Below are 72,089 nucleotides of genomic sequence, written 5' to 3'. Positions count from 1 at the left end.
CTTTTCAAAGAACTAAGTGAAAATAGCATTATAGCTAACTTATATGATTTTTCCTTTTCCTTCCTTCTTTTCCCCCTTCCCCTACCCTAATTCCTCTTTCCTTTTGAATAGTTTCTTCCTATTTCACAATATTTACAGTATATTGTGGGCCTTATTTACTCTTTTAGTTTCTCACACTAAGGAAATAATGTGATGTTTACACATGTGAGACTGATTTGTTTCACATATGAGTATAGTCTCAAGTTGTATCCATTTACCTATAAATATCTCGTTTATCTTTCTTTATGGCTGAGTAGTTGATATTTTAATTTCAGCAGTTTTTGTATGGTGAAAATAGCTACCCTAGTGTTTGGTGCATATATGTTTATCAGTGTTATCTCTTCTTGTTGTATTGTTCCTTTAACTAGTACTAGTGAAAGGCCCCGAGCTCCTTGGTGGATGAAAATAGCCAAGTTCTAATCTGTTTTAAAATGAAATTTACTGTATTGGATATTAGAATTGCTATCTCTGCTTGTTTTCATGGTCCTGGTGCATGAAATGTTGTTTTCTTTAATTTTAAATCTATGAATATCTTTAATTTTAAATATTCTTTAATTTTAAATCTATGAATATCTTTTTGGATTAAATGGGTTTCTTGAATGCCACAGATTGTTGGATTCTTTTGTTTGATCCAGTCTGTGAATCTGTGTCTTTTGATTGGAGAGTTGAGGTGATTAACACTGATAGGTATTACTGAGATGTGCTGGTTATTTACTATCATTGTTTTCTTTATCTGTTAGTTTGTTTGTTTTACCTTTTTGATTTTTTTCATTTTTTTTCTCCACTGACCCCACTAGTTTCCTTTGTGTTTTCAGGTGTGATCTACCATATATTTTTGTCAAGAATATTCTTGAGTATTTTCTCTAGAGCTCATATATCTTCTGACCTGGTCTTTTTTGTGAAAATACCTTATTTCTCCATCTATTTTGAAGGATAGCTTTGCTGGGTAAATTAATCTGGGTTGGAAATTATTTGCTCTTATAGCATGAGATACTTCACTCTGAGCTCTTCTCACCTTCAGGATTTATGTTGAGAAGTCTGCTGTAATTCTAATTGGTTTACCTCTATATGTGATTTTTTTTGTTTGTTTGTCTTGGGCTGTCTTTAAAATTCTTATTTTTTTATTTTTTGCTGGACATCTACCAATTTAATGACTATATGCCTTAGTGAATTCCTTTGGTTTTTCTCCAGTACTGGGAATTGAACCCGTGACCTTGCACTTGCCAGGCAGGTGCTGTGCCACTGAGCTAAATCCCCAGGCCGTGAATTCCTTATTTCATTGTAATTGTTTGGTATTCTATAAACATCACTTACTTGTACTTTAAAGACTTCTCTTCTATTTAGGAAACTTCCATCAATAGTTTCAGTAGGCATGTTAGTGGATCCATCTGTTCAGCTGTCAAGCTTTTCTCTAACTCTGATTCGCCTTAGATGAGTCTTTTCATTGTCGTCTAGTTGCTGCTGCACAGTCTTCTCTGGTGCTCTTATTTTCTTCTTGGCTTCTTTGAGCTTTTTATCCTAATCCACTATTTTTTCCTCAATATCAGATATTTTGTTTTCACATTGGTGATTTCTGGAATGTATGAATTCTGTACAGCTTTTTGTTTCAGGTATTTCTGTCTGACATCTTTCAGAGATGCCATATTCTTGTTGAATCTGTCATTCAAGTTTTGAACTATCTTGGTTAGCTCTTCAAGTTTTTATACCTACTTCCTTGAAATTTCCTGTGGGCATATTGAGTGTCATCGCTGTAAACTTTTGGCTCATTCCTTCCTTGGATTCTTTCCTCTATTTTCTTCATCCCTTCTAATAACTTTCCATAGATTTCTGCTGTCTGGTACTTGTTTTTATCTCCCTTTAGCTCCTCTTACTCTGCCTTGGGAGAGTTGGGGAGGGTCAGAGATCTTCTATTTCCTTGTTTCCCTACACTCCTACTTGTATTTATTTATTTATATGTATATATCTTTTATTTCAATTATATGAATCCTCTTTTTTTCTCCTCCCCTTTCTGAGGGGGTTATTACCAGCTGGGGACTAGAGAAGTGGGGAGAAAATGTGGTTATATTTTACTTTTTAGTAGAATGTTGGCAATCCTTGAGAAATTTTCAGTTTTGTATTTCCATCTTAGTATTTGCTACTTCGGTCATTTACTTTAAGTGATTCCATCCCTGTTCCTATGTTTTGCCATAAGAATGCTACACTTTGAAACAGTATCCACAGTTTCAATCTTACACCATTTCTATGTGATAGTCCTTGCAGTTACTCTTCATTCCCTTTGACTATTTTCTAGGTAAAAGAGAGAACCTAGATGTGTATTAAACCTGATCTAATGGGAGCAAAATTCTACAAAGCAAAAACCTAAAATACACATGAAACAATAGAAGAAGATACTAAATAACTCAAAAAACTTACAAAATCTTAAATCAATAAAATGTCCAGCAGTAGCACTGATTAGCTATTCCAATGAGCCATTGCATATGTGATTCCCAAGTCACTTCTTTGCCAGACAATCTGAGTGACCACGCTCCAATTACTCTTATGGTCACTTCGTTGCAAACTGGAATTACTTTAGACTCTGGGCCTATTTCTGCCAGGTTGCAAGGATTCTTGCTGAATCTGACTGAGCTCCAATTCTTGGGTTAGGAACCCGGGGAGTGCAGTGGTGGGTCAGCAGATGAGTTCACTGATATTTAATTGTCCTCTGAGTCTGCGTTATTCCTGTGGAATCAATTCAACTGCAGCAGTAACAGGCTAATCCGTTGCTGTGGAATCTATCAGGGTTACTTGAGAAATTTATATAGCATAAAGCTGTGTTTTGGGTCTCCTTTTAGTCTAGAGAAGATATCTACAGTTATAGAGTAAGCATTATAACAACCAAAGCCCTGACCCACAGTTAATGTACAACAAATGCATTAGCTTTGTCTCCCCTACTGGTAAAAAAACAACATTCAACAGTATTTTTATAGAATCTACCACCCAGGGGCACAGAGGTCTGGGTAGAGATGAAGTGGAGAGGAGAAGAGAAATGGAACTACAAAGAAAAAAACTTTTTTTTCTCCTTTCTAAGTCCTCTGCTCTGTGGTATGGGAAGGAGGAAGCAGGAGAGGGATGAATGGTCCTATTAATGTTAAGGATATATTGTAGTATAATTAGAATGGGATACCAGGGAAGACTATGTATCGGACTGGTAGTGAGAAAAGGGAATGGGGGGAGGTTCTATGCTTGATGTAAACTGTAAAGAAGAAGTGTAAGGGAGTCCATTGAAAGGGCAGAGAGTGGAGAAAAGTTAAATTAAAAATGAAAAAATCAAGGTTAGGAGGTCAGGCAAGGACCTATGAGTAAAAGTAGGAGGGTTATATATGCGCAGGAGGAGAGTTCCCCTACCCTCTAAACCTGCATTGAGGCAGGAGAGGTAAGTAAGCATATGCAAAGCACAAATGGAAAAGAGAGAGAGAGAAAGAGAGAGAAAGATAGCTGGGATAACTGTACTGCTGATGTGTAATGGTTTATTGAAAGGGGGGACAGTTATTGCTTAATTTTTTTGATCAAATTTGCATGCTTATATGTGGTAATCTGAACAACTAATTTGAAGGCAACAATATGCAATATAACAACCACTAGTGAAGTTCTATCATCTTGTGTAGTGAAACTTTGTAATGTTTCTAATGTTTTTATTTTTTATTCTCTTTAATGGTTTATTCAATCTTTCATTCTTACAACTGGTAATCTGAGCAACTTCACTGAAGATAACAGTATGAAATATAACAACCACTGTTAATTCCTATCATTTTGTCTGAACCTGTATCATTTTTATTGCTTTTGCTTTGCTTTGTTTTTGTCTGTGTTGTTGGTGTTTTGGTATTGTTCTTTTTTTTAATTATTATTCTCTTTAAAATAAAAAAGCAGGGCTGGGGATTTAGCTCAGCCACACAGCACCTGCATGGCAAGTGTGAGGTCTTGAGTTTGATTCCTGGTTCGGGGAAAAAAAAAATAAAATAAAATAAAATAAAAAATTAAAAAAGCACAAATAGACACTTGTAAAAGAGAACAGTGAGACTTGTGTTAATGGGATAAAGGTGTGGAGAGTAAAAGTATGGGCAGTAACGAAGGAGGAATGTAGCAAAGAGTAAAACCCCAAGAAAGAAATAAGAAATTTAAAAAACTTAAAGTTTTAAAAATTTAAAGTTTATAAAGTACAATAAGGATTTAAAAAATGAGGGAATAATACAGGCAATAAAGAATGTTAAAAAGAAGTTTTCAATTGCTTTTGACTCATGGCTCCTTTCCTCAGGTGTGCTTTTGTCTGCACAGGAAGATCCAGGGCAGTCCACAGCCAGAGCTGAGCTGGGTACAGAGGTCTGCTATCCGGAAGCCGTGTGGCACTGTGAGCTTTTTAGGCAGGGAGAAAACTGGCTTTTGATGGCCCCTGGAGCCTAGGCAATCTGGCCTCTCCCTTTCAGCGGAATCCCCCCAGTCTGCTGTCTAACTACTGGCAGTCTACAGGGACAGGACGGCCCTACCCTCCTTCCGCTCTGCGAATTTGGAGATGAAGCCACCACGGAGTGTTCTGAGGCTGAAGCTCCTCTCTCCTAAATAAAATGAGGACCCCCGCCACTTCTGCTCTGTGTGACTCTATCCTGGGGCGCCTTTGTTCGGGCACTCACAGACCTGTGACTGTGGGGGGTCACTCGGGATACTCTGGGCGCGTGATCTCACTGCTGCCTCTGACTGCATAAGATTCTCCTAGTCCCTGTCTTTGTGTCTCTATGAGCAGAAAAGTGATTGTCACTGCCTTCTAGCCTGTGGCTACCCCGCCCCTACACAGCAGGGTATCCAGTCCCTGGCTGTGAGCTAGTTGTGTAGCACGGAATCCTATTTTCTTATCCTCTGACAGTTCCCTCCTGGTCCCTGTGAGCTCTCCACTCACTTCGGTTCCCCTCCAAGCTGCTGTTTCCCGGACTCTAGGCACTTAGCCCTGGAGGAGCAGAGTTGCTGGCACTGACCGCTCCACTATTTTTTTAGTCCTCCTAGTGTTCTAACTTTAAGAAAGTATGGTGCCTGGAAAGTCCAACCTCTGAGGCGATTTTAGCAATCAGGTTTTGTAATCAATTAGCTGTGATGTCATGCAACAGGGTGTTAATTAAGTGCTAAGGGAAGAAGAGTGCAAGGGTGCTTCCTGGCAAACACGTGAGACTTCCAAAGACCAGAAAGGTGTCGTTGGCTTACAGGAATTGCACATAGGTAGGAATGCAAGAAAACAGGGCACACTGTTAGGAACTCGCCAAAGATAAATATCAAGAAACAGGGAAAGATCAGACTGGGAAAGACCGTGCACACCATGCGAAATACTCTGTTTTATCCTGATAGAGATGGGAAACTCTAAAAGGGGAGTGGAGGGAAATGTGGAAAAGGATGCACCAAGGAAATGCTGCTACCGGTAACATCACTGATACTAGGAAAGCTGCTTTTTCCCACTGCCCTTTAGGTTCTTTTGTTGGAACATTTCATTAAATTGGAGGCAAATCCCATGGTTCATACCTTTCTATCATAAGAGTTCTTAGTCTGAAGCTCCATTTTGAGTTTAATCACTTTTAGTGAGCTTTAATCCTGTAAATCAGTTCTGTTTAGTGAAGTTAGTTGGTCTCTGGTTAAAAAAGAAGAAAAACAAAACTAATATTTTGAGCTCTTTAGTTTACTTACATATGTAAGCTAATAGTTTCTAGTTATATGGAAGCCCTGCTATTTCTAGGTGTTCTAATTATCTACACACACACACACACACACACACACACACACATACATGGATTCTCTCAGTGTATGTTTATGAGCAAGATGTATTTTCAATGGTTTTGGTGTTAAAAGGACATTTACATTTCTATATGTTTAAACATCCATTAAATATATATCTATAATAGTGACTACTTCCTGACCTTATGAATCTTATACTCTGTACCAAGAGTTAAAGTCTCTTATGCTTCATATTTAGTAATTGGTCTCATTAACAGCTATTTCAGCTGGATAAAATATTTTCTTAGATCCTCAGTTTTATCATCTGTAAAATGAAAAAAATTATATGTCCAAGGTCCCTTTCAGTTTTAACCCTCGGTTTCCAATGATCTACTAGGACAAGACATGAGAATAATGTAAGAAGTTAGAAGTTAATAGTGCATAGTGGTAATAGAACCGTGTTCTCTGGAGTTACACCTGGGTTTGGAAACTTACTGCAATGTTTTCTGATTGTAAATTTAGGATAAATTAAATTACTACCCTATATGTTTAAACATCCATTAAATATATATCTATAATAGTGACTACTTCCTATGTATTATTATTACAAGTAAAGAGCTAATATTAATTCAGAGGAAAGATTATGTACAAATGGGGGCTCACAGTACATACAAAAGGAAATAGAATTTGAGAAGCTCCTTAATGAGGAATGAAATCTCAGCAGATAGGGCAAAGAAGCAAGACAGAAAACAGGCAAGAACGGGAGAAGTTCTTTCTAAAGGAAGGTAGGACTCACACAACATTTTCAGATGTGTGTAAAGCATTATACAAGAAATAATAGGGCCTTCCCCTTTTCATGGGCAATGCTTTTCTGAAGGCAGATTGGTTCACTGACAGATTTAAAGGAATATAGTGACTCACTTTATAGTTTCATCAGAAAGTTTTGTAGAATCGAGATTGTAACCCACGTATCATAAGCATGGGGGCCGAATGCCATCCTCTTACTGCTGTATGAAAATAATACATCTGAATCGTGATTTATGACCATAATGAGTCAGGGTTTCGAACAGCTAGTAGGTGGGGTGGAAGTCTCTCCTGGAACAGGCAGTAGTTTGTTCTCCTCGGGAGGATTTACATTTCCCTGACTCAGTCATACTCACCATCATAGTTTTCATTGGACACTTTCCTATCTCTTGTCTCTTTTATTTTATTTTAACTCATGACCTTGCACTTGCTCGGCAGGCACTGTGTCACTGAGCTATATCCCCAGCTCTTTTGCTTTTTCTAACTCTCACTTTGCTTCTAGTTGTGTCAAGTTGGATATATCACTTAACATTTGGTTCTTCATTTTTCTCATTTATAAAATGGCATTTTCTAATTATTTTCTAATCATTTCATTCATTAGTACAAAATGAAATAATATAAATGAAAATATTTGTATACTTATTAAATGTGACTAAAGGGAGGAATATTCTTTCCATTAATGACTAAAACCTGAGATTCAGACTTGTTACTAATTAAATAGATTTGTTGCTAATTCAAAGCATAGGTAAAAAAAACTTATTTGAATTTTGTTTTGTTTTGACTCTCAATTATAAAGATTGACTAGAGATTTTCAAATTTCCACCTCCCACATGACATAAAATACAAGTTAAGTAAATTTGAAGTAGTCATTCTATTGAAACCATGCACCTGGAATTCCAGTCCAGTACATTCCACTGAAATGTCCTGACTCTTGCATATAAAAATATCCTAATTTACTAAATTACTCCATTACGGGGTCAGCTCAGAAGGATCTCATCAAAATGCTCACAGTAAATTTATAACCTTATTTCATAGTGATAGCATCCTGTATTGAGAGACTAAATATTATTGGGTACATTTTCTCCATGATAAAATCTTGTTTACTGATTAATTTCTAGTGCTGAGTACAATGCCTGGCACATGGAATCTGTTTATTCATGAATATGAGAATATACTCACCATATATCTGGGAACCCAGCACAGAATAAAGACAGTTATACAATCTCTTTTTCCATGGTGCTCAAATTCCTAAACAAACAATCTCAGCGCACATACTTCCATAATAATGCCATCACTGTCCTCAGGCTTTTACAAGCACAGCAAAATAAAAGATCTGTGGCTTAAGTTTAGAAGATGCTTGTCACAAACTCCTTCTTCAATAAGGTGATACGCATTCACACTTCTTTCCCTTGGTACAATACTTTCCTTTAAGGAACTGTCTTTTCCTTCTTTTGGGTTCAACAAATTGTGATCATTTCACACCCAAATCAATCATCATCTCTTTCATGAAGATTTAGGTAATGATTTCCCAGAAGTATTAATCATTTATGTTCCTATACCATTTTGCAGGAACATATATTTCAACACAGTGTACAGATAGATAAATATATCTATCTAAATCTGTTTGCCCCTTGAACTGGAAACTTTTTGGAAGTCTTTTTTAATCTATAGATATGAAGTGCCTAACCTTGTGCTTATCGTATACTTTCTACTTGTAAAATGTTTTTCTCTTTATTTCTTTAGTTTTTAAATTATAAGTAAATATCATCTAGAATCACTGAAGGGACACAGAGAAACCTTGAGGTGGTAACACAGTGAACTGTGTGGTTATTGATTATAATTTGAACAGAGAAGAGAATAAGTAGAAGCTATCCAATGACTTCATGAGGTTAGAATAAGTAGAAGCTATCCATTAGACTCCATGAAGTTAATATCCATTCATATCCTTTCATAGGGGGCGGATAAGAGGATGTGAAATTTGAATGGGATCATTCCTAATGACAATGAAACATGTGCAAAGATGTAAGCTGTGAATAGACAGGGTATCTGTGGTTTAAAAATGTTCATCTAGGTTGAGTACAGTATAGAATATAGAGAGAAAGTGGCAATCCAACATCCATTCATGAGGGGTTGTCAGGAAGGAGAAAGAGTGAATATTCTAGGCAGAGAAAGAGTATAAATATATGGACAGAGAGAGAAATAACTAGGGGTGAAGGAAGAAAAGTTTATAATGGCAAGAATAAGATCTCCTAGTTGAGAAGGATAAGACAATGCAAGAGGGCTTACATAAGAGGATTCGTCAACATGTACAGTGAATGCTCAAAATTTTAAAAAAAATTACAATAAAGGAAACATTGTAATTCATCCCACTCAGTGTACTCCCCTTCCATTCCAACACACTTGTTCCATTGTCCTTGTCACTTTCTGAAGCAGTTCTGGAAGTTCTTCTTGAGAGTCTTTACAAGGTATGATCAAAAATTTGGTGAATACTGCTCATGGGCGCCATCTAATGGAAAGGCAGGATCTAGAAAGATTATGGTTCATCCTCATTCACTTTATTCACCAGATCTGGAACCATGCAACTTCTGGCTCTTCCCCAAAGTCAAAACTACCATGAAAAGTAAATGTTTTTAATTGATTCAGAAAAACAAGGCAGCGGGACAGTACAAGTAAAGACACTCACAAAAAAGAACCCAATGAGCTGCTTCAAAAATTAGCAAGAGTATAGGTTAAGTGTGTTCCAAGCAAGGGGGAGTATTTTAAGAGGTATTAATGACAAGGTGTCTTTTATTGCAATACATTTTTAAAATTTAAGTGTTCATCTTATTGTTTCACATCCTGTATAGCCGTCTTGTGACATGCGTATTATTCAAGGTCTTCCAGAGAAACAGAACTAATAGAGAAAGAGAGATTCACTATAAGGAATTCGTTTACCCGATTAGGATGTGTGTTATTCCCAAAATTTACAAGGTAAGTTAGTAAGCAGGACAGCCAATGATTTTTAACTAGTACAAATCCAAACACCTGTGCTCCAGGAGAACCAGTAATGTTGCTGTTGGGTGAGTCCAACAGGGTAGAGTCCCAGGAAGAGATAATGTTTCAATTCAATTCCAAAGGTAAAGAAAAAAAAATGTCTCAGATCAAAAGCAGCCAAAAAAAAGGAGTTCTATCTTATTTTGGGGTATGTCAGCCATCTTATTTTATTTGTTTTGTTTTGTTTTGTTTTTCTTCCAGTATATTTTATTTTATTTTATTTTGGCATTCAGTTGATCAGATAAAGGCCATCCACATTAAAGAGGACAGTCTGCTTCACTTAGTCTAATTCAAATATTAACTTCATACAAAGACAGTCTCACAGAAACATTCAGAGAAATGTTTGATCAAATATCTGGCACATCATAGCCAGTCAAGTTGACATGTACTACTAATCATCAAAAGATTTATAGAAGAAATATTAAAACATATTAAATTTCTATAGCACTAGTAAAAGATTTTTCTGGGAAGAAAAGATACCATGGCAGGTCTGCATGGGGAGGATAAGAGGATTTGAAATTTGAATGGGATCATCCCTAACGACAGTGAAGCATGAGTGAAGATGTAAATTGCAAACAGACAGGGCATCTGTGGTTTAAAAATGTTCACCTAGGTTGAATACAGCACAGGATGTAGAGAGGAAGTGGCAGGATGTCACCCCACCCCAAATCTCCTCCCTCATCAGCAATTTTCTAGCTCAAGGCTGACCATGAAAATACTGTGATCTAGATAAGGGATGGGAAATTACAAAAATTTTTAGAACTCTAGACTGCAGATTTATTTCTAGATTAATAGAACACTTGGTCATGTGACAGGGAATAAGATCAGTCACTGCCTGGAGTTACTTCCCAGTTAGTGATCAAAGGGAAATAATTTTTGCAAATTAACTGACAGAAGGTAAGGTCCCAAGGACATGGCAGAGTAGCAGAGAGGGAGGTTCTTGGAGGGGTCAGGAGGGTGTGCAAGCTGTGTCCCAGGGAACGCTAGAGTGAAGAGCTAGAACATCCAAAATCAATTTTCAAGTCAAACGGTTATCCCTGTCATTGAAAGGACAAATTCCAAAGGCTCCTCATCCTGAAAGCCATTGTAAAACATGACAGTGGTGTCGGATGATGCAGGGCAAAAAGCACAGAAAAAAAGTAAAGGAAAAGACCCAAAGATAATTTCCTAAAATAAAGATGCTATTAAACTTGCAGTACAGTTACATTTTGACAAACCTATGTACAGAGTCCACCAAAAAATGTTTACACACGTCAGGAAAAGAAAAATGGTAGGATATTTTTCAACAGATAGTGTCACCCTCGTATAGGGGATCTTAAAAGATGCAGAAAATCCACCATATTGCTGGCCCTTAGAGAAGAAATTGAAAATGCAGGTGCAGCAACCTCAATGAACCAAGGTTACCCAAACAGCAGTTCACAAGTTTTTCTTTATGTGAGGTGTGTATTTTCTTTGCCGACCAATTTTTGGAAAACTCTGTATTGTATACTGAAAATATTATATGTTAAAAACTTATTTAATACATCCAACCTAAGGAACACCATCATTTAGCAAAAAAGTATACACAGTAAATTATAAGTATCGGCAGTTTACCTTTGTGTTCACTTGGTTGAATAAGAACTCAGCTCTGTGCTGCTTCTTCCCAGGGTCATGAGAGTGTATCTCACTGACCAAAATTCAAAATCTGAAATAACAGTCTACTAAATAAAACTACTTTCACACTTTTGTTTTTTTTTTTTTTTTTTTTTTTTTTTTTTTTTCTCCGGTACCAGGAACCGAACTCATTACCTTGCGCTTGCCAGGCAAGCGCTTTTTGCCGCTGAGCTAAATCCCCAGCCCCAACTTTCACACTTTTGTAGAGTGAAAAGTGATATGTCAAACTGATATAGGGAGTATGAGAGAGGGAAATGATATAGGACCTCTAAATAATCCAAATAATATAAGGAAAACCTAACTCCTAACCTGCTAGATGTCTGATCCGCTGAGTTCCTGTTCTCTAAAATTGAAGAATGAATTCTAGAAACGGCAGAGGTTAAGACTAGGAAGTATTTATTGAAAGAAAAATAGCTTCCATGTAAGAGAGACAGAAAGGGTCCCAAGTGGGTGGCCAAGGACCCTGCTTCTCAAGGGAGATTTATAAAGCAAAGCCAGGAGATGAGGTGGGTCTAAGGTGGGACAAAACTATAATCAACCAATAAGATTACAAGCATAATCAGTTAGGTAACATTGATCCAATGGGAATCACAAAACTATGGTCAACCAATAAGATTGCAAGCATAATTGCTTAGATAATATTGATTAAATGGTGATCAAATGAGGAAGCAAGTCACGTAGCAAGTGTACATGGACAAACATTTTTCTGGAAAGGAGGGGCCTGAGAGGTTTTGTTCCCCCACTCAAGGTGATTGATGCCTATTTAGAATATTAATCATGGAAGTTCGCCCTTAGGAGAAGTATGAAGTTGTAGTCATTTCTTTGTCCTGAGGCCTGATCTTCCATGAATGTGCCTCCAGCCACAGTTGTCTTCTGCACTGACTCCTTTCCAGGGCCTAGTCCTGTCTGACTGCCTGTAATAGTTTTAAACAATTAAGTTGTCTATAGCAAAACCATTGTAATTTAAGGAGTGTAATGAAGTATAACAGAGTGTAAATTATTTTAATTTTTACTAGTTTTCCACATCTCTTTGGTGTGAGGTCACTTGGTTTAAAGACTAAACTTTAGGAAAAATAGGAGTTACGTTTGTGGGTAGCACTAAACAAGCATGCCTCCTGGTCTGCTGCTCTTTGATTACTATTTCTCTTGTCTAAAACCTGCAGTAGCTCCCAATGAATACTTCAAGTTAATTCCACTTGGAACTAAAGGAAGTGAACTTCCTCAAGGTCACCATAACCTGCTATTCTAGTTTCATTATCTTCTCCTATCTTAAACATATACTAATGTTGGACATTTCAGATCCCTCACTGCTTTATAATCTTATTTTTTTTCCTCCAGCCATTAGGCTCTTGATAAAATTTTTTGTATCCTTGGTATCAGTTACCAGCACTGTATAAATGAAATGTAATCCAGTGATCTTCGGGAGAAACTATCTTTGTGTACTTGTCATTCCCGGGTGTTTGAGTGGGAATGCACCAGCTAAGAGTGCATCAGTTAAGCCTACTGCACTGGAAATGGGGACAGGAGAGCTGAGATAAGACACAATCCAGCAGTCAGTAAGAGTGAGTCCTGACCAATTTAGTGTTTCTTTGTCTGGCAGAATTGAGGTACCCTGAGCACTCACCATTCAAATAGTCTTTTTAAAAAAAAAAATTTAAAAATAAAAGAAGGAAAATATTAACAAAGACAACCATTTACAAAATAGCAAAAGAAAAATACAAACAATACAGAGTTACAAACAAAGTGGTAGGAAATTAACATTGCTTGTTGTATTACATATTGATATCTTCAAAGTGGTTTCTCAGGAAAACAAATACAGACATGCTTTGTTGGTGCTCAGAAAATAATCCTTCCAAGTGAAGACCTCGGCAGCAGCTGTGCTTCTGTCTTTCAACTTTCACTGTTCCCAAAGGCTAGAATTCCTCTTCTCCAAGGCAGGTCATGGAATCCAGAATCCTTCTTGCCTAAAACCAAAGATAAAGCCTAAATATATCACTCTCACTTTTTCTTGCCTTTCTTTGTCATACTTGGTCATAAATTCTCTGACATGCTTTGTTTGATAAAAACACTCCCATTCCAGAGTCCTTTATGCAAAAAGAATGTCCTTTATGCAAAAAGAATGCTCCGCAGAGGTCAAGGAGAACCTGAACAGGCAGACCTTCCTGTGTTCCATCTCCCCATTTCATAGAATTAGTAGTAGATCATACACTTTAAGAGAAGCTCTTATTTTGTTTATTTAGCTCTTATTTTGTATATTTTGTTGAGCTGTACAGGTGAAAGGGTTTCATTTTGACAGACTTGTGCTGTATATAAAATACTTCAATCAATTTACCCCTCGTCACTTCCTTTGCTCCTGGCATCCCCTAATTTCACATTAGGGGAGGGAGTCCAGTCAATATATTTTGGTTATATCCAGTCTCCATGATTCACCTTTGAACCCTCTCCTACTTCCCCTTCTACATTTCCTTTTATCTTACAATAGTCTCTCTTCAACTTTTTTTGTCATCTCTTTTTGATTATACATATTAAGGAGAACATGATACCATATTTGACTGAGTCTGGATTCTTCCATTCAATGTGATGTTCTCCACACCCCTTCATTTTTCTGCAAATGATAAAATTTTGTTCTTTTTTGTGGCTGAAAAATATTCCACTGTGTATATGTGTCATATTTTATTCATCCATTCATCTGTTGATTTGTCCAAACATGTTTCTATACTGATGTTCATGCTTCATTGACCTAAGAATAAAACTGAATGGTTCTCCCTAGGTCTTTGGGTGCTGCATCTAAGGCCTCTCATATAATATAAAACTATGCTCAAGTAAATTTGCTATGTTTTTTCTTTTGTTGATCTTGCTATTGCCAGTTTACTTTACCAGACTCAAATAAATTAAAATGTCAGAGGAAAATTTTGATTTTTTTCTATATCTTCATGATTTAAAAGAAAAGTGGACACCAACTCCATAACTGAATGCTTAAAACCTAGGAGAGAAACAAGAAGAAAGAAATGAAAATTAGTGTGAAATAGTTAATAATTGTCAACTGAATGTGTTCGAGTCAAATGAAAACATTCAACTTAAAATAGAAAATAATTCCTATGGATGCATTTTAGCTTCAACGTAACAACGAAAGTAAGGACATATTTAGAAAGGTTTGGGGCATTTGAGAGAAAAGTTTCGTGACAAGATGGCTTCATGTGTTACTTTTCAACTGAAAGAGAATGAAAAGTTGACATTTAACACCAGGCTAATTCTACCCTGGTTCACTCAAAGCAAGCTTGATGACATCACTATGCAGCACCAAGACAAAGGTCTTGTTTTTCTTATAAATAAAATAATTCACGGAATGAGAAACAATATTCAGCCTTGTTGCTGAATTTGAGATGTGATTTTTGATGAATGACTCATCATTAAAGTTTAGCTTAAGTAAAACTCAAATTCTGTGTAAGAGATAAACTAAGATCATAAATATTAGCATGTCCCATTATCTCCCAAACATTCCCAAAATTACTGAGGTCAGTTACTCCCCTTATGGGCTGATATATGATCTGTCTAGGTAACATCTCCACCAATGGTGATTCAACCTCTACTTTTCTTTCAGTGTCAGGAAATCCATCAAACTTTCAGAACGTCTAATTTTTGAAAAGTTTTTCCTTAATTATATAAAAATCTGCTTCTTGCTTATACAATATTGTCTAGTTATAGTCTTTAAAGCTTTCTAGAAAGACCATTCCTTTGGACCATCTTCCTATAATTCAAAATAATAATAATAATAATAATAATAATAATAATAATAATAAACATTGTAACATTTTTTCAGTCTCTTTTCAAAAATCCAAAATACTCTTTTTTATCCAAACTTCCTTTGGTCATGCCTCATGGAAGATGGTTGTCAATCTACTTACAAATCTCATGAACTGGAACCCTCTTCTCTAGATGGACTACAGTTTATTTCATATGGCATGTTATGGTTTGTGTTCAGAAGTCCACTCAAAGCCTCATGCAGCCAAAAGTGGGACTTTGTCAGAAGTGTCTAGGTCTAGAGTGTGGCAAGCTGGAATTGATTCATGGTGCAATGCTATGATCAAGGGCACTAGGATGAAAGGTATGAGTATTAGCCACCCTAAGTAGCCTGGATAAAATATAGAGCTAGAAAGAGCTGTGGCTGTCCCTTGTTACTTTGCTACCTTCTGCCTGCCATGAACTGTTCCTTCTCTGTGATGCTTATCTGCTATGTCACCCCTCCTAGAGTCACCCAATTATGGACTGAAACCTCTAAACAAAGTATGAGCTAAATATACCTTTCCCCTTTAACTTTGTGTTTCCAGTATTCTGTCTCAGCAACAAGATAAAAGTAATGAAGAGAGAATTTGGTACCAGGAGTGGGGATGTTGTGAGATTATTTGACCATGAACACTATAGTTTCAGCCTAGTACTATATAAGCCCATGTTTTTTAATTGAAACTATTTTCACTCCAGTTTTCAGTAGGGTCAATAGATGATAAATGCTACATTCTAAAATGAAATCAGAGACCTATAGTCAGGAGTTGCAAAAACAGCAGAGGCTGTCAGAAAATCAGGCCAGCAACACTTAGTGAACAAGGTACTCCCAGGAAACAAACTCTGAGAAAGAAATTAAATATTAGAACAGAATGCTTAAAAAGAACTATTTGTACATATTGAGCACAACATCCCTGTTACCATGGAGAAAGAAAAGCCTAGGCAAAAAGGTTTTAACTCATCTAATGTAAAAGCCTGGCATTGTTTCCTTGGATGTGAAGACATATAGTGGGCTACTGTACATCTCTGGCTTAAGGAAAATAATGGGCTAAGATTATAGTGGGCACACTGCTCTGAGACCCACTTGATGAGAGAGTGGCCACAAAGTGATTGACCTATACACATACAAGTATAAATATGCAGGTCACCAGGCTGACACCACATCTTTATTATTCACAATTACTAAAAGATTTTGTATTACCTGAAGATGATATAAATATCATGAAATATGTCATAGATTTTATACATATTCAGGAGAAGAATTAGTCAAAACTAAATACAGTATATTTAAAAGAGCCATAGAGATAAAAACTAAAGTTGCTTTATAATTGTACTTTTTATTTCCTAGGTGTTTCATTTTACTGTTGCTAGAGAAGATATATGTATATATATATATATACAGTACATACATATTCAGATACATATGTGAAAGAACAAGGTAGTCATATACAAATCACAATACTTATTATTTGATTGTTCATTATATTCTATGCAATGTATTAAAACCTTTAAAATGTTATTTTCCATAACTGTTTGGAGACAAAGTTCATAATTCTCATTTTATTGACAAGAAGCAGCCTTAGTAATACTATAGTTTGTTTTAAATCTGACATGTAATAATTGGCTTAGCCTGAACTCAGATTTCTCTGACTCTGAGATCCAAACCTTTAACCAATGATTTATTTTGCCATTTGTTACAGCCTGCATGGATTTTGACAACAGCAACTGAATTTATTGTGTAGATTTTCCAAATGATCAATGGGCATTTCAAAAGGGAGAAAGAAATTATTTACAAGATGTGGTATAACTTAGTTTACTCTTTCTAAGGACCTGCATTATTGCAGTGAATGTAGAAGGAACATTTTGTGAGACCAGCAGAAACAATGGAGTGCACACATGCACAATAACATAATGTTATTTTGCCCAGCTGAAAATGCAGGGCTGCTTCCACCTGCAGGATGGAAGGGACAATTGCAGCATTTTCAGTTCTGCAATTACTTCCTTCTTAATGGTCCAGGGTGGTAAAGCTGAGGGTATTGTTCACCTGATTACCAGGCAGCTCTAAAACCTCTGTCAAGAGTCATGCAAATGCTGGGTGAGGGCAAACACAGTGCATAGTCGAGTGATTAAAATGTTTGTCTTTGAGATCTTGCAAAATATATAGCCCTGGATTTGCAAAGATGATCAGCCCTCTTGTGTCAGTCTAATGTACATTCTAGGGGACTCTGGATGTTTTCTGAAATATAGAATATAATATGGCTGTATATTCCATAAAATGTAGAGATTCTGAGGATTAATTAATATATGTCTAGCGAGAGTTTACCATGTGCCAGGTAGGTTTTTAAGCATGTGGGATCTACTGAGGAACAAAACAAAGATGTTGGTCTTTAGAACATGGGATAATGCACTTGAAAATATTTTGTAAACCCTATTGCACCCTGCAATTGATGATTATTATATTTTGTGCTTACAATAAGCTGAGAAACTACATCTTTCCATCTAATGTGCCTACATACTATTATTGGGAGTGTTGCTAGCATGTAAACTGTTGTCAGACTTACCTGAATGGAACTTTCCGATTCCTCTCAGGGCCTAGGTATTGGCCACCGCTGAAGAGTAAACTTCTCATGGACTAAAACCAGGTCATCCACCTTTTACTTTCTCTGTGTCCCCAGGATCTAGCAGAGTGCTAGAATCAGAGTATGCTGTCCATCAGTGTCTTGGATGAAATGAAACCGAACTTCAGTTGAGCTCATAAAGCTAGAAAATTGAGTCTAGAGCAAGGCAGAGAACAAGTCGTGTAGACAGACTCGGGATGTACTCTGCATCTGCATCTCCATCCTCACAGCCCGCCGCTCAGCTCTCTTCCTTAAAACTGTACTCACGCCCCAGCCACAAAGTCTTTCCTCCACTATCAGTCTGCATGACTCCCCTTTCTGAAGCCTCCTGGTATGCTACGGCCTCCGCCACAGAATTAACATTTAAGAATGACTATCTTTTTCTCTAAGCATAATAAATTTAAATTCAGGAGTTTTTCTACAGTCACTTGAATTCAGAGGTAGTTCTACCATAACACAATGCCAGGTAAATACCAAGAGTAAAATACATGAGCATCTAAACTTTTTTATGTCAGAATCTCCAATTTCCAGAAATACATGTATACATGTCCGTGTTTGCATATAGGGATGGTCAGTGTTTTTCTCTTCCTGACTCCTGTCCAACAGATTGTGATATTGAGATTACTTCTATTAGTTATCTTTCCATTGCTAGCATAAAATACCTGATGCAACTTACAAGAAGAGGCATTTATTTTAGTTCATGATTTCAGAGCTTTCAGTCTATATTTGTCTGGCTCCAAAGCAGAAACATCATGGCAGAAGGATATAGTAGAAGAACATTATTCAACTCCTGGCATCTGGAAAACAGAAATTATACAGAGCCAGAAGGAAAGGAAGGAGCTGGGGAAAGAATATACTCTTCGAAGTTATGTCCCCGGTAAACTGCTATCTCCAACTGGCCCAGCCCATAATAAACCCACTCAGCTATAAACTCATCAATGAGTTAATCCATTGATGAAGGCTGTGCCTTCAGGATCCAATTACCTTTCTAGGCCCCACCTCTCAACATTGCATCACTGGGGATAAAGCTTTTCATACAGAAGTGTTTGAGAAAAATTTCCTATTTATTAACAGTACTAGTTAGGGAAAAGTCACTATCTGAGATGCAATATTAATATCCCCAATTTTATTGGTAGTATTATGCTGGAATTTTGCTTCTTTTTTGAACTAGTCTCTCAAAGTTTGGCCATCTATCTCAGAAAAACACGTTTATATCAAACACACAGTGAACCCCAGACTTGCAAACTCGAGTTGTAACTCAGATTGTCAATTAAAAGCTCAGGCTCCCCTACACACCCTTCAAAGTCTCTCTGCTGTACACAGGCAGAGCTCAGTGTCCCTAGAGAGACCCTGGCCCAGGATTTCCCAATTCACCCCACACAGGAAAGGCTATTGTAATGTTCCTTCCAGAGCTCTTTCGGGATTCAATCTGTATCTGAGACCATCTGCAAGCACAGGTGGGTGGCATTTGGGTCATGACTCAAGACAGTGGTCATCAGTTAAAATTACAATTCCAGTTGTAGCCCATATTGTTCATAGGTCAGGCCAGTCATAATCCGAGGGTCCACTGTTTATAAAATATGAGTTCTTGGCTATCACTGTTTCCCAAATCCAGTTCTCTAGAGGTGGAATTCCCTGGTCCGTATTCATAAACAGTGGCCTTGGTGGTTCCTGCGTGTGCTGAGGCTTCAGAACCACTGCTGCAATGTGCACAGTGAAAAAACTACAGCGCGAGAGGCTGCTGGGCCATAACCTCGTAGCTGACTTGGGACTTTCCTGTAATGGGCCTTTGTTCTTTGAATTGGTCTGCGCCCTCCTTAGCATTTTAAATGGCAGGGCACAAGGAAAGCGTCACTTGTGACTCATCAAAACCACAACACATTATTGTTAACTCTAGTCGCCTGATTGTGTAATTGAATGCTAGAATTTATTACTACAACCGGTAACTGTATAATCATTGCCTAAACTCTTCCCTAACCCCGCTTACCTTTCCATCCCTGCAGAAATGGATAAGCACTATTCTACATTATAATTCTCTGAGGTCAACTTGTCTTAGATTCTACTAAAATGTGAGGGGTGGGATCATATATTTCTCTCTCTGTGCCTGATTTATTTCCCATTATGTAATATCCTTCAGTTTCATTCATGTTGTGCAAATGATAGGATTTCATCATATTTATGACTGAGTTGTACTCCATTATATACGGATACCACGTTTGCTTTATCCATTCATCAGTGGATACACACTGAGCTTGTTTCTTTCTCTTGTCTTTTGTGAATAACACTGCAACAAACAAGTGTGCTTAGATGTCTGTTGTAGACACTGACTTTATTTCCATTAGATATGCACTCAGTCGTAAGATTGCTAGAACAGCTAGTTTTATTTTTAGTTCTCCATAAGCAGTGTAATAATTTCTAAGTGAACCTGTTAATCCCAGCAACTCTGGCCGTCATTTCTCTTTGTGAAGCTGCTATGCTCAGAATCTTTGGGCTGCCGTTTTTGTAAAGTGGGGTATTAAAGCCTTCTTATGATGCTTATGAAAATGAAATGATACCATGTCTATAAACCATTTAGAAAAGTTTTACAAATATATTTTAAAATAAGGCAACAATAACCCACTGAAAATAAGCATGCACGCACACACACACACAAAGAAGAGCATATATACATACATATATGTATATGTAAAGGAAGCATTGTAAAACAACTCAAGATTTTGTATTTGTTGTAAAATGACTGCATTGTTGAAAAATGTTGAGTTTTCTGTATTGTTTTGTTTGTTTCATATGGTGCGTGTGTGTGTGCGCTTTTTAATTTTACAATTTAATTACAAATAATTTAATTATTTTTGGTACAGGAGAATGGAACCCAGGGGCACTCTACAACTCAGCTATATCCCCCAGTCCTTTTTATATTTTAAGACAAGCTCTCACTAAGTTGCTGAGGCTGGCCTTAAACTTGCAGTACTCCTGCCACAGCCTCTCGTGTTGCTGGGATTACAGGTGTGTACCGCTTTACAAGGCAAAAATAGAGTTATTATTTAGGCATTCACACAACTGTGCCCAGTTCCTGATGCTGACAAGTTAGGATCCTTGACCCTGCCCGTTGCTCAGGTGCTAGAAGTCCTTGGTGGGGCGGCTCTGTCCAGCACTTTGGAATGCAAACTCCCTTGAGCCAGTACTTGCTTAGCATAATTTCGCCTGTGGTCTGTCCATCGAAGGTAGTCAGCGAATATTAAAATAGTCCTAACAATAAAATAGCACTCAGCAGACCGTGAAACTTTCTTCTGAGGGGGAGGAAAGCAGCTCCCTCTCCCTGCAGGGCAGGAAGGATTGGTCACAGGCTCCCCCTGCGAAACCCTCACCCAGTCTTGGCTCTGGCCTATGCCTTTGCTGACCATCCTACTGCACAAACCCCCAGTCTGGGCAGGAAAGGTTACCAGGCTCCCGCTCTCCCTGACCCAGAATGTACTCAGTCCTTTCACTGAGCTGGCTTCTGATTGGATGCTGGTTGGTTTGGATAATGACCTCCAGGACCCTCTGTTGGTTACAGCCTGTTTGTGTTACTCTTACTGCTACTTACGGTGCACGCAGTGGGGTGGAAGGAAAAGGAAAAGACCTGGGCTTTCTCGCCCCCAGGTAGCAGACACAGAGGCCCAGTAGCATTCCAGGTACCGGCGTGGGCCTGGGCCTGTTGCCTGCCTGTGTCCCTTCCGAGCAGGCTGCTCACCACCATGAGGGACCTTGTTCAGTATGCTGCCTGCTTCTTTGCCTTTTTCTCCACTGGGTTTTTGATTCTGGCCACCTGGACAGACTGTTGGATGGTGAATGCTGATGACTCTCTGGAGGTAAGAAGTTGTTAACTTCTTTTTTGGACCCAGTCTACATTTTCTCCAGGCCCCAACTGCCGTACGGCATCCTTAGTAAGCATGCTGCCTATGATGAAGGATTGAAAGGTAGCCAGCAGGGGCCAACTTACTGCCTACTGAATCTTTACATCCTCAGTTCATTTAACCCTCGCACTAATCAATGACTAAATATACTATCACATTTTGCAGATGAGGTTGCTTTTTACATAAGGATAAATCCTTTTTACATAAGGATAAAATTACACAAGAGTTATTATATAATTATCCACTAGTTCAATTCTTCTCTCATTACACATACCAAATTGAACAACATTCCAGTAACAAATTTTCTAAGATAAACTTCTAATCGTATTGGGATAGGTTTTCCAAAAGGAGTACCCATAATCCAACACACTGAATAATCAATCTCAAGGCACATAAAACCCACCCAACCAGCATGCAACAGAGCTTCATAGCAGCATACAGGGCACAAACATAGATTTAAGAAATTTTCTATCCAAATTGAGTCACAGGTGGGAAATGTCATGAAAGGATGAGTAAGTTCACATTGGAGAATTTTATTTTTCTCATAAAGGCAGATGAAAAAGAAGTGCATCCGAAGCACAAAAGTATTTCCTGTGGCCACTGGAATCTGAGAAAATTAGCAAAAAAATTGAATTTTCACAATGAGCTACAATGTATTACTAACATTTGGGAAAATGTAAGTAAGGAAAAAAACATATCAAGAAAGCAGAGTACTAAACACAGTTTTTATGTATGACAAAGGGAACAGTTTATTCTAACACATGCTATAATGTCATGCCTATAAAGTTTGGAAAAGATATTAGAAAATAAACTGACATATTTTTCTTCTAATTTTACTTACTAGATCTCAAGTTGAACTTAAAAATGGAAAGTAATAGTTTTTCTATTATGCTGTTTATTAATTGCTGTTTATTTTCCTTGCTTTTCAATTCTCTTCTGACTTTTACATGACATTCAAAACCAATGGAGTTAAGAATACCACCTTAGCACTATAAAATTATATTTCTAAAAGCTGTGATGGAATTGAACTATTGTAAAGTATGTCTGCTTTAAACTGAGTCTAGCCATGTACTTTATCCGGCTACACATATAAGCAGTAAGTGAAAAGAAAAATTTCTTTCAAGCAGTCCTCAAGGAAAAGTGAGGACAAAACATTCTTTCCCCAATTGGCTGGTGTTTCCCAGTTGTCTAGTAGTAGGTGATTAATATGCACAATATGTAGGTTTTAAGCATACTTAAAACTGCATTTTACTTTATTTTGTTTTGTTTTATTTGCAACAGGGTATCACTGTGTAGCGCGGGCTGGCTTTGAATTCATGGCCATCCTCCTGCCTCAGCCTCCCAAATGCTGAGATTACAGGCATGTACCACCATGCCCAGCTTAAAACTGTATTTAATTTTTTTGAAATATTTAAAATGTGATCTGAAGTTGTTGATAAACTTATTTTCTACAATTTGAAAATCATTCTGATTCAGATGATGGAATTGCTAACTTCTCTTAGTCAAAAATAGAGTTTGAGAAAGAGTCAACACATGTTGAGAGAAAGAGAGAGAGAGAAAAAGAGAGAGAGAGAAGAGAGAGATCAGGAGAACTGGCATTTAAAGTGCTTTATTCTTCCATTGTCAGAGATCAAACAATTTGCCATCTGCATTGTACAAGAACACATCTAATTAAAATGAATGGGAATAAGCAGTCCAGGTTATTCACTTGGGATTAATCCTTGATAACCTTGGACAAGTGTTAGGGAGTTTATCTGAGCTCTTCCTTGCTTCCCATTACTTAAATGGAAGCAGAATGAGTCCTGACATCATGAGGGACACAGACAATGAACTGATGGTTAAACACCAGTGCCGCCAAAGCTATGATAACGAATAGCCTTGAGTGGCACGTTCACTCAGTCCTGGACCATCAGCGAACTAAACCCAGAAGGAGGAGTATCTCAACTAAGACTTGAAACCATAAAAGAATACCAGGAGAAGTAAAGTATTACCAGCAAAAAAAATGTATGTGCAGAGATATGGACGTAAAAACACTGTATATTTCTGGCATTGTATATATTTTACTATAGTAAGTGTTTTTATGGAGAAAAAAGGGTCTGCATACTCGAGGGTGTTGTGTATCATGTAAAATGCAGATTGTATTTCATAGGCAGGGACGCTGTACTGTAAGCAAACATGTACTTGCATTTTACAAACATAAATCATTCTGGCTGTTTGTGAGACATGTTTGGGAAAGGTACAGTGAAATACACGGAGGACAGGTACTCGGAGATGTTTGCTACACACCAGAGGGAAAACAATGGCATTTTGAAGGATAGTGCCAAAAAGCATGAAAGGATATGTAAAGCTATGAAGAACTTTAATTGATGAGTTTGATAATTAACTGCCTGTGAGGATGACGATGAAGAAGTCAAGGCTGAAATCCACCCAATCCCATTGTGGGGCAAGTAGAGGGATAGTTGAATCTCTCACCTGGAGTAGAAATGGGGGAACATTAGTTTATGTGCTCAAGTTACCATGGAACAACATCCTTAGATCATCTCCCTGTGTGTCTTTTATTTTTTTCTTCCGGTACCAGGAGTTGAACTCACGACCTTGTGCTTGCCAGGCAGGCGCTGTGCCGCTGAGCTAAATCCCCAGCCCCATGTGTGTCTTTTCATTGTCCTGGCTTTCCTTATTACACAGCACCAGGAGACAGGATACAGTTCTTTACAATGGGAAAGTAGAGGGGTGAGATTTCATGCCAGAGCGAGCTGTGGTTAAGTCCTGCTTTGATGGGCAGTAGCTGTGTGATTTGGGCAGACTTTTCAATTGCTATAGACCACATTTCCTCTTCTGCAGAGGGAGAATAATAATACATACATCATAGGTTTCTCCTGAAAATTAAACTCGCTTTTATATCTAAAGCATTTACCCTAGCACCAGACAAATACAAATGGGCCAATAAATGTCAAATATATTATGATTGATTTGCAGCTCATTGCTTTGTTTTCCTTCTGGAGGAGAAGATGGCATTTTGTTTAGTGTTCGCTGAACAAAGAGAGACCAGATTTAAATTCTATTCCTATTGTCACTATGGATCTTTGAGAAATTTCAGTTATTTCTCTGAGCTGTGTTTTGTCTGTCCTTCATTTATGGCTATGCTTTTAAAATTCCATAACCAGGGTAATTAGACAGACAGTGGATTCCAACAGCAAACTTAGCTATCAAAAGCTCATGCTCCACAAAATAAATAAATAATTAATAGCATTTCTAATGTGTTAAGTATACTATAAGATATGTAACTCTTAATTATCCACACTGGAATAGAAAAAAAACCCTTTCTTCACAAAGTGACTGGTCTTTCCATTATAGGAAGGAATAAATATTTGACAATAATGGTTCCATTTTTAGTTAATTTTTTCTTAATTATCTCCAGTGAAGCTGCTATACACCAAGCACTGTTATAATTAAAACTGTATTACTTCAAAAGAAAGTGGCTCACATTGGAATTTATTTTATCCTCCTAATCGGTTTCTCTCCTGGAACTTCTATTTGCATTAATGATGTTATAATTCTTTCAGATATAAAGTACATATTAAAGTTATTATACCTGCTATGTTCTCTGATTATTCATATACCAGTTTTCCTTTCTAGCAGACATTTAAGAGTACACATATTCTTGTATGTAGCTCCTAATTTCCTGCAGCTCTAGCACTGGCGTTCATACTATAGATATTCATGATGCATTGTGCTTATGAATTGATGTGACACCACTCGCATACTTGTCATTTAAAATTTTTATGCACTTATAGTGTTGCAAGAATGAATAAATGAATGGAATATGGTATAAGATGATCTTTAAATGTTTCCTGTTAGACCCTAAATGAAAATATCTCTGTAGAGTAGAGAAATGACTACTTCTTTTCTTTGAAAGTGAGATCTTGTGCCTCAATACAGTTTAACAGCTTTCAATATGTATATATATATATATATATATGTACTTGGCTCTTCTTATTAACACCATGGGAATAAAGATCTCATCTCAAGAGATGTCTAATCAGGTTGATACAAAGTGTTAATATATCAAGATAATAAGGCTTTTCTGATTGGTGCTTTAAGGAGAGGTAGAAATTTTAGAAAAGAAGGAAAAACTAAAATAATATTTTACAATAAATCACTCAACACAATTGTGATCTCTGCCACTAGGCAATTATCATTACAAGTTGTGATACCATATTTTTATAGGAAGAAATCCAATGCAAGTGACTTAAGTAAATTAAAAAAGAAAAACTAAACGTGAAATATTTAGATAGCTTGGATATGTAAATCAGCTCATACAACTGCAAAGGTCACAAAAATCATATTTTACTAAGGTTGAATTACCCTATACCCTAATAATTATGCTTTTAGCTTGTGGTTCATGAATAACCAGGCAGAAATAAGACAAATAAATTGTAAACTCACTACTATATTTCAAGTCTTGTAAATACAATATAAAGTAATTTCTATTGTGATTATTTTGGTTTTGATCCCTCATCTTTACTAATTCTTATTTTATTTTACAGCATGGGCTGGCAAAACTATAAAATAAAATATAAAAGTAAAAATTTCAGAATCCTGATTGTAAAAATTCAAATACATTTTATATTAAAATTAAAATATTTTCACTTTTAGTGGTAAAACATTACTATTTACAAATATGTTACTAAAATATTTGCATTTTAATAAAGGTATCTGAGTAAGTACTGGGTACATACAAATTGCAGTTTCAATGCTAAAATATGTTAGGACAGGATGATAAAGTCCTGTGAAAATTATAAGTATTAATATGTATAAGCAAGGTGCTTCTTAAAATAATGTATCTTAATGGCTTAGTACATTTAGTTCATGTTTATGCATTATTCATACTTATACATTATAACCTAATGCATATTTATGAAGAAACTCTTGCTTGATATGTGTCAACTAACAATAAATATTTACAATATCTATTGTTTATGCTTCGTACTTATATAATATAGCATATTATATAACACATTTACATGTAGTTTTATATAATACATAACTATGTAAGTTAATGTGTAGTTTAAAGTATACGTGCTTATATTACATCATATGCATAATTATATGAATAATTATATACATATATTTACACATATATGTGTACATTTATATGTTACATATACTTATGTTCACTACATTTATTTATATATCTCTTTATATGTAAATATGCCAGAAATACACATATAAAATGCTCAGTGTAACTGGAAAACTGATAATTATCAAATTATTTTGAGTGTCTCTAATTCCCAAAAGATATTAAAAAGACAACAGTCAAATTTTGTGTTTGTTCTTATATTTCAGGATTGACAAGAGAAATTTACGAAAAATAGAAAAAATATTTATTCGTTTGTTTTTATTTCATTTCATTTAAATTAAATTTTATTTTAGTTAAATTAAAGGATACATAAACATGAAAATCATACATATTAATAAGATATCATCTGATGTTTTGGTACATGTACACGTGTAATGCTAATATCAGATTAAACATATCTTTCTCTGCAGTTCTTCTTAATGAGGCATTCAAAATTCTTCCTGGTAGCTTTCTGAGATATACAGTACATTATCATTACCTACAGTGGCCTGATTGTGCAGTAGCACACTGGAACTTCTTGTTTCTATCTGGGTGTTACTTAGTAATACTGAGGAGCCTTGTACAGCCCTCCTTCCATCCACTTCTCCCCAGCCTCTGATAACCACTATTCCACACTCCTCTTCTATGCGTCCTGCTTTTCAGATTCCACATATGATTGAAAAAAGAAAAATGTACTTGTCTCTTGAGATCACACAGTATCTGTCTTTCTGTGCTTGGTATATTTCACTTAACATAATGACCTCCAGGTCCATAACTCGGAGAAGCCTTTGGGAGACTGCTGTGGAGTTCACAGTAGTAAATCCCAGGATCAAAGAAGTAATTTGTGACACAGTAACTCAGTTGGAAAGAGTCATCATCAATACGATTTTCTGAAGCTCTTTGAACATCGTCCTGCTCCTCCTTAGTACTGCAGTAAACACCATACGGAACCAGATAGTTAGACCAAGTCCAGGACGACACCAAATCGAGCACTGTTCAGTCTAAGTAGTCCTTTGGACTCCTAGATTTTGCTGTTTTAGTTAAACACCTATATGTAGCAACAACTGTGCATACAGCGTATTAGTAACCATTATCAGGAATCATGTTCTACTCTAAAACACAAATGACATATAGCGTGCATAGTTGTGAATTGTAAAAAAAAAAAACTTCACCTATTATATATCAAGAAGTAGAAAGTAGAGGATTTTTGAAGCAAGGTGCCGAGTCTGTCTTACTTCACAGCATTTAGTTGGCATGTTCATTAGTACGTGTAAAGCATTCAACTAATATAGCTCTCAGTATGGCAGACAGAAGCATTAAATGCACTCCAATAATGCAAGGATTATTCTAAAACTGTAGACAAATTATTATGGGATCTCAGGGTAGGAAATGATTAATTCCTGATAGAACAGGAAACCTCATAGAAGAAGGAATATCTTTGAAATGGGATCTGAATTGTAGGTAGAAGTTTGACATGCTGATTTATAGTTATTAGTATATACCAGGAGGGGAAATTGCAAAAGTCCTGAGGGATCCAGTAGCTGACATTCAGGAGCAAAGCAGACGTCGCAGAAACTGTCAGGAGCCCCGAGCACAAGCCTCACCCAAACAGGTGCAGCCAACAAGAGGCCACAAATCTGGAATGTCCTGTAAAACTTTTCATTTCACCTATTAGCAAGCAATTAGGAGGTCTGCGTTAGCTTCATTTATTTTCAAACTTTGTATGAATTGACTTCTCACTTAAGAGATAATCCAGTTCTCACTTTCCAGATCAATAAATACTTATTAAAATAGTATATAAATTTCTTTTAGCATTATTTTGTTATCTATAAAACACAGAAACGAACATTGAAAAGAAGCTCAAGTTTTGAATCTTCTGTTTCAGATGAGCCTATGAGATAGAAGTTATTCATTAACTTTGTGCATTTTTTTACCCTTTCAGAAAGGTTAGCCGTAATATTTTAAATTTCAGTCTCCTTTTTAAGAACTTTGTTCAAAACCTGAAGAACCTACCTTTGTTTGCCTTTTAGAGAATTTCTAATAAGCCATTTTATAAAAAGAGGATTAGGTTACCTGGAGACTGCATATTATAGCAAGGAGAGCTTTCCTAAATATGATAACATAAAATCTTTCAACCTTGCATTTTGTGCACAAAGGCACCTTTAAGGGTGTCTCCGGCAAGTGCTCTATTAACGCAGAATTTTAGTTAATTGCAGACACTATTCTCACGAACCTTAACTGAGGGTGAATACCAAACAGTGTAACAGTGTGCCCCAGGCTTTAATAGCTAATGAAATTGGATTCCTTATTTTCTCTAATGAGCTCATTGCTTTTCTAAATACGGTCATTGCGGGTAAATGATCAATAGCCTTAGAATCGACAACACTGCCGGATTATTTTGGCAAGGCAGAAACACTCATCAGTGTAGAGTAAGATTTTTTGCATATAATGTCAGACCACTTTCTATGTAATGTAAAAAATGACAATATATAGCAAAAATGTTTCAGTGATTGACTTAGACATAGGAAATTGTAGAGAATGGTCTGATTATAGGGTAATGATTCCCTATCCACAGCACGGAGCTCCAGAGAAGATTAACTGAATCCAGTGTGTTTGTTGATTGAGAGATGCAACAGAAACAGGCTTTAAAGAAAAAGCTTGCATGACAGCCCTGTGCCGAGTGTCTAGATTGGTTTCCTGTAACAAGTGACCATAAACTGGGTGAAGTAATACAAGAGAAAGGTGTTCTCTCATAGTTCTGGAGGCCAGAAGTTTGAAATCAAGGTCTTGGCAAAGCTGCAGTGCTTCTGAAGGTTCTGGGGGGAGAATTTACTTCTCCTTTCTTTCACCTTGCGATGGCTGTAGGTGTTTCTTCTGGCTGCACCACTCCAATCTCTGTCTCTGTATTCACCTTGCATCCTTCACGGCCGTCGCTCCTCTGTGTGGATCTTATGAGGATACTTGTCATTGGTTTAGAGTACACTAGGGTAATCTGAGATGGTCTCCTCATGCCAAAATCCTTAATTTAGTTACATCCACAAAAACTTTTGCTTAATAGTCATTTTCATGGGTTCTAAAATTATGATTTGGACATAACTTGTTAGGGCCTTCACTCATCCTATTACGACTAACTTTTTCCACTTTTTTTGTTGTTAGTAAAGTTGGACATAACCACCTTTTAAGTCATTATGATGTTTCAGTACTTTACTACTATTTTCATTTATGCAGCAAATAATTTTTATCACTGTATTTGCAAGTTCTCAATACTTAAAATAACCCTATTACTATATCCTTTATACAGATAAAGTGACTGAAACCCTAAAGTGGGTAAAATCTTGACTAAAATTACAACACAAATATTCAGAGTGTCAATTTATAAAGTTTTTTGCATATTTAAATTTAATTTCAATCAATTATTAGAAATCAATGTAAAATTTCACAAAATATATTTTTCTCTTAAATTTTTAAACTCCGTGTTTCTGCCAATAGATAGCCTTCCACAAAATCCAGCATCCTGCTGCAAGATTTAACCTTAGGCAGAGCAAGCCAAAGTGAGGTTTTGACGAATAACAGCTTTGGGATGAAATTCAAGTTAGGGCTAACTTTGCCCAAAGCAATCTTCCAATATTGAGTTCTAGAATACTTTAGATGGATTTTTTAAAATTTGAGAATACTCAAATGGATTTTTTTTAAATGAGTTTTAAATACACTCCGCTGCCAAAGACACACACATAATCTACTGTTTTCTAGCATTCTCTTCTCCATTTATCCACTGAACTATTTCAGAGTTGTCAGGGTCTTCTACCTCCAGTTGCTTATTTGCAAAATAGATTGCCATAATAAATCTCATGCAATACTTGAAATAATTAATGAATTAATTCTATGTCTAAGTAGTAACTGTTTCAAAATATAGACTCAATGCAGTCACTGATGATTACCAGTTATAAGTATTTTATACATGCAGGTACCACATTCAAAAATGGTAATGGAACTGCTGCCAGTAGAATTTTATTTGATCCACAATGAGGTTTCAATGCAGAATATGAGGCTGAGCATTTCATAGTGCGTGTATTCATTAGTATGTGTGTGTGTGTGTGTGTGTGTAAAGCAAAGTATCCCTATGTTTCTTCCTTTCCTGTGAGCAGCAATTTAGCATTCTTTCCTCTGCATTCTTCTGCCCATCCTTCTCTTTTTTTTATTTTTCCTTGGGGGGGGGCGATTTATGTTTTAATTTTCCAAGATAATTCTTGAACCTTATCAAACTATTGCCAAGTTGCCAATGTGATGTGGCTCCATCATGGAATCTAAAGAAAGATTCACACTCTGTTCCATGTGCATCAGCTCTGTCAAGAGCCCGTGAAACTATTTTGTGTGGACATTTTTGCAGTTGTAAAAACATCTATTACATACAATTGATGCATAAAGAATAAGGAAGTTTGATGCACTGATACTTTTAGCTCTAAGTGGACACTTGGTTTTTGGGTATTGTCTCCAAGTAAACATGTGACATGTGATATTAATTTTTTGCATGAAATTAATATCACATATCACAGCTTAAGCATTTGCTGTACATCAGCGGAGAAGGGAGGAAGAAGACTTGGTGATTTTAGTTATTTATTGATCTTTTCTTTTATTGACTTTGCTAACTTTCAATTAATGAATCTTATATAAAATAACATGAAACTCAGTGTTATAATAAAGGAAAATTAATGTATGTTCTTCATTGACTCAAGACAACAGTTATTGTCTATGGCTATATATGTTTTTCTGAGTAAGAGGGAAGCGAAACGAATTACCTCCACGTTAAACCATGAGTAGCCCCAGATATTTAAATATGTTTAGTTCTGATTTTTATCCCTTTTAGCCATGACATTTCTTCATATGCACACACACACACACACACACACACACACACACACATCAGGAAATTCATTTATTTCCCTCTCATCTGGACAGCCTTTATTTGTCAATGCTTAAGAGGAAAATCTTCTAAAATGCTTTTAAATCAAATCCTGAGCATGCTTGTGACCACGGTACTCTGCTATCAAACGAGAAAGCTGAGTCATCCCTTTGATCGAGGGGAACTGAAGTGTGTCTGTTTGCTTTGCTTCACATGGTCTGTTTTGCGACCCACAGGTGAGCACAAAATGCCGAGGCCTCTGGTGGGAGTGTGTCACCAATGCTTTTGACGGCATTCGTACCTGTGAAGACTACGACTCTATATATGCGGAACACTCCTGTATGTATCCCTCCGCCGTCTTATGATACACAAATTGAGACATATCTTTACCGTATTTTATCTTTTTCCAAGTATTTGTAAGTTCCTTGAGGATAAAAATATCTTTTCTTTGCTGTTTGCCAAAAGACCTGACGTAGCATCTTGCGCATATGAGGCTTATAGTAAGTGCTTTCTTAAATTGAAATGTATTCACTGTATGTCATGGCTTTGTGATTAGAACTGACATGTGAGGTGAGTAGCATTTCAGAAATGTCTCTCAGCAATGGCTTGGCTCACATGGAAAGTTTGCAGTTATTTCAGTTAAAGATTTACTAGGAAAAAGAGAGGTAAAGGGGCAGAGACAGAGAGATAGCAAAACACCCCTACCCAGAGTATGGAGATTGGTGGGTGGAAAGTGTGCCACATAGTTAGAAGTAATATTAAAGCTAGCTCTGCCTTACTTGTAGCTTTAAATCTCAGTTGCACATTTGCAAGGTCCCTGCTTCTCTGAATAAAGGCATCCTTTAAAATCTTCTTTGATTCTCTCAGTCCTTCTCTGTAGCATGCCTCTAATTGTTTGTTCATTTATTTATTCATTTATTTATTTATTATTTATTTATTTATGACATTCAACTCTGCCACAAGGTAACAATAGTCCTGTTACTATAGCAAAGTCATTTTAGTCTTTTTCAGAGGAAAAGATGGATCACAGCACCACATGGAAAAATTTTTTCTCAAGAAGTATGAGAAGGCCGGGCGTGGTGGCACACGCCTGTAATCCCAGCACTTGGGAGGCTGAGGCAGGAGGATCTTTGGGAATTTGAGGCCAGCTTGAGCTACAAAGTGAGCTCAAGGCCAGCCTGAACTGTGTAGCGAGACTCTGTCTCAAAAAGACAAAAAAAAAAAAAAAAGAAGTGTGAGAAGTAATTTCAGCGTGGCCTTCTCCCTAGAGAGCTGTTTCAGTCTAGGGAAAATCATTAAAACAAAAATGCTCTAAAATATTTTCACCTACTATTTAAAAGTGAGGTGTCTGAGATGGTTCAGCACAATTCATAAAGCATTTTGTTAACTTTTCATTTGCGCTAGATTATGTTGCTTCTTTTCCCCTTCCTTCTTTTATACTATAGCAGTTCTTCTCACAAAGAAGCATGATTTAGTGAAGAGGAATAGAGATTCTTATGGGAACTCTGCCTATTTCAAAGATTCAAGGCATGGCCAGAGCCAAGGAAAAAGAAAAAACAGTACATTCATTTTTTAAAACCTTTAAATGCTACTATGTACGTTTATGCAAGAAGAAAATAAATTACCTTGTGTAGACCCAACCACTGTTTATATTTTAATATGTTCCCTTTTATTCTGTCTACAGTATCTTTTTCTTTTGTTGTCATTCATGACATTTAAATAATATATAAAATCCATTACTTTTTTAAAAAGTATATCACATGTTTAAAGACAACTCGAATTAAAAATGTATTGTAGGGAAATCACATCTCTACATTCTCTAGGTTATGATGTTGCCTAGGAAGAGCTAGAAACTTATTTTTGGGATTTGCTATTTTTAAACAAATACACTTGGATAACATTTTCTATTGCCCTGCAGACAGACTGTGTGGCCCCTGATGAATTTATTTTGCAGGTTCCTACTGATAAAGGTAATTTGAGTATCCCCAGATCAGCCTAATACCTACATTCTGGTGGCCAAATCTCACATGATCTTGAAGATACAATCCTCTGTTAGGGCTACGCTCCAAGAACTAGGTCTCTGAACAACCCGTAGGCATGAATCCTGGAAGGGAGAGTTTCAACACAAAGGAGAAATGGGGCCCATGAAAATCTGGATGAGTTCAGACCACCCTGTCCTAATAGTACTCTTGGTCCTGGTAGTCCCAGAATCCAAAAGGGCAACGAGGAAATTCCAAAGGAGGTCCTTACTGCCCTGGAACACTGAAAGGAAGGCTCACTTCGGAATATCATTTGGCTGTCCAGAGGGTGTGTTGAAATAGAGAAAACTATTATTGCTTAATAAGTTTTATATTTGTCTCTTTCCTCAATTTCCAGAAAAAAAAGGAATTTTATATTTGGAATATCGAACTTTTCTGGAAACAATACCAACTTTTAAATATTAAAAATTCAATTTTAAGAGCAGATAGGTATTTACATATGTATATAAATGAGAATATATATATATATTATATTCACAAGGTAGAAGAATTTTGTACACTGATTTGTTCTCTCAAATGTTATACAGAGATTTTATATTTTAAATAAGGAAAATTGGCTGCCATTTCTGCAAGCAGCATGTTATGAAATAAGCTCTAATTTTGCCTCACCTTTGAGGAAAACTTATTTAAAAGGCAAGGAGATCCCTGATCATTCTGCAAATAATATATACTCACTGTCCTATGAAAAGAATCAGTTTTATTACTCCTACCTGTCTGTGAGCTAACACAGTAATACCCCCAGACTCCTGCAATTAACTGCCAGTCTGTGGTAAAATTGCCCGTTTTTAACTTTATATAATGTCACTCACAAGTTGGGGTGCTTTCACAGTTGAGGGTGATTCTCCTGCAGAAGATGACTACTGTTATTCCACATCTGTTTGGCTGATCCGTTTCCTAGATGTCCTGCCTACATTTGTAAGGCTGGAGCTATAATGCATGCTCATGCAACAAGGTAGGGCTACATGGTTAATAAAGACTGACACCCAACAATGCTATCACTCTGAAAGACTGAAAAAGAACATGCTCTGGCCTGCAAAGATAGTCTTCACCTTCATGCGTTCTCTTCCTCTCTAGAAGTCTGCTATGGCTCCCATCAGCCTGAAATGGCAAGAGAAATTTTAAATTACTTTGCCCTACATTCATGGGCAAAATTCCAACCAATTATTTTTAAGTTTTCCATATAAAACCTCAAAAAATGTTAGTGATCTTTATTTTATGTATTCATTCAATATTTATTGGGTAATTTCTGCAGAAAAGATATTGTACCTTCAATTCAGTGTTTAGTGCTCAGGCTCTAAGAGCAGAAAGCAAAATGATAAAATGTATTTAGTCTCCTAAGTATCTCCCAGAATGGTACCTGCTAGGATGTCAACAAAACTAAATAATTCGTTTTATAGGTAAGAATGTCAATAATTTTATAATAGTTTTGATTTTCATGAAAAAAATCAGGGGTCTTCATATTTAAGTTTATGCAACTGTAAAATCGGACCGGTATCGGGGGTTTGTGTTAATGTATGTACAGCGGTCTCTGTTCAGTGTACCTCTGTGCCTTAATCTATTTCATTCCTCTGACTCTGCTGTAACCCCATGTCCTGGTTGTACAGTGAAGCTGGTGCTCACTCGAGCCTTGATGATCACTGCAGATATTCTAGCTGGTTTTGGATTTGTCATCTTGCTCCTTGGTCTACACTGTGTGAAATTCCTTCCAGATGAACCATACATTAAGGTCCGCATCTGCTTTGTTGCTGGAACCACATTACTAATAGCAGGTAGGGAGTGGGACTGGTAAGGAGGGAGGGTACTAAGCTGAGGACCTGAGGTGGGAGACAGGGTGCTTTCCTGAGGCAGTACATTGTAGGGCCATTGGTGCCCTAATATGCTGAATACTTGAATTAAAAAAAATTATTACAGTAAAAGACTTATTGCTCTTAATATCTTTCAAAATGCTCCCCTTTGTTTTGAGCACTTTTCCCACCACTGTGACTTTCTGAGGCAAATGTCAAGGTCTTTTCTTGCAAGTATTGTTTCTTGGCTGCCTTGATATCTTGAATCCATTCAAAATATTTACTGGACTCTGTGTCAAATAAAAACCTTGCAGTGAGGCCTCATCCACTTTTTGCACTGGATCTGGCACCTTGGGATTCCTCGTTCTTCCTCCAAGTCAAAATGATCATAAAAGGTAAATGTTTTGCATGGATTCTGGACGTCAAAGCATCCATGAAAGCACAATTAGACATAGAAGAGGACTTCTAAAACCTTCTTCCAGAAGGGCAAGAAAGATGGGATAAAGGTGTGTGAAGCAACGTGGAGTATTTTAAGGAAGGTTAAACCTTCACCTTCTATTTTGATTGCACTATCTAGCGACCCTACTTTCTTTACCTTTAGAATGAGATAATTAGTCTTTTGTTCACATTCCGGATTAAGGTAGGCCGACATACTTACATTATTGTTTGGCCACTTAAAAACTTACATGATGTTTTGAACTGTTAAAATAATTTATTATGTAATAATTCCTAGAGTCAAATCCTAAAGTCAGCTCTGAGCTGTCATTCCTTACCGACAGCCCTACCAAATTTTTTTCTTTTTAATTAATAAGTTAAATTAGTCAAGTCATACATTAGGTTTTCCAGTTATGCTAATTCATTTTAACATAAATAGAGTAATAAACATTATGTATCATTGGGACTTAAAAAGCAAATAAAGAAATGAAATTTGGAAGACAAAAATCAAGTATAGCAAGTGGATCAGGAGGTATTTTCTTCATATAGTGTTTATTTGGAGAAAAGCAAAATTGATTTTTCACTCATATCAGTCTTCAACTTCAATACATAGTCTTCCTGTATTGCAATATATGTTATTGGATCTTAATACAAATGGTGAGTGATTACACTGCTGACAAGATAAAAATGAAGGAAGATTGAAAGCTAAAGGGCATGCCCTACAGTGGGAAAAATCATCTTATATGGTAAGACTTTAGCAAGGAAATGCAAGTGAAATATTGACCAAGCAGTGTGGGGTAATGAAAACAGATAGAGCTTTGGAGCTAAGAATATATGAAGATTTTCATCTTTGTTTCAATTCCAGATCTGCAGAACTGGGGGCAGTAATGTCTACTTTGGAATAGTGCTCTGAAAATTCAGAGTAGGCAGAGGAAGCTCTTAGCAAAAGGCTTACCCTTCACTTGCTCAGAATGAGGTTTCTCTGATATTTTTTTCTTTTTCACAGATATATTGAGTTTAGGTTCTGAACTTAGGTTGTATTTAAAAGTTACAAGAATTTAGTAATTCTTCCAAAACATTCATTCCCATTTCCAGCCTTCGGAGAACATAAACCCTTTGTATATAACACTTTGCTTTATTTAACAAATCTAAGTATTATTTAAGGCTAGGCATTTTGTTCCAGAATGATCTGAGGCATCATTAACATACGTACCCCATTTTAAAATAAAACAACACAGCAAACTTTTGGAAAAATGAAAGTAACTGATAGAAATTCCTGTAGGAAGGACAGAAGAGTGGTTAAACTAAGTGACCAGGATGATGAAAGCTTTAACGTCTCTATTTAGAATGAGGATGATATATCCATGTATTTTTATCTTTTTTTTTTCTTTTTTTGGTTTTTTTCTGGTACCAGGAATCAAACTCACGACCTCACACTTGCCAGGCAGGCGCTGTGCCGCTGAGCTAAATCCCCAGCCCCATCCATGTATTTTTTTTTAAAAATTAGTTATCTGTGTTGAAGTTTCAAAACAGGAATTTCCTACTTAAGCCAATTGGTAATAGTATTATGGGACAGTTGTGACAATTTATATCTGTTTCTAATGATTACATGCTCATGAGTTTGGTCCTTAAACTAGTTGCATTAAGCAGTTAGGAATGGTTGTTCACACAGACATCACAGACTCACTAGAACAAAAGATGTGAAACTTAATTTTAAGGATACAAATTTTAGAAATGCTCTTTTTTTTAACCATAACCTTTTTTTCCTTTACCAAATTATCATCTTTTGTTCTTGCTTATAGGCCTTGACGTACAACTATAATAGTTAAAATGGTAAGACGGTGCCAATGGTATATTTCAAACTAGTCAATTGTCAGAGAGGCTAATTATGGAAATTAAATTTTATTAAAGGCAATAACATTTTTTAGTCCATTCTTGTGTGATATAGAGGTGCTATATAAGGACTGATTAAAAATGAAGACAATTTTAAAATTCCAGTTATTTGTTTCAGATATTGAAAAAGCAGCCTAGAATGATTATTTTCTCTAAATTATATGCAATTTAGAGTGTTCTTTCAGGTTTTCTTCTTATTTTTAAAATAATTTTCTTTATACAATGCAGCTATGAGTGCATAACAACATGTTAGTCAAAGGCAGTCCGTAACAGTGGCCCCTTACAGTTCTGATGAAGATAAAAATATTTTATTACCCAGTGACACTCTAGCAGTGGGAAGATAATAGCACAATGTATTCCTCATGTGTTTGTCATGATGCTATTGTAAAAAACAAACAAACTACTGCACTACTTGATAATGATAACAAACAACTATGCTAATGGCTTATATATTTACTATATTATACTTTTATCATTAGTTTATTTGGGTTTTTTTTTTTTGGTACTGAGAATCAAACTCATGACCTTGCACTTGCTAGACAGGCGCTTGTGCCACTAAGTTATATCCCCAGCCCTTATCATTATTTTAGCATATACTCCTTCTACTTATAAAAAATTATTTACTGGAAAACAATATACCATGTCTCACTGACAGCAGCCTCATACCATTCATGTTTATTGCATTTCCTTATTACATCCTTTTCTCTTGTGCTTGGCTTATTTTTAGATTGTTGCATTCGTCATGGCCTTAGCTCCAATAGGCTATGCCGTGTAGATATGCTATATAGCTTAGGATTGTGGTAGCGTCTCCCATCTAGGCTTGGGTAAGTACACTCCATGATTTACAGTGATGAAGTAGTCTGTAGATGCATTTCTCAAACATATCTTTATCACTAAGCTATGCATGAGTATTCTAAAATAGCTTTGGAGATATAGGAAAACTGAAGAAAATCATGGTGATCATTTTAGTTTCACACAAGCCAATGAGCACTGCATTCTTCCTTTTTCTGTATTTTCTTTTATGTATAAACTGAAACAAAATTTGTAAAATACACAAGATGAAATGTAAAAGGCAAATATGGAAGAATTATCCAAAATTTGACTTGCCCATGGATCTTTGATATCATTATTATCTCTTTAAATAACACATTTTGCTAGTAAGTGCATCTCCTTGGTTTTAAATTTGGAAAATATTCCATGTTATCTTACAATCCTCTCTTTCATTCAGGTGCTCCAGGAATCATTGGTTCTGTGTGGTACGCTGTTGATGTTTATGTAGAACGTACCTCTCTGATTTTTCATAATATATTTCTTGGCATCCAATATAAATTTGGTTGGTCATGTTGGCTTGGAATGGCTGGGTCTGTAGGTTGCTTTTTGGCTGGAGCTGTCCTCACCTGTGGCTTGTACCTCTTTAAAGGTAAGAACCAAATAAAATGACACATTTCCTCATTTCTACTATCAAACTTCCCTACCACCGGTAAAGCCTCTTATTACAATGAATGCTACAATACTGGAATTTCTAAGTGTTACCATTAAAAATTCCAGTTGGTCAAAGACAACTGAATTGTAATACTCATATTTTATCACCAAGTTAGTGATATATTAGTGGGAAAAGATATCCACAACTATAATTCTGTCCAATATGCAATAGTGTAATGTTTTTAGTTATTTTTATTTTAATGTAACACAGGTGGATATTAATAAGAAAAATATAAGCATACTCTTCCTACTTCACTGACAAAAATAAAACAAATTTCAGAATAAATAATTAGAGAAAAACAGTGGGTAATGTACCATGTGTCATGATCTTAAAAGAATGACCAAAATATTATTCTGAATATAAGTCATAGACAAAAAAGATTCTCTCTTCAAGGGCTGGGAATATAGCTCAGTGGCATAAGTGCCTGCCTGGCAAGTGCAAGCTCCTGAGTTCTATTCTCAGTACAAAAAAAAAAAGAGATTCTCTCTTAGAAAGAAGAAACAAACAAATAACAGGACAAAACTTTCTGTACCATAAACACAAAAAACTAGTACTATATATGAGGCAAATTAGCATTTATCTTAAAATATTTTGAAACAATAGAATACATAACTTGGGAAGTTACTTGAACTTGAATCATCATAATTATTTTTATAAACCTCACTTTACCTTGTCAGCTAAATTCATAGAGAAAAATAGAGAAGTGGACTGACTGACAGTTAAATAGTTGTGAATGAAGAATGTAATGCATTATATTTAGTTTCTTAAATCTTCACTTTCAAAACTGTGATGACTCCTCTCCTCATCAGCAGAGAGAAAGAGAGAGGGAGAGAGAGAGAGAGAGAGAGAGAGAGAGGGAGGGAGGGAGGGAGGGAGAGAGAAAGACAGATTACTCAGCTAAATTTCAATTCTGAAGGTAACCCGTGAGATTAACATTTTAGATTTTCTTCTGGGATTGTTCCAAGGATTCCTAAATAATTTCTGCTAAGAACTTTATTTCATTCCTTTTTTGGGAAAACCATATAAAGTTGTGATTTTTTTTCTTAAATTTTGCAAAGCCTACAGAGTCATACTGACTTGCCATTTCTCTGCATTTATCATTTTCAGATGTTGGGGCTGAGAGGAGCTACCCTCACTCCACGCGGAAGCCCTATTCAGCAGCAGGAGTTTCCATGGCTAAGTCATACTTGGCGCCTCGGACAGAGACAGCCAAAATGTATGCTGTAGACACAAGGGTGTAAAGTGCCCTCCAGCAATCTGCGTTCACACAGGACTGGTCAGTCAACCAATATGTTCAAGTTAATACGCTGGTGGTCCAATCCTGGGACAGTTATTTACACGTTTTCTTCCATTAAATTGCTAGTTTACTCCACATGTTTGGTTTAACTGCGACTTCTTCTTTCTATTATTCTCTCTTTGCTCCCACACTTGCTTTCCCTATATCTTATGATAAAGCTGCTAGAATGTAGAAATGTTTGTTTCTTATTTCTATTTTGCTATTAGAGACTATGACATGGCAATTGTAAAATACAACAACACTTCTGAAATAGAAAACAATTATTGAAAGAGGTCTGCTCTGAACACTCAAATCTCAGGTCCAAGAAAACTGACAAACTCTTAGCTCCCTGTCTGTCTTTTCGTTCATTTTTTTAATACTCTCAATGGGTGAGTGAGATATTTCATACCTTTGAGGAATATTATTCTTGCAAATTCAAACTTGAGTATCAAAGCCTAGCATTGCTCTGATTTAGTTAAAGCAGAAAAAGTAAATATCAGCCTCATAGACCAGCCACTGGTGGGAATTAAAGATAAGCTCCTGCTGCACACTCTAAATGTCAAAGGCAAATGCTAAATTAATGTTGGAGTCAGGCATGAATTTCTGCCTCATTAAGGACATACAACATCAGTGTATCCCTTCACCAGCACTCCAACTTTGACTGTATGTTGCCAAACTAGTAGACGATAACACTAATAGCACAATTAGGGAGTTTACACATAGTGATCAAACATCCAAATATACTTCTTGAATAAATATTAGAATTGACTAGTTCAGGTGCACACTCACCGCTAGGTTCTCACCACCCAGCAACAAAATAGCAAACATAGTACAAAATTTAACATCAACCCCACAGCAAATATTTATATCTATAGTTTCAAATACAGGAATGTTCACAACTCTCCACTGAAAAAAAATCTTCCCCATAAAATATGTGGGGTTTTTTTAGAAAATTAGAGTATGTACGCACTTGAATAAGTCTTGGTAATTGCTAATGGGATATCATTCATATTTATAGCGCAATCATATTGAATTTTTTAAATCACAGAGTTCTTTAATAGGCTAGAAAGTTTAATTTCAGGTTTCCCAATTTCTTGTAATTCACATGAATAACACTAATAACCTTGCAGTAGCTCAAAAGAACTTTGAATGAACAGGAAATTAGCTCTTTGGAAAAACTGACATTAAGTTGTGAGATTCTGAAGACCTCAAAGGAAGTGCTTGACACTTAGAAAGCTGGGAATAATGTGAAAATGAGAAGATGGGTTGTCTGTGCCGATATCACAGAGACTATTCTTCATGACTTCTGTTTCTTTTTAACAACATCCTCTGGAGCACTTTCAATGTAAGTTTAGAATTAAAAGCAATTAGGTAATATATCTTGTAGATATTGTTAATTATGTGATGGGCACTTAAAATTGTATATTACATGTACTAATTGTGTATGCGTATATTCTGTACGTTTTAAAGCTTTTTGGTGTATTTTTTCTCACCTTTGGCTTTTTATTTTTAATTTCATTCCTACTTTAATTTTTATATCACATTGTCCTTCATGTTTTATATACTCTAACACTTCTCTAGAAATTCTTCTGAGGAAAGATAGAGAAATTTATTAAACAGTTCATTATATTACATACTTTTTTCATTTCTAAGATCTCATTTGTATGAAGGAAGATTTCAGAGTGTTACTGTGGTAATTGATATGTATGACTGTTTTCAATTTTTCTCAATTAAAACATTTTGTATGTTCTGAGAGAAATATCAGTATTTATGTTTTTTCTTTGAACTTTTTACTTTTAATTCATTGTAACATAATGAAACATTAAAATTTATCCTGAAAGTATATATTTTTAAAAACAACTATAATGCAAAGAAACAAATATTAATCAGTCAAGACATAATACATGCCATAATAGTGACTCAAAAGGTCAAGAAAGAAAAATATAAGCCATAAGTATACAGGAATACTATTAAGTTGAAACATTAAAATAGTCTACCAAATTGTGGATTTATCATTTAGTCAAGGCTGTTAATTACAATAATAAAAATAAAACATAAAGTTAGTGTTACTTACCTCTCCCTTTATGAAGTATTGATTAACAAATTTCATTTTTAAATTGAAAGTAGCTTTCTGCTATTATAAACATTGCATATATGCACTGCCAAAAATTGGAAAATCCAAGCATACAAAATATACCTTAGTTATAGACCCAGATGCGTATTGTTTCCACCCTGAATATCATTGCTCTAAAACATTGCTGGACGTCTGCACATCTTTCTAGATATTCTTTTATTATGCAAACACAAAGATACAGATACAAATATAGCACTTTTGAAAAATCATTTCATATTTGTTGCTCTGTTGCCTAATTCTCTTTCTCAGGTAGCAAACTATTTTTTGGTATCAGTAAACTTTCATATCATCTACTATACAGCATATGTGTAAATTTCTTCAAGCCTTTAAAAAAAAAACTACACAGCTGGCGTGTTGAAACTAGTGTCTACGTTTTATTTGGTTGTTCTTTCCGAGAAAACTACCTTTCACTCCTACTCTGATTTTCCAACAGTTTGCCCCACTTTCTGGAGTTGTGCTTTCATTTCACTTATTTCTCAATATCTTTAAGTACATTGAAATTTAAATTTAATAATCACATAGAATCAAGTTAATTCTTTTCCAACTTACAGTATGGATCATGTGACAACATAACTGAAAATTCAATTTACCTTTGTTTAAATGCTAACATTGTCTCCTGAATTAGGATGCTGGCAATCAGATACCTCCATTTTTTTCAGCTATACGTATATATACTTTAGTGACAAAAATAAATAGTCGCTGAGTTGTTCTTTTGGAACTATAGAAATATCATGTTGCCCGTTAGCTATATGCATAGTAGTCCACACCACTGATAAACTATCCTAGTCAATACACTGATTTAGATTTATAAGACAAATGATTTTCTATTTCTGTGTCATCTACATGTCTAGTGAAATTCTTCTGTAAAATAAGCTTTTGTTTCTTCATTTAAATTGTCTAGAAAGGGTAGGATAAATTATCAGTTCTTTCTCTTTCTTTACCAATTCACAACTACAGAGTAAAGATCTGGCTTATCAGTGCTGTGATACATAATTCATCACCCAAGCTCCACACTTTGGAGAACAGCAGTGAAGGCATTTAATAATCAAGTCAAGGTATTCCTGATAAAGCTATAAGGTATGATCAGTCTATTAGCTCAAAAGGTAACACGTACAATGTTTAGTACTTTTCACCTTTGAATACCATTAGTGACTCACAGAGTTTCTTTAATTTAATTAAGAGAATAAAAAACCAGCAAAATAACAAGAACAAAGACAAAAGCAACACAAAAACTGTAAAAACAATACAGAATTTCAAAACAAAATGATAGGAATTAGCCGTAGTTGTTACATTACCTACTGTTATCTTCAACAAAGTTGCCAGATTACTAGATATAAGAATTCAAGATTGATCAATTAAAGAGAATAAAAGGTAATAAAAAACATTAGAAATGATACAGAGCTTCATTAAACAAGATGGTAGGAATTCAACAATTGTTGTTATATTGCATATTGTTGTCTTCAAATTAGTTGTTCAAATTACCAGATATAAGCATGTAAAATTGCTCATGAAAATAAAATTAAGCATTAACTGCTCATTTCAATAAACCATAGTACATGAGCAGTACAATTATCCCAGGTATCCTTGCATATATCCCTCATCCCAGCTGTTCCTTCCCTTTGAGCAATTTCTTTCCCTTTCACAATATCCATTGTACCTTTTGGGTTTTATTTACGTTTCCAGGTTCTTACAGTGTGGAGACAATACAATGTTTACATATGTGGGTCTGACTGAGTATGGCTTCCAGTTGCATTCATTTACCATGAAAGCCTCAAGTTTATTTTTTATAGTTGAGTAATACTCCATTATATAAAAATACCACATATTTTTTATCCATTCCTCCCTTGATGGACATTTGTGCTTTTTCTAAGATTTAGCTATGACAAATTGCACTGCTATAAACATGGGTTCACATATATTGCTGTGGTACAACCTGTTCAGTTTTTCTGGAATAAAAAACCAGAAGGGGAATAGCTGAGTTAAGTGGGACCTCTAATTCTAGTCTTGTGAGGAATCTCCACACTGATTTCCACAGTGGTTTCACCAGTCTACACTCCCACCAACAGTGGAAAAGTGTTCCTTTTCCTCCACAGCCACTTCAGCATTTGTTATTGGCTGATTTCTTGATGATAACCATTCTTTCTGGGGTGAGATACAATCTCAGTGTTGTTTTAATTTACATTTCTCAAATGACCGGTGATGTTGAACATTTTTTGATGTATTTATTTGTCATTTGTATTTCTTTATCTGAGAAGTTTGTGTTCATCTCAGATGCCCATTTTTGGATTGTGTCTTTGAATTTTGGGGCCCTCATCTTTTAAAATTCTTTATAAGTTTTAGATGGAAGTCCTTTGTCTGAGGGGACAGTTGGCTAAAATTTTTTCCTAATTCATGGGTTTTCTTTTTACTCTGTTGGCGATTTCTTTCTATGTGTAAAAACCTTTCAGTAAGATGAGATCTCAGTTGTTAATTCTTTGAAGAATTTCCCATGCAGTTTGGTTTTTGTTCATGAACTCTCTGCCTACCCCTATGTCTTCAAGATTACTACCTACTTTCTCTTCCAGGAGATTTAGTGTTTCTGTTTTAGTTTTTAGATCTTTGATCCACTTTGATTTTAGATTAGTGCATGGTAATAGACATGGGTCTATTAGTCTTCAACGTGTGGAGAGCTAGTTTTTCCAGCACCATGTATTAAAGAGGCTGTTTTTCTTCAAGTGAATATGTTTGGCCCCTTTGTTAAAGGTAAGGTGATTGAGTGTGTTTGTAGTTGTGTCTGCATCTTCTTATCTGTTTCATTGATCCTTGGGTCTGTTTTTATTTCCAGTACCATGCTGATTTTATCAAAATAGCCCTGTAGTATAATTTCAAGTCAGGGATTGTGAATTTTTCTTTGTTGCCTAGGATTGTTATGGCTATTCCAGGCCTCTTCTGGTTCTAGATGAATTTTAGGAATGTTTTCTCTAGATCTGTGAGGTATACTAATGGTATTTTAAGTGGGATTTCATTGAATCTGTGCAACAATTTTGGGAGTATGGCCATTTTTACAATGTTGGTTCTTCCACTCTATGAGCAAGGAATATCGTTCCATTTTCTGATCTCTTTTTTTCAGAATACTGTAATTTTCACAGTGTAGATCTTTTACTTTGTTTGTTAGATTGATTCCTAAGTATTTTGTTTTTTACATGCTATTGTGAAAAGTGTGGTTTCCCTAATTTCTCTTTCAGTGTGTTTGTTGTTTGTGTATAAGAATGCATTAATTTTTGAGTATTGACTTTATATCCAGCTGTGTTACTGAATTTGGTTATTAAATCGATAAGGCTTTTGGTGGAGTTTTTGGGATTTTCTATGTAGCGTATCATGTCATTTGGTAATAATGATAATTTCACTTCTTCCTTTCCTGTCCTTATTTCTTTTGTTTGTCTCTCTTGTCTAATTGCTCTGGCTAATATTTCCAGAATTATATTGAATAAGAGCAGTGACAGTGGACATCCTTGTCTTGTTCCTGATTTTAAAGTGAAAGCTTTCAGTTTTTGTCCTTTTAGTATGACGTTGGCTGTTGGTATGTCATAGAAGGCTTTTATCAGGCTGAGGTAAAGACCATCTATTCCTATTTTCTGCAGGGTTTCTATCATGAATGAGTGTTGGACTTTATCAAAAGCTTTTTCTGCAGCTATTGAGATGATCATGTGATTTTTGTCTTTGGCTCTATTGATATGGCATATTAAATTAATTGATTTGCATATATTGAACCATCCCCACATTCCTGGGGTGAATCCCATTTGTTCATTGTGTATAATCTTCTTGATGATTTGCTGCATTCTGTTTGTTAGTATTTTATTGAGAATTTTTTGCATCTATGTTCATTAGGGAGATTGATCTGTAATTCTGTTTTTTGCTTGGGTCTTTCTCTGGTTTTGGTATCAGGGTAATACTTGCCTCCAGGAAGAAGTTAGGGAGAATTCCTTTCCTTTCAATTTCATTAAAGAGTTTGAGAAGAATTGGCATTAGATCTTCTCTAAATTTCTTGTAGAATTCAGCTATGAATCCATCAGGACCTGGGCTTTTCTTCAGTGGTAAGTTTTGTTTTTTTTATTATTATATTTTCAATTTCATTGGCTGATATTGAGTTATTCAGGATTTTTATATCTTCTTGATTCAGCTTTGGTAATTCATATGTATTTAGAAATCTGTCCATTTTCTCTGTGTTTTCCATCCTATGATAGTAAAGATTTTCAAAGTAGGTATTGATGATCTTCTGAATTTCTACAGGATCCCTACTGATTTCATTCTTTTCATTCCTTATTGTGTGAATTTGAGTTTTTTCTTTCCTTTCTTGATAAGGGTGGCTAGGGGTTTATCAATTTTATTTATTCTTTCAAAGAACCAACTCTTTGATTCATTAATTCTTTGTACTGTTTTCTTAGTCTCCACTGTGTTAATTCCTGCTCTGATCTTTATAATTTCCTGCCTTTTTGGGCTTTGGGCTTGAGTTGCTTTTCTTTGTATAGAAAGTTTAGGTGCAGCATAAGGTTGTTTATTTGTGCTCTTTCCATTTTCCTTTTATGAGAATTCACTGCTATAAAGTCCCCCCTGAGGACTGCTTTCACTGGGACCCATGCGTTCCAGTAAGTTGTATCTGCATTTTTAGTTGATTGTAAATATTGCTTAATTTCTTCTTTAATTCCATCTGTGTTCCATTGGTTGTTCAGAAGGGTGTTATTTAATTTCCATGTGTTTATGGAGTTTTTGCAATATCTTCTGTCAGTAATTTCCAATTTCATTGCAGTATGGTCTGATAAGTATGCAGGGGATAATTTCAGATCCTTTGCATTTACTTAAGCATGTTCTATGTGCTAGCATATGGTCTATTTTAATAATGAATATGCTCTTTACAGATGATTGTGTTATTAGAAACAGCTGATGGATTACATGTACACATTCAAAGGTACACCCACTCACACATGGACACATAAAAGGTAATTACTGGGATTAATATCAAGTACAGCTCTTAGTGTTTAATGCTGAGAAATAGCTATTTCATTTCCAGAGTTTCATTCCTCTAAAAATGTGCTGTGTTTTATGGGTGATATGGAGGCTCAATATTTTCTTTTGTTTGAAATCATGAACAACACTTTCTTTTTAAGTACTACAGAAATATTTACATGCAGAAATATGGTCATTTTGGGCCATAAGTTTGCTCAATTCAAATATGAGTATTTTAATAAATTTGTTTTAATGAATAAAGCATATGAATCCACTACCAGCAGTTTATTTGTAGATGAAAGGGCTGTACAAAAATATCTTACACATGACTCCTGTGAGTAAATCTGTTAGCTTTAACAAACTCATAAAAATAACAAATATGTTGTTTAGCACTTTTTTCAGACAAAACTGACCTAAGTTCCTGCAAAAGTAGTTCTAATGTTTATTTTAATTAAACAATTACACAAACTCATGAATTTTAAGAGAGAGGACCTATTTTTAGTTTCTCTTCGTGGGTGAGGGTATTCTAAAAAATTCCAATAAAGCAAATTAAGTTAAGAAAATAATAGGATAGAATGATATCAAGATTATTACTGTCTTTATGAAGCAGTTTTCTTTAGAGATGTTTGCCACCTTAATTATTTGGATCACCTTCATTTAACCCTCACTTAATAGAAAAATGATCATAGAAGTGAGAAGTTAAGCACTACGGAATATCTTAACTAGTCCTTTACAGAATGAGAAATTTACATCACACACATACACAATGATTATCAAAATGTGACTATTTTTCTACAATTGTTTTTAAACATGAAATAAAACTACTAAAGCTGAAAAGAAATACATAAATGAATTAGAAGTGCAGAGTAATAATGACTTAGTCCTGTAAAATACTTTTGAGGTCATCTTGTTTAATCCTTTCATTCTACAAAAGTGCTATTTCAGTTATTTTTAATATAACAATATAATATAGAAGCTTTTAAAATGTTGTTACATAAAATAGTACTGTGTGGGAGTCTATTGGAATGCATTTGAATTCCTTTAAAAATACTTACATAATTTTGTGGGTTAGATAGCAGATATTTTATTCTTAATAAATAGAAAATCATGGATGTTGTCTTGAACTCTCTTATCACCTTCATTTTTTCATCCAATCAAATATTAAGTGCTGTAGATTCTAACTCAGTAAAAGCCTCCTAAATCATTTTCTTTGTTCAAATCATTATCTTCATCATAGCCCAAATTATTATCTTTTCTCTCCTGGATGATTGCAATAGCCTCTTCATTTCCATCCTCCAACCCATACTATACTTAATACTGCAGCCAGATTGTCGTCTTCTTTTCCTTAGGATAAGAGAAAAGAACTGGAACACAGTATTTTAGGCTGAGCACGAATTCATCACAGAAACCTCTCCTACCTTTCCTTCTATCAGTCTCTCCCTCACTCATCACATTTCTTCCAGACAGCATCTCTTTCTTTGCCTCAAAACTCCTAAGTTTCTCTAGCTTCTAGCTCTGGAACATCTGCCCCCTTCCCTGATTCTTCTCAGTAACGTCTGTCTTATCTTTAAGCTCAGTTCTTTAACAGGAGAAGTACCCTCACTTCCACCAGAGAGGAATAGGTACTGGCATGGCCCTAACATCCAAGGGCTCCCTTCATGTCCCGCGTTATCCTCATCAGTGTGGTTCCTTGTTCCCTGTCCCAATTTTCTGTAAGACTGCAAACTCTAAAAAGACGATGGAATATTTTCATCCTTGCCCTGGTCTTTCCCCAGAACCTGCCACAATTCCCTATGCAATGTAGGCCTTCAACACCTACTTTTGGATACACGAATAAAGGAGTGGAAGCAATGTGCTGGCCTTGCAAAGCTGCATATCTATTGCATGCAATTTATTTGTTCGGTGGGTCATTACTTCCTTTATCATGCATGTATTTGTGCAGTGCTAGTGAAAAGGCAGTCTCTGCGGTCTCAAGCAGCCAGAGGGATAGAGAGGACAGAAATATGAAAACAAAACAAAAGAAAATAGACAAAAAATTGGGGCTGGGGATTTAGCTCAGCGGCAAAGCGCCTGCCTGGCAAGCGCAAGGTCGTGAGTTTGGTTCCCGGTACCGGAGAAACACCAAAAATAAATAAATAAATAAACAAAAACTTCCCAGGAGTTTCAGAGATATGAAGTAATTGCTTTAATATGGGTTACATGAGGAGTATTTCAGAAAAAAAAGGATATTTTTAGTTAAATAAAGCAAGATCGGAGGTATTTTCTAAAGGGCTTACGGGAAGGGGGAAATACTATACAAAATTAACGGCATCCCCAGATAAATACAATCAAGAGAGGGGAACTAATGCTTTCAAAACTGCAAGCAGTTCCATAGTCCCTGATCATATCTGGGGGAAGAGAGCTTTGACATCACACATGACTTTAAAATAAAGACCACGAGCAAACAGCGTTTTTGTTGTTGTTGCTGTTGTTCTCTTTACAAGGAAGGAAAATTGAGATGAGAATGTTTGCTTTAGCACTCAGCGTCATAGGGCCCAGCGCAGTCCTGCCTCGTTAGGTAGCAGTCTTCTTAAGCCAGGCTTCATCATGAGAGACTTAGCTCTGATTTCCCATTTAACCTTCTCACCACACACTCTCCTTTACGCTTTAATCTTTTAAATCAATTCCTTCCCTTTTTGATTTTTTTTCTTCACCTCAATATTCTCAAGCTTCTAAAAGTAGTTTGAATCTCATTGTAACACTCTAAACTGGGACGTAGGGTGAAAAAAATCATTCCTGGAGCAGGTTCTGTAGCTTTTGAACTGAAAAATAAATTGCTTTCATGGGGATAAGATTGATGGTAGGCAGTAATTAGATGGAAAAATTATTTTATGTAACATAACATTACTCTATTTTCTATTCACAAAACCTGGGAATTTCATCATTTTAATAATTTTTTGAAATGCTACTCGTTTGTCTAAAATAGAAAATGATAAAGCAGAGAAGATATAAACATTATATCAGTTATACCATCACTCAGAGGTTCTCTGCTAACAGAGTGAGAAAACATTCTCTATGTACATATGAGGTCTGTTCAAGAGTACAAGCACAAAACAAAACTATTAAAAGTTTTTCCTACTCCCATTGTCTACCCCCAGCATCCCTCTACTACGAGGCATGCCCACTTCCAGTTTCCTATATCAATTTTAAAAAATTAACTTTATGATATATGTAGATACTTTGAAAAGGCATTGTATGGAAAAGTTCCATGTAATCTCATTTTCAGTGGTGGATAGATTGTTATACACACTTACTATTTGTCTAACCTATCCCCTCAATGTTCTTCCGTGTTTCTAGTTTTTGCTATTACAATCAATGTTGCAGTGTATATTATTTTATAAACTTTTTTCCAGGGGAGAGCATGAACTCAGGCCCCCATTACCATAAATTATGCATTTGAGTTCCCCATATTTGGAGAAATTGCAGTGGCCAGTATATCCGGAGTGCAATGGGTAAACCTCTTCTTGGGAAGACCATGGTTGTGATCATGGTATCTCCCCTGCCAGGTAAGAATCTTTATAAACATTTTTGCCTTTCTATAGCATTATAACTGTGGGATCAATTTCTAATTATACCTAAAAGTAGAAGCCTTAAATCTGTGTGAAAGTGAATTAATTTTTTAATTCATATCTTCCAATTGTTCTCTAAGAAAAGATCAGACTAATTTGTACTCAAACCTACAGTGTATAGAAGCGCTAGTTTTCCTATGTTCTTGTTAACACAAGGTATTAGCTGTCTGTAATGTTGTAAGTCTTGTGGGTAAAATTTATTTATATTGTTGTTTTGATTTCCATTTATTTAATCAAATGCAGAAAATTACTCAAGTACCTAAAATCAAAAGCACAATTGAGTAACTGTCTATATTAAAATTATCTTGAGATGTATTTCTAAACATGGAAATCACAAAGATTTTGTTTGTTTTCATTCCTCTGTTGTGTCCCCAAATTCAAAGCATATATTAGTGAGTTTCTCAAAAGGAAACATATATGCTATAAATCGTATTTGCCATAATTTAGGTTCTTAAATATTTTAGGTTATGGAATATATAATTTGGGTTATGGAATATTTTTGTTTTCATTTGTTTATTTTATGTGGGTTTGAAAAAAATCCCTGATTTGTGTTTATGATATAATTTAATATTTCCACTTAAAATAAATTTAAGATCAAAAAAGCTGGTTGTAAATATGTTAAATAAAAATAAGTAAATATGTTTTTCAGTCTGTGTCTGAGTGATCAAAGGTTGGTATACAGTAGGTTAATTTATGTATTATTTTTATAATAAAATGTGAGCTAAACAAAATGTAAAATTGTTCATTAAACTCCACTGTTTATACAAAGCAGAGATGTAAGTTAGGATTAGAGTTAGCAAATATAAAGTAGACATATGCCCATATTACAAAGGCATTATCCACAGCCAATTATTGTGAAAATAAAAATATTTATTTTTAGGTATTTAAGACATCTCAGAAATCATATTATTTTGCACACACACGAGTATAAAACAGATAAAAAATTTAGCAATATAGCCACAATATCATTATCATTCATTTCATTTCAGCTGTCTGAAAATAAGAGATGATACGACTCAAAAATGACACAATTATTCATCCTATGGTACTCAGTAACCCTTTCACTGAGCCATGTTCAATATCTAATTTTTATTTTTTGAGACAGTGTCTTCCTAAGTTGCTAAATTGCCCAGGCTGGGCTTGAACTTGTGACCCTCCTACCTCAGCCTCTCACAGTGCTGGATTTTTTGGTTTGTGCCACCACACCCTACCCAAATCTATATTTTAATAAGGGTTCAGGAGACTTAAACATGCCAAATATTGCTATAAGTCTTTCATAAGACTTTCTTTGCAAAAACTTGGCTGCTTCAAACAAAGAAACCTTGAAAATTTAAACGTTTATTGATAATAATTAGGAGAAAAAAGTTGGAGTTGGACAGCAAAGTGGTAGTGAAAGTGATACGGTGAAACGCAGAGGAGAATGAATATAGACCTGGATACTTTAGTTATCATCCCGAGTGTACTGTGGAGGTGGTGAATTGTAGGTGGGAAACTGGGAAAAGACGTTGAAATTATCACATTTTCTGCTGCTGTCTAAGTTACGTTCTTATGTGGAACACTAAGCCTAGGTAACCTAGATAACTGGAGAAGCAGGCTGAGAAAAACTCCGCTTGCAATTGATCACTTTCTGTTAAGTAAATTAAAAATCACACAGTGCCTTTATTGGTCAAGCTACTGAATGGGGCATGTGGATGTCCGGCACAAGAGAACATCCGAGAGCAACTTTTTAGGGCAAGGGAAAATCTTTAAAGTTTGCAAGTTGAAACAAAATTATTTTATGCAGTAGAAAGTGAACATTGCTGCAAACAAAATAAAGAGGGGTTAATAAAAGGAAAATTGCATTCTTGGGGAATAAAAATAGGAAAGCTAAGAACACAGTAGAGTTTGAATTACATAGCCCTCATATTTTAGTAATCGCTGCTCTGAGCAAGTTCCGTTGCCTTCATAGTGGAGGAAACTGTGCTAATAAAATTATAATTATACATATCCCCTCTACTCATGTATGTGAATATATGTCTGCCTGTATATCTAAACTACTCTCCCATAAAATCTCACATGGTGTACTCAGCCAGAAATTCAGTTACAGACTCAGGCTTTGTAGTGACCTTTTGTCATCTTTGAGCCCTTTGGATGGTTGGCCCTCGCTTTTAGCAGCTCGTCAAAGTACTCCTTTCAGCTGCATACACTTAAAGAAAAACACAATTCCAATTCTGTTATTATTATTATTATTATTGTTTGAGACAGGGTGTTGCTGTGTATGTAGCCCAGGCTGGGTTCAAACTCACAGCGATCCTCTGGCCTCATTCTCCCATGTTCTGGGATTGAAGGAGTGTGCCTCCACACTCAGTGTGCTGTGACAGATTGGCATCCCATTTCTTAATTTAACTCTCTGCATAGAATTAATATATATATAGGCCACATTGCAGGTGGCAAACATTCCACAGGACATGAGTCAAGCTTTCAATCATCCACTGATTATTTCCAACAAATCATGGGTCATGCTTCATTTCTGTCCTCAGTACTTATAAAAAAAAAGGATAGCTCTATAATTTCAAATTTAAAAGGCAATTTGTCGGGGTTAGCTAAGACTCATTACCACTATAAATATACCTGGATATAGATATGTACAAGAATATTCTGAAATGACACATGATTTCATTTTGAATGGTCAGTTTTCTCTCTTTTTTGGTTTTATTATTACTTTATGGGTGCAATTTAGATATACATAATGATCACATCCATCATAGGGGATTTGTACCTGTACATAATATATCATGATTTCTCTTTTTTTCCCAATCCTTTCCCCTCCCTTCAAACCCTCTTCCCCTCCTTATATACATATATTTTAATTTTTTTCTTTCTTTTCTCTTTGTTGTCCTTTCTTTTTTTCCCACTCCCTAGTCCCTCTTTCCTTTCGAACAGTTTCTTCCTATTTCATAATATCTGTTAAACGTTTTGATTCTTACTAACACTTCCAATTTGTCACATCATAGAGACAATGCAATACTTACTCATGTGTGTCCAATTTATTCCACTTAGGAGTACGGTCTCAAGCTCCATTTTTAAGCTATAAATTTTTCAAATTTATCCTTCTTTGGGACTGAGTAGTATTCCATTGTATAAAAACACATCCTTTTTTATCCATTTATCTGCTGATAACCATTTGCATTGTTTCCAAAATTTAGCTATAACAAACTGTGCTGCTATAAACATGGATGCACATATATGGCTGTAGTATGATAGTTTTAATTCTTTTGGGAAGACATTAAGAAGGAGAATAGCTGGGTCAAATGGAACCTGTAGTCGTAGTATTTTGAGGAATCTCTACACTGATTTTCACAGTGAATGTACCAGTCTACATTCCCATCAAATTCCTTATGGAATTTTTCCTTGGTTGATTGCTTGATAATAGCATTCTTTCTGGAGTGAGATGGAATTTTGTTATTGTTTTAATTTGCATCACTCAAATGATCAGTGAGGTTGAACACTTTTTCATATATTTATTTGCCATTTCTACTTATTCATTTGAGAAGTGTCTATTTATTTCAGATGAATTTTGATGGAGTTTGCATTAAATCTGTAGAACAATTTTGGAAGTATGGCCATTTTTACTATGTTGGTTCTTCCCACCAAGAGCAAGGGATTCCTTTCCATTTTCTGATACCCTCTTTGATCTTCTTTGTCAGAGTACTATATTTTTCAGTGTAGCGATTTCTTACTTTCTTTGTTAGACTGATACCTAAGTATTTCATTTTCTTTAGTGCTATTATTAAAGGCATCATTTCCCTAATTTCTCTGTCAGAGAGTTTGTTACAAGAATGCTATTGATTTTTGAGTGTTGATTTTTGTATCCAGCTATATGATTGAATTTAGTTATTAAATCTAGAAGCACTTTGATAGAGTTTTGGGGGTCTTCTATGTAGAGTACCATGTCATCTGCAAATAATAATAATTTAACCTCTTCCTTTCTATCTTTCTTGCTTTTATTTCTTTTTCTTGTCTAATTGCTCTGGCTAATGTTTCTAGAACTATATTGAATAGAAGTGGTGATAACAGAATCCTTGTTTTGTTCCTGACTTTCAAGGGAAAGCTTTCCATTTATGCCCATTTAGTAGGAGGTTGGCTAATGGGTTGTCATAGATGGTTTTTATCAGATTGAGATAAAGACCATCTATTCCAATTTTCAGTAGAGTTTTTTAATCATGGAAGAGTGTTATCATTTGTCAAATACTTTTTCTGCATCTATTGAGATGATCATGCAATTTTTATCTTTGGCTCTGTTGATATGGTATATCACATTTTTTGATTAGCATGTGTTGAACCATCCCTGCATCTGTGGTATAAATCCTACTTAGTCATGGTGCATATAATCTTGATAATTTGCTGCATTCTCTTTGCCAGTATCATACTGAGAATATTTGTGTCTGTGTTCACTGGGAAAATTGGCCTGTAGTTCTCTTTTTTGGTTGGATCCTTCTCTGGTTTTTGTATCAGTGTAATAGTTGCTTGCAGGAATGACTTTGGGAATATTGCTTCAATTTCTATTTCATTAAAGATTTTGGGAAGTAGCAGCAGTACGTTTTCTCTAAATTTCTTGCAGAATTCACCAGTGAATCCATCAGGACTGGGCTTTTTTTTGTTGGTAAGTTTTAATTACATTTTTATTTCATTAACTGATATTAGATTGTTTAGAGATTTTATATCTTCTGACTCAACTTTGGTAATTTATATGTATCCATAAATCTGTCCATTTCTTTCGTGATTACCATCCTATTAGAGTAATGTTTCTCAAAGTAGGTATTGGTAATCTTCTGGATTTCCCCAAGATCAGTTCTGATTTCACCCTTTCCATTCCTTTTTGCACCAATATGAGTCTTTTCTTCCCTTTTTTTGAGAAGGTTGGCTAAGGGTTTATCAATTTTATTTAATATTTCAAAGAACTAATTCTTTGATTCATTGATTTTTTTGTACTGTTTTCTTAATTGCATTAATTACTACTCTGATCATTATAATTTCCTCTCTCATATGAGCTTTGGGCTTGATTTGGTCTTCTTTTTCTGCGAGCTTGAGTTTCAAAATTAGGCTGCTTACTTGAGCTCCTTTTGTTTTCCTGATATGAGAATTCACTGCTACAAACTTCCCTCTTAGGAAGTTTCACTGCATCCTATACAATCTAGTATGCTGTATTGGCATTATTGCTTAATTGTAGATACTATTTAATTTCTTCTTTAATTTCATCTGTGACCTATTGGTTATTCAAAAGAGTTTTATTTAATTTCCATGTGTTTATGGAGTTTTATAGTTTCTTTTGCCACTGATTTCCAATTTCTCTGTACTATGGTATGAGATATTTTCAATTCCTTTGCATTTATTTAAGCATATTTTATGCACTAGTATGTGGTCTCTTTTGGAGAATGTCCCATGTGCAGCTGTGAAGCATGTGTATTCTGATGTCGTGGGATGGAATACTCTGCAGACATCTACTAAGTCCATTTCTTCACAAGTTTGGTTCACTTCTTATATTTCTTTGTTCTTTTCTTCTGTCTAGTAGATCTATCTATTTGTGAGAGTAGGGTACTAAGGCACCCCATTGCAATTGTCTTAGTGCTTGTTTGATTTTTTATGTTCGATACTATTTCTTTTATATAGTTTAGTGCACCTGTATTTCATGCATATATATTTATTATTGTTATCTTTTCTTATAGTTTTCCCTTAGCAAGTGTGTAGCATCCTTCTCTGTCTCTTATGATTAGTTTTGAAGTTCACATTAGCTTGAAGTTCACATTGTTTGCAAATAGAATAGCTAGCCCTGCTTTATTCTGTATTCCTATTACATGGATTATTGTTTCCATTCTTTGATTTTCTGTCTATGAATTTCCTTTTCAGTTAAATGTGTTTCTTGAATGCAGCATATTGTTAGATCTTATGTCTTGGTCTATTCTGCCAGTCTTTTTCTTTTGAGTGGTAAATTCAGACTTTTACATTGGGGGTTAAAACTGACATGTATTGGCTTGTCCTTATTATATTATTTTCCTGCTGATGGTTCCCTGTCTTTCTCTGTTTAATTGCTTGCCATGCCAGGTGGCTTCTTCCTATTGGTATTCTTGGAATTATGGTCTTTATTATCTCTTTCTAGAATATTTTTCAGAATACTTGTAGAGCTGACAAGCTGGGGTAACTGTTTATTTGGTATCACTAATAATTGGAACAATATCTATAGTTATACAATAACATCCAGCATAAACCAGGAACTTGTGTTTAGTGAGATTCCCTTTGGTAGAGTGTTTTATCCTGTGGGGCAGGGGAATTTAAGCGGGTTAGAGGACAAAACAGAGCAATAGGTAAAGAAAAATATAGTAGAAACAAGGCTGAAGGACACCCAAATTTTGGGAATCTGGAGAAGAGGACAGAAAAGAAAGAACGGGGGAGAGAGCAAATGAATATCGAGGCACACCAGAGAGACTAGAGACAATGTTCTTTCATATGAAAATACCAAAAAATCAAGAAAGCTCTTTGAGGAAAGAGAGAGACAGGACAGAGGAAACAAACCAAACAATATAGGTCAAAACTTACACCTCCCCCAAAAAGAAAACAACCGAAAACAAACAAACAAACAAAAGCATTTCCTGTGGTACCTCCAGTTCTGTGTTAATTCCTTCATCAGAGCTGGGGTCTGTACTAAGTAACCCTGCCAAGTCTGCAGTAGGATCATTGCTGGATGCTGGGCTGATCTTGGCCATAGCACTGACTCCTCTCACTTGTTGGACATAGGGTGGAGGGGAGAGCTTTGTCCAGCCCTCGGCCAAGGCCATGTGCCTGCTTGCACTGCCAGTCACAGAGCAGGGCCTGCTTCCAGTTCTTTGTACCTGGTGCTGATAGTGGCTTTGGCGGCCACCAGAACTGAGTCTGGGTGGTCCCAGTTTCTACTTCTCAGCAGTATTTCCCCCAGCCTGCCATCCACCTGCCCGTTGTCTACTGTGACTGGATGTCCCTTCCCTCCTTCCACTCCAGGACATTGGCAGTGAAGTGACCTTGGGGCTGTTCTGGTGTTGAAATCTGAGCCCCAAGCCCTTTAAAATAAAATGGCAACCCTGCCCACCCCCTGCTGTCCCTCCATGCAACTGTGTGCCAGGCATTGCTCTGGCTCATTCACCAACTGCTGACTCTGAGAGGCTGTTTGGGAAATAGTGTCTTAAGTTCTCACTGCTGCCTCCAACTGTAGAAGACTCTCCTGGCCCAAGTCAGGTCTCCATCTCTTAGTGAGGAGCAAAGTTACTTCTGATAGTCACTCTCCCTGCCCGGGTGGCTACACAGGCACTCTTGCCACACCATGCCCTCTCTGGTCTGAGGCAGTGAGCTATTTCTCCTGTAGCAATGAATTCTCCTCTGTCAGTTCTCTTATGGTTCCCGTGTGCCCTGCACTCACTCTGGTTCTTCTCTGGGCTGTTTTCCAGACTCTCAGCACTTTGTTCTGGATTTGTTAGTGGCACTCACAACTCTCGTCATCTATTTTTTAATCAAATGGTCAGTTCTCATACGCAGTGGAGACAGCAAAAAACTACTCTGGCTACTTATTAAATATAAGAAAATATATTTTTATTTGTGTTGGTAAAGAAAAATTATGTAATTTTTGCTTATTGTATCATATAAAAATTAACAAAGAGGAAACCTCCAACAAATATGATAATAAACTTAATTCATGGATAGTACCAGTACTTCAGAGTAATATTTTTCATCTTGATAACACAAAAATCTGGCATCTTGATTAGTAGATATCATTTCACTTATGAGTCACATCATAGGTGTAGAACTGACATTATTTTGGGGAGGGGGAATGACTATTTTCAAAATCTACAAATATCAAATCGTCTCGGTTACTTTTCTTGTTACTGAGACAAAATACCTGACACCAGAAGTTACAGGAGGAAGGGTTTACTTAGTTCACAGTGTATAGAGGTTTCAGTCCATAGTCGGCTGACTGAAGGCAGGGTAGTGTGACACAGGGACATCACAGAAGGGAAACAGTCCATGGCAGAGCAAGCAGAAGGCAGCAAGCAGCAAGCAGAAGCAGCAGCAAGCCTGCCTCCCTTCAGCCCCTTTAATAGTCCATCTAGGCTACAAGCCTATTGATTGCTGCCACCCACACCCAGTGTGGGGCTTCCATTATCCACACCCTTAATTCCAGTATCATACCCTTAATCCACATTCACACACCCTAAACCCAGCCAACTCTGAAAAGTCCCGCCTATGAGCACATGAGGTTTTGGGGGAATATCTAGATATAAACCATAACAAAAATACATCAGGTTTATCACCAAGTATTCCATTTTGAATACAGGTAAGACTATTATTTTATTTTCTCAAAACTACTGTTATGAAAATAACATAAAATGATACTATTTTGCCAGGATCTAATATCAAATGTTAAAAATGCCCATATAGAGTTATTATGTACAAAGTCACAGAACAAAATGAACTTAGAAGTGAGAAATTCTTTTGTTATATATATTCTATTCCCTTTCTTTATTTTGATTTTTAAAAAATCATTCTCTATTGAGGGTGAGGTGACACATTTTCATTGTCTCATTTTCTCTTATACAATTTTGATATATTTCACATTTTGCTTTAAATATAATATTCTGGGTGAGTTTCATTTCACTGTCTATACGAATGCTTTTCAGTCTTATTCCAGCTCTATTTCATTTCCGTGAAAGATATTGAATTTCAAAGTTGTCTTTTATAAAAGTTGTGCTCCTAGACAAACGAAACAAACTTGGCAATAAAAAACTGAAAACTAAAGGAGAATATAGGGTCTGGTAAAAAAGAAATCAGCTAGACCTATAAGGTCAGTGTTATAGATCCTGCATGCCACTGGATATCGTGTGCCCAGGTAAGCCTGCCTCTATGGCAAGTCCAATTCCAGAGTCTCATCCTCAGAAGGGGAAATGTGCTTCAGGTCTTGTAGACTCTTCTGATGCCTTCCATCTCCCATGATGCTAGGCTTTCCTTATGTAATATGAGCTAGAGGACCAGATTCCTCTTTGCAAGCGTGACCCTCATTCGTATTTCAATCTGCTCGGGTGTGACTTGTAATTCAACTTCCTGGTTTCCTTTCACCATTACTTCAAATCTAGGTAATTGGCAGACTCATGGGCTAGCTTTCATGCCCTCTGGTGGATATTCACAGAAGGAGTCACACCCTTGAGCAGTAAGAGAAATCTCACTGAAAAAGTAAACATTCTTTATAGTATGAGAAGAAAAAGAACTCAGTCCTATTAGAATTAAAATTTTAAACATCCAGTTTGTTTATTGATTGATAGATTGATTGTCTTTTTGAGATAGGGTCTTGCTATGCAGTTCAAGCTAGCCTTGAGCTCACTTTGTAGCCCAGGCTGGTCTTGAACTCACAACAATCCTCCTGCCTCAGACTCCCGAGTGCTGAGATTACAGGTGTGCACCACCACACCCGGTCTAAACACCCTGTTTAAGTAGAACTTTAAAAACCTATGAAAGAACTAAAATGCAGGCAAAGATTTTCAGAGATAGAAGAAGAACACAGGTTTATCTTTTAAGATTTCTTTTTAAAATGTCATGAAAATCATAAAATTAAAATTACAGTTATTATTTACAGTGGTTTTTATGGGCCAAACAGAAATATCTGGTACAGAACTTTAAAATCTCTCTAAAGAGATCAAGGTAATTTTAATTAATCACCTGCTATTCAAGAGAAAAATTGCTAAAAACTCAATTACTATAACTAAGACCCACAATGTTTGTTGAAGAAATTTATGAAGAATCTTGCAGAAAACTTAACACATACTAAACATTCAATTATTTTTTGTTTGTATGTTTGTTTGTTTTTGTTTTTTTCCAGTACCGGGAATTGAACTCACGACCTTGCACTTGCCAGGCAGGTGCTGTGCCGCTGAGCGAAATCCCCAGCACCTCAATTATTTTCTAAACATTAAATAAAAAATGTAACCCATGATACTTATAATGACATCTTTGTCTGAAAAGTTCCTATGAAAATAAACCTTTTCTACCACCCCATCCACCCACCTACTCCTATCTATTCTCACACTTCCACTCAAGCTGGTCGCCAAATAACAATCAGTCATACAGACAGTATTTAATTGCAAGTCACTTAATAAATTCTGATTGCCTGAGTTCTGACTTTACCTTTTAAATCATTAACCTTATTCTCTAGATTTGCTCACATTTTTCTAAGTACTAATTATAAAGTCTGTCTGCTCTGCAATTGAAATGGAATTTAACATACACACTCATAGAGTAAAAACAACACTCTACCTAGAGCAATATATTTGCAGTAAATATAATTATAAGCCACATTCCCTGCTCTTTATTTTTGTAACCATTTTTGAAATTAGAATATCACAGTGAAAAAATATCTAGAATAGAAATTGAAAGAAAAAACCTAGTCTCTAGGCTTCCTTTCAGGCTAATTTGCCACATACCTTGTACAAATAAAATATTTCTTCAGGATCCACATTTTATCATCTATGATATGAAGCCAATAATACCTACGTGTAACCATTTGCATAAATTCTTTATTTTTAATTGATACATGACAATTATACATATTCTTGTGGTATAGTAAGATATGGTGACTCATGTTCAATGCATGGTGATCACATCAAAATAATTAGTAAGTCTATCACTCCAAACATTTAAAACAGAATTATGTTGAGATTTTCAACTATACAAGTAATATATACACATTATTAAATAATTAGAAAATACTAAACCTTGGATAAAAATTAAAATCACTTGTAAGCACATCACCTAAAAGACCTATATTTAACGTTTTATATTTTCTCAAATTTTCCTCCTTTTTTGCTTACTTTGCTGGCTTGGAATTGACAAACCATCTAGTTGTTTAATTGTCCGTTTGTTTTTATTCAAGTAACCTCATATAAAAATCAAGTGCTGTAGTACTACATACAGATAAACAGAACTTTTCTGTTCGTATTTCACAAATCACTATCTCCTTGTCACATTTCTTGATACCCAGCTTTTCAATTTATAATCATTTGTTATTAACATATATGATCTAACTTGCAAATGATGTGCTTTATCACTATTTGATTTGTCTCTAGTACATACTATTGAGTTTCCATACTCTGGGATTGAGGATTTAGGTTTCCACTACATCCTGCTACCCCCCGTCATACACGCTTTTCTTCTTCGGAGCTTTGCAGTGTGAATAACACACATTTGAAAATATTAATTTCACATTTTTAATTTAACAATGCTATTTACCCCATTCATTGTTAAACATTTTAAACAGTAGGGATTATTTGCATTGCTTATAGCTTAATCATTTTTCAGTTAATTAAACTTTTACATTTAAATTATCTTGTTTTTGCACTTCTTTCACATTCCATTTGTCAGTGATTAATTCATGACCACATTTACACCTTCTTTCACTCTGTCATCACTCATCCTCCTGCAGCATTTTCTTTTCAGGTTCTGACTGGAGCCAATTATTCCGGCTACTGCAATGCCATCTCCCAGTAGATTCACATTCTTAGAATTTTTAAACTTCTCTGCAATTCTCTCGCCTTTATTTCTTGGGCATTTCTGGGTGGTTTCATTTTAAAGTTGCTAAGTTATTCTCAATTTTTTCCCTGAAGGCACTTAGCAAAGTGGAGAAACTTGAAACCTCAGTCAATTATGGTGATCATTTATGGCAACATGAGATTATGTCCATCTCAGTCTTTCCAGGTCCTGAGAACTCAGGGCTAACTCCAGTCATCTTTTCACTCTGTGGTCTCATCATTCTTGTGAATTAAATGCATTTCTATTCTTTACTGCAATCCTATCGGGTTTCTCAAGGGAGATGTATTCATTCTACCATGGATAGCTTCAAGTGAGGAATAGCTGGGTCTCAAATTGTCATGAGAATAAAACCTAAGCTTGTGTGTGCATGCAATTTGTGCACTAATCTCTCCACTCACATCAGGCATCACTACAGGACGTTAACACACACTTGTTTTTTCAACAGACCTCTTTCATCAGTGGACACAAATAAGCTTATGTTAACACCACTAAGTTAGCTGTCCCTGGCTTTCACTTTACTTTGTAAGGCCTTCTTTCCATTAAATTCTCATCCAGTGACTTTTGGAATTTCCTCTATGAGTGATTATTACTTACAACACTTGCTTAAATGCACTCTAAGCACCAAGTAAGCCGCTTTAGACACTCCGAGTATAAATCAGTGAAAACGACAATGATCTTTTGACTCATTTATTTCTATTCTTGGCAAGAAAGGCAAATACCAATCTACAAATAGAATTTAGCTATGCCGTATAGTAGCACATGCTACAAGCTATAGCTAAAGAGAAATATACTTGAGAAAGTGGAGGATGCCAGGGTTGGGAGAAGCTGTTCTTTAAAGCACAATATGGAGAATAGGCTTCACTGAAAAGGCACCTTTTGAAGAACGACTACAAGGAGGTGAAGAGATGAAGTAATGCTGATATCTAGAACAAACAGTGTTATAAACAAAAGGCACAAGAGTGTTAAGGCCCTGAAGGACAGAAAGGAGTACGAAAATGTAATGCGCAGTAGACTTGAAGATAGTGTTTCTGGAACAAAGAAGCAAAGGAAAAAGTGATAAGGAAAGAAATTCAAAAGGGGTACAGATCACGAAGGGCGTATGTGAATGCCTTTGGCATTTTCTTTAGTTGAAGTACATTATCAATGGAATTTTGTGGACAGGCATGATTTTTCTGATATTGTAAAAGGATTACTGTTGTTATTAAAGTTGGTCCACATCATACATTAGCAGGGCAATGCAGATTCCAACAACTCTAAAATACCACCCCACACTGACTACAGTGGCTGCTATTCTTTATATCTAGATGCCCCTGCAAAGATAGGTGGGGCTTTGGGGAGGTCACTGGATTAAGTGCACAGGACATCCGGCTTATTAGAAGCTGTGGTCTGGTCTGAAGAGGTAATAATTGGGGGCGCGGCTTGGAAAGGTTCATCTTTCTTTGCAGCTCCTTTCTTGGGCTCTACGCTTCCTGTTCCCTTCACCTGAGCAGCTCCCCTCTGCCACGCTGTCCTGCACTGGATCCTCTGGAATATGCACTGCAACCTCAGCAAACTGTGAGCCAAAATAAACCTCTCCTCCTTTAATTTGCTGGTGTCAGGTATTTTGTCAAAGCAACATGGACCAAAATCCAGAACATTCACTGTACCAAATGCTGGGGAGGATATGAGGCCACTGGATTTCTCATTCATTATTCTATGAACTGCAAAACGGTACAACCATGTTAGAAGATAGGCAGTTTGTTAAAAACTTAAAAAGGCAGTCCTATTACCCTGCTCTTGGTATTTACCTAAGCAGTTAAAAACATATTTCCACACAAAAACCTGTACATGGATGTGGATAGCAGCTTTGTCCCAAACTGGCAAAATTTAGAAACAACCAAGACGTCCTTCACTATGCAAATTGATAAATTAATGGCTGTGCATAAAGGCAATGGAATCTTATTTAGCACTGAAATGACACAGAGGATCAAGCAATGAAAAGACAGAGGAATCCCAAACATGCTACAAAGATGAAGAAACTAAACTGAAAAGACCACATACTATGTGATTCCATCTGAAAGATACTCCAGCAAAACAGTCAGTGTTTGCCAGGAGTTGGAGAGGAGGGAGTGCTGGATAAGCAGAGGAAAAGGTGTATTCAGAGCAGTGAATCTATTCTGTATGATGATAGTACGATGGTGGATACACGGCTTTATAAATTTGCCAAACACATAGAATGCACAATACCAAGAATTAAGCTCAGTGTTAACCAAAGTCTTTGGGTGACATTAATGTTGATAAGTTCTGATAACCCATTGCCATCAGACCAGCTAGTCTTTGGGTGATGATAACATGTCAGTGTGTTTTTATTAATTTTAGCAAATGTACCACCCGAGGGAAGGATATTGATAACAATGAATACATACATGTATATAAGGATGATCTATATGGGAAAGAGCTGCACCTTACTCAATATTGCTGTGAACCTGAAACTGCTCATAAAAAGTATATATAAAAATTGCTATAGCTACTATAATATAAGTTGGAAGTAGGAGGCAAAGACAGGAGAAAATGGACCAGTTAAATGCTATTGCAGTAACCAGGCAAGGAATGATTGATGCTGAGTGTCTTTCTAGAGAGATAGTAGGTAGGGATCCTTGAAAAGTTAGAAGTATATTAAAAGTAGACTCAACAAACCTTCCTGAAAAGAATAAATGTAGAAAATAACAGAAAGAGAAGACTCAAGGTCTTTCACCTGAGCAACAGAAAGGGTTCAGTTTTCATTAGCTGAGTGAGGTTTCTCTGAAACAGGACTGGGAAGAGATTAGGAGCTAAATTTGGTCAGGTTCAATTTTAGACCTACTGATGGCCAAGTGGATATGCCAATTGTTTGTTTTGGGGTTTTTTTGTTTGTTTGTTTGTTTTCTGGTACTGGAAATCGAACTCACGACCTTACGCTTACCAGACAGGTGCTGTGCCGCTGAGCTAAATCCCCAGCCCCTGTGCCAATTGTTTTGTGCAAGAAATTTACTGAACATCATGTGACATCTGATATGGATTGTTTTCCCCTTTCCTTCCACTGCCCAAATGTCCTTCACAAAGGTCTTACTACTACATCTGCAGTCAGACTCCTCCATGAGAACAGTGATATCTATGCGAAAATTTCTTATTATGCCAAGTTTCAAGGGATTGCAGAAAAATGGTAGTTCCTGAAAAAACATTAATGAAGGAACATGGGAATTTTCTCCTCTATTTCCCCATATTGGCATTACACATGCTCATGTTTTAATCAGATTCCTTCTGCTTCTGTCTACAACTTCTCCTTCCTTGGGCTTAGGAATAAAACTTCTTGGTGTGAGACTTATAACACTTCCCCTCTTCATTTAACTCTCCTTTCGTCCTAACTCAAACATTTTATCTTTCTGGTTCTAGTACTGAATGTGTCTGACTTTCTGCTTATGCTATTGCTAAATTAAGATAATTACTATTGACATTCAACCAGGGAAGAGATGAGGCAGAGAGGGAGAGCTGGGAGCAGACAACAACATTATATGTAATACAGAGGAATCCCAAATTTAAAAGGGGGTGATTCCAACCCTACCTCATTCTTTCTTCTTTAAGTATGAATGAAGAAATATTTACTTGGTTGTATAGCACAAAAGTATAACACAGCAGCAATACCTCAAGGGTCTACTACTTCATTATTAAAAACATCTCCATGAATGAAACTCTTTCCTACATCCATTCTTTTATCTACCTGTCCTTTTCAGACTATATTAATAGAATTTTAGGAATTCCCAGTAAATAAAAGAATTGTGCCTAAATTTATGGTTTAAAATTTCAGATATTTCTAATGTCTTCAGTACATGATCCAGATCTAAAACCGGTTTTTTAGAACATCTTCATACGAAGGTGGAGGGCCAAGTGTGCCAAAATGTGAAACAGGATGATGTCCTGGGTTTTGAGCTTGAAAGTGAGATGCAACAGTTGTATTCACAGCTGCTTCTGTCCCTGGAAAGGAATATGGAGGCATGTAATATTTCCGTTCTGCAGGAAACAGAGTCACAGACATTGACTGATGAAATCTAGCATTTCTTGGATCACTGGAGCAAGAGGATATTACCTGTACCCTTGAGAAAAAAATGGATAACATCTTTCTCTCTACAGTGATGGTTTTGTCACTATGGAAAGAAAATTTTCTCCAATGAATTGGTTTATCATCATTGACTAACCCATCAGGAGACATTTATGGTTTAGTAACTAAAACTAGAAGAAATGCTCTTTTAGTGTGTTGTAGATCACAAAGGAGGAGCCCTTTAAGCCTTAATGGCATTTTAGTTAAGTCTCCCATCATGGGAAAAGCATGTCTCACTAGAAACATTGCAACACTACATTTTAAACTTCATTGTTTTATGTTTATTTCTAAAAACTAAAATCAAATAAAGTAATGACTTTGAACTTTTTCTTACAATAATACTAAAAGTTGAGATAAATGATGCAAATTTTGTTTAAGGTATACACACATAATTATGAGAAAACATTCCAAAATTTAAAGTAAGTGGTTTGAAATAAAATTTCTTTTTTTCAGTTAGGCACAACAGTGTCATTAAATACCTTCAAAAAAGCCTTTTCTTCCATAAACTGGTCACCTTGAGAGACCTTAAATTTATTCTAATAATCCGGAAATATATTGTTATTTCCCTGAGAGACTATTTTTGAGTCACAGAGGAAATCAATAGTAATTTTGATAGCCATTTCTCTTTATATATTTTTTTAACTTGGATCTTTACCTGACTTTGAATGCTGTTGAATGCTCCATTTCAAAACAATATTGATCATCCTTAATTCACATTTAAAGAAGGAACTAGGGGGGCCCGGGATATAGCTCAGTGGCACAAGTGCCTGCCTGGCAAGGGCAAGGTCCTGAGTTTGATTTCCAGTACCAAAAAGAAGAAGGAGGAGGAGGAGGAGGAGAAACAACTAGGTTTTTGAAGTATATCTAGCCCTTGACTGTTTCCATATATTAAATTTAATTAGAACATAATCGTACATATTCATTTACATGCTGTCTGTGGTTGATTTTGACCCACAGTGGCAGAGGTGAGTAGACCCAAAAAAGACTGCATGGTTCTTAAAGCCAAAAATACCCTCATCTGTCCTTTAACTGGAGGTATCTGCTTTCCTCCTGTAAAGGTTTAAGATATGCTCCCTTTGGGAAGATCCCAAAGAACATGCAAAGATTATCAAATTAATTTAAGTAGTTGTCAGTTGTTTGGCCTTAGTTATATCTCTGAATCCCATGTGTAGATTACCCAAAATTGTTATATTGGTGTGGGGAATGATAATTTATAGCCACCTATTTTCCCACAGGTGTCCTGCATTATTTCTTACCTTGCTGATCCTCATAGAAAAGTATAATTACTCAGATATTAATATCATGTGTGAAGGGTGGAGCTATATTTAGAAAATATCTCACTTTTTGGTTCAGTACTTTTCTTTGTAAATTATTTATTTAATTCACTAATCGATTTCCAGTGTATTAAATGGTATTTATTTACTCCCACTTCCTCTTATACAATAAAAGAACAATGACAGTATCTGCCTCTATAAAGATAAGATTAAATGAGGGTAAAGTGTTTAAAATGAGCCTGTCACACAGTAAAGGTTTATTATTATTATTATATATGAAGAACTATAATATGCTAGCAATATTATTTATGATATAATTTCCTCATCTATCCTATTTTAATGGTTAAAGAAGGATTTATTCATCACCATTATTAACTCTAATATGAATTATTAAATAGTAAATATCACAGAGAAAAGCCTTTTTCAGTTCACAAATTTAGGCTGAAATTAGTTAAGTCTATGGGACTGGTACAGAGAGCTAAAATGTAAAAATGTACTGACTCCCCAAATCCTTTCCATTGTGAACACTGATACTGAACACTGTTTTCCTGGCAGACCGCTCCTGGTGTAGTCAGTATGAAGTCAATGACAACTTAGCTATCTTCCTACCTGGAAATGGTCGACCAGTTGACTACACACATTTATTGTGTGTACTAGGTCCAATTTATTTCTACTGCTGTCATTATCAATATTACACTCCAGGTCATAGAATCTTGACAGCCGCTCTCTGTGGTAGGTTCCTTTTATTGTCTTGTTACTCAGAATTTAGTGGTTGTCATTAAACCTGATATGAAAAACCATAAGGCATTGATTGATAAACACAACTAAGCCAGCGTGCTCAGAAGCTTCAGAAACGGAACATTTATCAGTTTCCAATATTTCTCAAAAAGTGTTTAATGTAAAATTTCATGTGATTGTGGGTGGCAAAGACAGACTTTTTTTATCTCCTCACAAACTAAGAACCCAAGAGGAATCAGTTTAAAATTTTTGCAGAAGTCCTGTAGTTTTGGCAAAACTGCTAGCTAGGGTATTGGAATTTGCAGCTTAATTTTGTAAGACCAATACACCATCTGTTGAGTTTCAAAATCAGAGTTCCGATTTCCCATACTATTAAGGATAATTTCAATAGATTTGACTTTTTAACATTCCATTTCTACTTTTTTCTTTCTTTTCCTTTTTAAAAAATGTTATCCATTTCTCACATATAGAATTGCTAAAAGTCCTGCACTTGAGTCATAGTTTTACTATGTAATATCTCTGTTTGTTGTTTGTTTTGCAAAGTACTGGGGATTGAACACAGAGCCTCCACACTGAGTTACATTCCCAGCCCTTTTTGATTTCTAATTTTGAATCAGTAGGTTGCCCTAGCAGGGCTCAAAATTATGATCCTCCTGCCTCAACCTCTCAGAATGCTAGGATTATAGGCATGTGCCCATTGCCTAGCTAGCTGTGTTGCTTTGTCTGTTACGGCCTCCATTTCCTCATCTGTAGAATGCTAAGAGTGATCATTAACCCCTCATAGAATTGTAGGAAAGTATAAATGTGACAAATCACATCAAGAGCATGGTGCACAGTAAATGCTCAATAAACATGAGTGCTTATTATTATACTCTCCATAAGCAGGTGTGAAGGAGGCACCCCTTCCTCCTTACTTAAAATAAGCTAGCTACATGATATACAAATGTGGAACATAAAATCCAGGGAAATGATCTCTAAAAGATCCAAAAATAAAAGAATCCAGAGGGAACCAGGAGAGAGAGCAGAGTGGAATATGTGAGTCTATTCTTGCTCACCTCTCCAGCCCTCTGCCCTCCTAGCTCAGAGCACTGTCACTTAATCACTGCTGCACACCAGTATTTCTATTTTCTCTGAAACAGGAAAAAGGAAAGATTATCTCAGAGATTGCAGAAGAAATGGGGTCAGGGAGAATGGATAGTTTCAGGGCAGCTTTAGCAGTGACACGAGTCTTGAGTAGCTAAGTGACAGTGAGTGTTTCCAGGAGAAGTGTCTCTGTGCACTGTCCCCTCAGAAAAGGCAGATGACCTTCTAGGGCTATAGGACACTCACCACTCCAATCCACAGATGACATGTAATGAAGGCAAAGGGACCTGGATACAGATTCTACAGCAATTTGCAAGTTTTCTCTACAATGTGGACAAACAGTGGTGTGTGGGGTAACTCTCTTTTCTTTCCTTTCTAGGGAAGGCTAGATAGTTTATCTACCACAAGCCCTAGTTGCCCTCCGTTCATCTCCTAGAGGCCAAACATAGTTCTCTTTATTATCATTAAATGTCTACATCTTCACTGATCTGGGCATGTATTCAGCTTCACGGTCTTATTTTTAATAATTGCTTTTATCCTTATTTTCAATTAAAATAAATATCTTGTTTTCTAATACATTTAAAAAAATCTTTTGATCTTACCTATCATCCAGACAGCATCCTTACAGAAAAATAATTAACTTAACAAAAAACTAGACTCTTTTTATTTTTTTCTTCCTGTTTCAAATCACTTGTAGTTTCTGCCTACTTCATTGTGTCTTATAGTCCTTGGTTTATAACATGAAGATAATACGCACAAGTTATAGACACGTGGCGATGTGAGAATTTTAACAATTTCTTGCCCTTTTTCCTGACCTTTACTAAAATGTTGCATACAACCCTTTAAGAAGTCACAGTTGGTGATTCTACCTCTCCATTTCTACATTTTTGGGGGTTGGGGAATGGTGGTAATTTTCTTTTTTATTTATCAGTGAGGAGGGAGTCCAAAAGTATGTATTAAAATAAATAAGACACTGAGATTTTACCTCTAATACAGATTCTGAGGCAAAAAAAAAAAACCTCCACCCAAGTATTACTAGAATAGTCAGGGTCTGATGGGGAAAAGAAGAGAAGCAAAAAGAAGTCAGAGAGGTATTCATGAATGATCCGATCGAGACTTAAGGGCATGGTGTGGATACTTTCATGGATTGTAGCAGAGGCAGAAAGGGAGAAAACGATCCAGAAGGCAAATGGCTGGGGAAGCAGGGTGAGAGAAGAGATACTACCTATGAGATACTGTATTTGGGTAGCAGGAAAAAAGAAGATGATTTTAGAGCTGGGAGGAGGAAAGAAAGGAAGGAAGGAAAGATGGAAGGAAGAAAAGGAAGAAAAGGAAAGAAGGAAGGAAGGAGGAAGGTAGAAAAAAGAAAGAGAAAGAGAGAGAGAGAGAGAAAGAAAGAAAGAAAGAAAGAAAGAAAGAAAGAAAGAAAGAAAGAAAGAAAGAAAAAAAGAAAAAAAAGAAAGGAAGTTTATCTCCTTACAATTCTAGTGCCTGAGTGTCCAAGATCAAGTGGGAACAGGGTCAGTTTCTCTGAGACCTGTGGCTCTGGCTTGCAGATAGCTCTGTCCTCTTCTCTGTCTTCACGTAGGCTTCCCTCTGTGACTGTCTGTGCCCTTGTCTCCTGTTTTTATAAAGATGCTAGACAAATGGGAGTAACATCCACCATAAATACCTCATTTTAAACAAATTAGATTTTTAGAAACTCTGTCTTCAAACACAATCATGTTCCTATCGTCTGGGCATTAGGACTTGCATGTACAAGTTCAGTGGGGTGTATACAACTGCACCCAGAACAGGCGGTATCAGCAGGATTGCTTCTTCATTTCTGGAGGGTAAAGAGCTCCATCATATCATCTATGGAGACAGGAGGTGATGACTCAGCTAAGTTAAGTACTAGGTTCTCTTGTGTTGAGCTTAGTGGTTATTTAGAGAAGACCTTGAGTCCAGGGTCCACCATTCAAAACCACAGATGAAGGAAAGAAAGATCCAGCCATCTGTGCCCTGAATCAATTGGGCACTGGGAAAATGCATAAACACGGACCTAGGCAGTGTCCTTAGCGCCTAGGATATTTGGCTGAGTTCCCAAGAACCTTTCCCCC

The 72,089-nt window shown here is 36.0% G+C and overlaps 1 protein-coding gene, 1 long non-coding RNA gene and 1 other non-coding gene across 4 annotated transcripts in view; 2 read left to right on the top strand and 1 right to left on the bottom strand.

Moving 5' to 3' along the window:
* LOC106148340 overlaps positions 1-4,645 on the top strand; it is a 39,582-nt gene extending 34,937 nt beyond the window's left edge. The window contains exon 4 of the long non-coding RNA XR_001233687.1: positions 4,331-4,645. This is a non-coding gene — a long non-coding RNA (uncharacterized LOC106148340). The remainder of the gene's footprint in view (positions 1-4,330) is intronic.
* Positions 4,646-21,188: 16,543 nt separating this feature from the next.
* Positions 21,189-51,076, top strand: Cldn16 (claudin 16). Of its 2 annotated transcripts, XM_005383226.2 has the most exons (6): positions 21,321-21,502; positions 31,803-31,905; positions 35,210-35,374; positions 38,946-39,137; positions 40,308-40,476; positions 50,986-51,076. In XM_005383226.2, exons 1-5 carry the CDS (start codon positions 21,389-21,391, stop codon positions 40,439-40,441), a joined length of 708 nt encoding a protein of 235 aa, XP_005383283.1. In that variant the 5' UTR covers positions 21,321-21,388; the 3' UTR covers positions 40,442-40,476; positions 50,986-51,076. The 2 variants fall into 2 exon arrangements, with proteins under 2 accessions (XP_005383282.1, XP_005383283.1); XM_005383225.2 differs by lacking the exon at positions 50,986-51,076 and having other exon boundaries at positions 21,189-21,502; positions 40,308-40,574.
* Positions 51,077-65,729: 14,653 nt separating this feature from the next.
* The window catches only part of LOC102015205, a 20,108-nt gene continuing 13,748 nt past the window's right edge, over positions 65,730-72,089 (bottom strand). Inside the window, exon 4 of the transcript XR_001233823.1 lies at positions 65,730-66,771. This is a non-coding gene — a transcript (uncharacterized LOC102015205). The remainder of the gene's footprint in view (positions 66,772-72,089) is intronic.

Source organism: Chinchilla lanigera, unplaced genomic scaffold, assembly GCF_000276665.1.
Source record: "Chinchilla lanigera isolate Chin_1 unplaced genomic scaffold, ChiLan1.0 scaffold00019, whole genome shotgun sequence".
NCBI classification, from domain to species: Eukaryota; Metazoa; Chordata; class Mammalia; order Rodentia; family Chinchillidae; genus Chinchilla; species Chinchilla lanigera.
Note: the sequence above shows the minus strand (reverse complement) of the source record. Positions and strands in the feature narration are given on the sequence as shown.

What these genes read in the sequence shown, in the direction of transcription:
- Cldn16 (XM_005383226.2), top strand. Translation starts at nt 21,389, where the DNA reads ATGAGGGACCTTGTTCAGTATGCTGCCTGCTTCTTTGCCTTTTTCTCC. An exon ending in AACCACATTACTAATAGCAG is followed by an intron (nt 35,375 to 38,945) that starts GTAGGGAGTGGG and finishes TCTTTCATTCAG; the next exon opens with GTGCTCCAGGAATCATTGGT. An exon ending in TGGCTTGTACCTCTTTAAAG is followed by an intron (nt 39,138 to 40,307) that starts GTAAGAACCAAA and finishes TATCATTTTCAG; the next exon opens with ATGTTGGGGCTGAGAGGAGC.